Here is a 72,089-nt window from a genome sequence, read left to right on the forward strand (position 1 = left end):
CCCCCAAAACCTACCAAAATAAAATAAAATTAAAATGTTAAAAATAATAATACCTAAAAATTTTCCCAGTCTGAGGAGAAGTGACAATACCCAGGTACAAGAAGCACATAGATCCCAATTAAATACAACCATAAGAGGAGTACACTAAGACAAATAATATTCAAACTATCAAAAATCAAAGACAAAGAAAAATTCAGACAGCAGCAAGAGATAAGTAATACATCATATACAAAAGAATGACAACATGTCTTATCAACAAATTTCTCAGCAAAAGCTCTGCGGGCAAGGAGGGAGTAGGATAATATATTGAAAGTGCTGAAGGGAAAAAAACTGTCCACCAAGTCTTCTTCAACCAGCAAGATAACTTCCAGAAATTAGAGAGAAATAAAAATTTCCCAAACAAACAAAAACTAAGAGAGTTCATCATCATTAAAAATGTCTTACAGGAATTGCTATGGTGATTTCTTTAAACTGAAACAAAAATATGCTAATTAATAACATGAAACATATAAAAGCACAATATTAAGGGTATAAATAAAGCATAGCCATATTCAGAATAATCTAAGACTGTAATGATGGTGTGTAAGGCAATTTTATCCCTAGTATGAGGCTGAAAGATAAAACTATTAATAACAATGATAGCTAAAATAAATTTCAAAGGGATACATTACAAAATAATGTAAATTTTGACAGCAAAATCATAAAATGTGGGAAGGGAAATAAAAATACAGAGTTGTTATGTGCAATTCAAGTTAAGTTATTATCAGTTTGATGTAGGCTGTTGTATAAGAAAGATGTGTGCAAGCTTCATGGTAACCACAAAGCAAAATCTTTAGTAAAATTACAAAACAAAAATAGAAAGCATTTCAAGCATAATACTATAGAAGACTATCAAACCACAAAGGAAGTCATCAAGAGAGAAAGAAAATACCTACAGAAACAACCTAAAAAGAACTAACAAAATGGCAGCAGTAAGTCCTTGCTTAGTAATAATTACCTTGAACGTAACAGATTATGTTCTTCCAAAAAGATGTAGAATGACTGAATGGATTTCACAAAAATAAGATCTACCTATCTGCTGCTTACAAGAGATACACCTTACTTTGAAGAACACACATAGATGAAAGCAAAAAGATGGAAAAAGACATTCCATGCAAGTGGAAATCAAAAGAGCAGGAATAGCTATAATTATATCAGACAAAATATAATTTAAGTCAAAAACTGGAACAGGCAAAGAAAGATATTATAACATAGTAAAGGAGTCAATTCAGCAAAAGGATATAACAAATACATATATCCAACATTGGAGCACCTAAACATGTAAAACAAATATTAAAGAATCTGAAGAGAGAAATAGATTGCAATACAATAATAATAAGGAAACACTGGATTCAAACAACACTTTAGACAACATGGACTGGACAGACATGTACAGAACAGTCCATCCAATAGCAAGAGAATGCATATCTTCTAAAATGCACACAAAACATTCTCCAAGAGAGATCACCTATTAGAACACAAAACAAACTTCATAAAATTTAAGAAGATTGAAATTGTATCAAGTATCTTTTCCAACCACAATAATATAAAACTAGAAATCAGTAACAAAATTCACAAGTACATGGAAATTAAACCATGCTCTTGAACAATCAGTTGGTCTGTAAAGAAATTAAAGAAAAATTTTAAAACATTTTGAGACAAATGAAAATGGAAACAAAATTGTCAAAACTTATCATATACAGCAAAAGCAGTTCTAAAAAGAAAATTTGTAGCAATAAATGCCTACATCAAAATAGAAGAAAGATCACAAAATAAACTAATGTTACACCTCACAGAACAGGAAAAAGAAAACAAACTAAACTCAAAGTTAGCAAAAGGAAGAAAATAATAAAGACTAGACCAAAAATAAATGAAACAGACTAGAAAAACAATATAAAACCTCAATAAAGTAAGTCGGATGCAGTGACTTACATCCGTACTCCCAGCAATTTGGGAGGCTGAGATAGAAGGATCACTTGAGGCCAGGAGTTCGATAACAGCCAGGGGAACATAGTGAGACCCTGACTTTACAAAAAATTTAAAAATTAGCCAGGCATGGTGGCACACATTTTTAGTCCCAGTTACTTGGGAGGCATGATGGGAGAATCACTTCAGCCTGGGAAGTTGAGGCTGCAGTGAACTGTGATCATGCCACTGCAATCCAGCCTGGGCAACAGAGCAAGACCCTGTCTTTAAAAATGAACAAAATGTATTGGCTTTTTGAAAAGATAAACAAAATTGACAAACCACTAGCTAAATTAACTGAGAAAAAAGAGAGGAGACTCAAATAAACTAAAAGTGAAAAGAGGATACAATAAAACTGATACCACAGAAACACAAAGTTTCATAAGAAACTACTGTGAACAATTATACACCAACAGATTCGATAACCTAATAAAGCCCTAAAAGTATACAATGTACTAAGACTGAATCATGCAGAAGTAGAAAACTGAACAAACCAATAAAGGATAAAATGACTGAATCAGTGATAAAAAGTCTCTCATCAGGGAAAAAAAAAAAAAAAAAAAAGCCCAGGACTGATGATTTTACTGCTTAATTCTAGCAAACATTTAAAGAACTAACATCAGTCCTTCTTAAACTCTTCCAATACATTAAAGAGGAGAGAATGCTTCCAATCTCTTTTAATGAGACTAGCATTACTCTGATACCAAAGCTCGACAAGGACATTCCAAGACAAGAAAATTATTAGCCAATATCCTTGATGAACATATGCTCTAGACAGGTGATCTGCTTAAGAAATAAGAATTTAATATTTTTTAAAATATCCTTGATGAACATAGATGCAAAAATTCTGAACAAAATACTAGCAATCAATCTCAATAACACATTAAAAAGGTTATCTACCATGATCGAGTGGGATTTATCCCTGGGATGCAAAGATGGTTCAATATTCACATCAATAAGTGTGATATATTACATTAACAGAATAAAGGATAAAATCCATACAATCACTTCAGTAGATGCAGAAAAACATCCTTTCATGAAAAAAACTCATCAAATTAGTTATAGAAAAAACATACCTCAACACAATAAAGATCATATATGAGAAGCACACAGCTAACACAAAAGTGAAAAATTGAAAACCTTTCCTCTAAGATATGAAATAATATAAGGATGCCCACTCACACCACTTCTATTCAACATAGTATTGGAAGTCCTTGCCAGAGTAATTAAGCAAGAGAAAAAATAAAAGACATTCAAATAGGAAAGGAAGAAATAAAATTATCAGTGTTTGCTGATGACATGATTTTATGTAGAGAAAATAGATTTTACCCAAAAACTCTTAGAATTAATTTTTTAAAATACAGTAAAGTTACAGGATACAAAATCAACATACAAAAATCAGTACATTGGAAATAAACGATCCCAAAAATACATCAAGAGAACAATCCCATTTACAATAGTTATGAAAATAGTCCAATATGGCACAAGTATACATATGTAACAAACCTGCACATTATGCACATGTACCCTAGAACTTAAAGTATAATAATAATAAATAAATTTTAAAAAATAAAAGAAAATAGTAAGACACTTGGGAATATATTTAACCAAGGAGGTGAAAGACCTGCACACTGAAAACCACAAAACATTGGTGAAATAAATTAAAGAAGATACAAATGTGGAAAGATATTCTATATCCATGGACTGTAAGAATATTGTTAAAATGTCCATACTGTCCAAAGTGATGTACACATTTAATGCAGTCTCTATCAAACTTCCAATGCCTTTTCTCATAGAAATAGAAAAAACAATCCTAAAATTCATATAGAACTGCAAAAAAAATCCCTAATAGCCAAGGCAAATATGAGCAAAAAGAACAAAGTGGAAATGTCACATTACCTGATTTCAAATTATATTAAAAAGTTATAGTAATTAAAACAGCATGATACTGGCAAAAAAAAAAAAAAAAAAAAAAAGATAGACACCTCAACCAATGGAACAAAATAGGAAGCCCCGACATAAACCTATGCGTGTGTGGTCAATTGATTTCCAAAAAGGTGCCAAGAATATACGATGAGAAAAGGATAGGTTCTTCAATAAATGGTGTTGGGAAAACCAGATATCCACATACAGAAGAATGAAAGTAGGCCCTTATCTCACATGATATTAAAATATCAACTCAAAATGGATTAATGATGTAAACATTAAAACCAAAACGGTAAAACTATTAAAAGAAAATGTAGTGATAAATTATATGATGCTGGTCTGAACAATGATTTTTTTTTAAATTTGATCCCAAAAGCACAGGTAGCAAAAGCAAAAATAGACTAATGGGATTATATCAAACTAAAAAGCCTCTGTACACCAAAAGAAATAATTAACAGAGTGCAGAGATAACTTACGAAATGGGAGAAAAACATTTGCAAGTCATACATCCAATAAGGAGTTAATATCCAGTATACATAGGAAGCCCATACAACTCAATAGCAACAAAACAGAAAGCCCAACTTAAAAATGGGCAGGGAAACTGAATAGACATTTCTCAAAAGAAAACACACAGATGGCCAACAAATATATTTTTAAGTGCTCAACTTTGCTAATCACAAGGGAAATGCAAATTAAAACCATGAGATATCATCTCACCTCTGTCAGAATGTCTATTATCAAAAAGACAAAAGATAACCATCAGTATTGGTGAGGCTGTGGAGAAAAGGGAACCTTGTATACTGCTAGTGGAAATGTAGATTAGTACAACCACTATGGAAAACTTTATGGAGGTTCATCAATAAATTAAAAATGAAATTACCACATGATCCAGCAATCCCACTTCTGAGTATTTATCCAAAAGATCTGAAATCAATTGTTAAAGATGTCTCTGCATTCCTGTGTTTATTACAGCATTAATATGATAGCCAAGTTACAGAATCAACTAAGTGTCCATGAGCAGATAAATAGGTAAACAAAATGTGGTATACATACACCATAAAATACTATTCAGACTGAAAAAAAGAAGGAAATTCTGTCATTTGCAAGGACATGGATGGAAATGAAGAACATTATGCTAAGTAAAATAAGCCAGAGAAAGAAAGACAAATACTGGATATTCTCACTTGTATGTGGAATCCAAAACAATTGAACCCATAGTAGCACAGAATAGAATAGTGGTTACAGAGGCTGGGGGTTGGAGGGAATGAGGAGATGATGGTCAAAAGGTAAAAAGTTTTAGACAGAGGGAATATGATTTATTTGATCGCTATTGCTCAAAATAGAACATAGAGTATTGTACAACTCAAAATTGCTAAGAGGGTAGATTTCAAATGTTCTCACCACAAGAAGTGTTAAGTATATGGAGTGATGAATACATTAACTAGCTTGATTTAGTTATTCCACATTTTGTTCATAAATCATAACATCACTTTGTGCCCTAAAAATGTATACAATTATAAATTGTCAATTTATAACTTAAAAATTAAAAATAAGAAAAAAGGAGAAAAATCACAGGATTACACCAATGAATATAGAAAAAGGCTGACAAAACTCAACATCTACTCACGATTTTTTAAAAAACTTAAAAATATAGAAATAGGAAACCTGTCAACTTGATAAAGACTATCAACAATAAACCTACAGCTAACGTTGTGCTTAATGGCAAAAGATTGAATGCTTTCTCCTTAAGAATTTCTGCTCTCAGTTCTCTCATTCAACTTATTTCTGGAATTCTAGCCAGTGCAATAAAGCAAAAATGGACATAAAAGACATATAGATTAGAAAGAATGAAGTAAAAATGTCCCTATTTGCAGATGACATGATTGTCTACAAAAATCTCCTAGAAATAGTGCATCTCCAAGATTGCAGGATATAAGATAAACACGTAAAAATCTATTGTATTTCTGTATGCTAGTGATAAATATGGACAACAAAATTAAAAACCTAATACAATATATAATCACTCAAAATAAAATACTCAGGTAAATCTGACAAAATACGTACAGGACTTGCCAAAGACTATACAATGCTAATGAAAGAAATCAAAGCTCTAAATAATTGAAGAAACATAAATTTATGATTGGAATAAAATGCCTCAAATTAATATACAGCTTTAATGCAATTTCTCTCAAAAACCAAGATTTTTGTAGATATAAACAACAGTATCCTAAAATGTATATGGAAAGGTAAAGAAACTGGAATAGCTAAAATAATTTTGAGGAAAAAAAAAGAATAAAGTGGGAGAAATCTGTCTCCCCGATATCAAGGCACTATGTAGTTACAATAACCAAGACTATTGGCAAAGAGGTAAAAACAGAGATTAATGGACTAGAACATAGGCCAATGAACTAGAAGAGAGAAACAGAAGGTGCAAAAACTATTTAATAGAGAAAAGATATCCATTTCAACAAATGGTGCTGGAGCAATTTGATATCCACAGTACAAACAGAAAAAGAACCTTGACATAAACCCTGAAACTTCTACAAAATTAATTTATTCAAAACAGATTAAAGACATGTCTAAAATATAAGATTATAGATCCTGGATATCAGCAAAATGGCAGAGTAGAAGATCCAAGTCTTTGTCTCACTAAACACAAAAACATTAGACAGCTGTACACAAATGAAAATAGCTCTGGGAGGGCTCAGAAGTCCAGTTAAGAAGTACAGCAATAAAGTGGAGCACAAAAAGAAGAAGGAAGAAGGAAGAAGAGGAAGAGGAAGGAGGAGGAGGAAGAGGAAGCAGGAGGAGGAGGAGGAGGAGGAGGAGGAGGAGAAGAAGAAGAAGAAGAAGAAGAAGAAGAAGAAGAAGAAGAAGAAGAAGAAGAAGAAGAAGAAGAAGAAGAAGAAGAAGACGACGACGACGGAGGAGGAGGAGAGGAGAAGGAGGAGGAAGAGGAGGAAGGGGAGGAGGAGAAGGAAAACAAGGAGAAGGAGAAGGAAGAAAGAGGGAAGAAAAAGAAGGAGAAGGAGAAGGAAGAAGCACACAGAAAGGGTGGGAAGAACAGTTTTATGTTGCCTGCCTCATTCCATTCTCAGGCCAGAACAACTCAGCATGAGTGGAAATGAATTCTGCTCACAACTTCCCCAGTATTTCAGGGCAATGCCCTAAAGGCCCACTTTGTTTCATCTCACCTAGGTAGCTGAGGAGATTTTTATAGCAAGATACCTGAAAACGGCTAGGAACAAAGATGACAGACAGAGGCTATCAGTATCAACCACACAAGGTAGCTTAAAAAATTGCTGAAGGAAGTTCTTCAAATTGAAACAAAAATGATAAACATCAGTGCAAAAGCATATGAAAGCATAAATCTCACTGGTGAAGGTAAATATGTAGACATACACAGATTAATGTTACAGTGTAATGGTGGTACATAATTTACTTTTGACCCTAATACAAAAGTTAAAGCATAAAAAGATGTTAATGAACACACAGTATAAAAAGAAGCAAATTCTGACTACGAGAACACAAAGTATGTTGGGGAAGTAAAACTGTAGTTTTTTTATGAAATTGCAATTAAGCAGTTATCAACTTAAAATAGAAGAGTATAACCAGAAGACAGTTTACACAGACCTGGAGCTAACAACAAATAAAAAACTTATAGTACAAAATACAAAGAGAAACTAAAGCAAATCACAACAAAAATTTATTAAACAACAAAGACATCAAGACAAGACAAAAGAGAAAAACAACTGCAAAATAGAGAGAAAACAACACAAAGGCAATAATAGTTTTTCATTTAGCAGTATTTATTTTACATGCAAATAGATTAAACTCACCAATCAAAAGTCATTGAGTGGATGAATGGATTTTTTAAAAGCATGATCCAGTGATATGTTTTTTACAAGACTCACTTTAGAGAGACACATAGGCTGAAAGTAAAGAGATGGCAAAAAAAGAAAGCAAGAGTGGCTACACTTATATTAGATAAAATATAAGTGTACAATAAGGCCATAAATGTCTCTAAAGATAAATTAGGTCATTATATAAAAATAAAATAGTTGATTCAACATAAAGATATAACAATTTAAATATATATGCACCCAGTAATAGAGCACCTAAATATTGAGAGAAAATGTATCAGATCAAAAGACAGAAATTGACAGAAATATAATAATAGTAGGGAACTTCAGTGCCCAATTGCAATAATGGATAGAACAACCAAACAGGAAATCAATAAGCAGGTACCTGGACAACACAATAGACCAAACTGGCCTAATAGCCTTTAGCCTCATTTCAACCTAAGAGCCTAATAGCCTCATTTCAAAGACCTGTGCAGGTCTTTCAAATAGCCTAATAGCTTCATTTCAACCTAACAGCCAAAGTATACTTACATTCTTTTCAAGTGCACACACAATATTCCTCAGAATAGGTCACCTATCAGGTCACACACACAAAAATCTTCCACTTAAGAAAAATCAAGATTATTTGATGTACATTTTCTGAACACAATGAAATAAAACCAGAAATCAGTAACGGCAAAAAAATTCACATATATGTAGAAACTAAACAACACTCTGTTGAACATCCCATTAGGCAAAAGAGAAAGCAAAAGAAAAATTTAACAGTATTTTGAGACAAATGAAAATGAAAACACAACATGCTAAATCCTAAAGATGGCACAAAAGTAGCACTAAAAGGCAAGTTTATAGCAATAAATACTTATATTTAAAAAGAAGAAAGCTCTTTACCCCTCCATAACCTAACACCGTACAAAGGAATTAGAAAAAGAACTAACTAAACCCAAAGTTGGCAAAAGACTAAAAATAAATCAAATGAGAAACTTTTTTTTTCTTTTTTTTTTTAATTTATTTATTATTATTATACTTTAAGTTGTAGGGTACATGTGCATAACGTGCAGGTTTGTTACATATGTATACTTGTGCCTTGTTGGTGTGCTGCACCCATCAACTCGTCATTTACATCAGGTATAACTCCCAATGCAATCCCTCCCCCCTCCCCCCTCCCCATGATAGGCCCCGGTGTGTGATGTTCCCCTTCCTGAGTCCAAGTGATCTCATTGTTCAGTTCCCACCTATGAGTGAGAACATGCAGTGGTTGGTTTTCTGTCCTTGTGATAGTTTGCTAAGAATGATGGTTTCCAGCTGCATCCATGTCCCTACAAAGGACACAAACTCATCCTTTTTGATGGCTGCATAGTATTCCATGGTGTATATGTGCCACATTTTCTTAATCCAATCTGTCACTGATGGACATTTGGGTTGATTCCAAGTCTTTGCTATTGTGAATAGTGCCACAATAAACATACGTGTGCATGTGTCTTTATAGCAGCATAATTTATAATCCTTTGGGTATATACCCAGTAATGGGATGGCTGGGTCATATGGTACATCTAGTCCTAGATCCTTGAGGAATCGCCATACTGTTTTCCATAATGGTTGAACTAGTTTACAATCCCACCAACAGTGTAAAAGTGTTCCTATTTCTCCACATCCTCTCCAGCACCTGTTGTTTCCTGACTTTTTAATGATCGCCATTCTAACTGGTGTGAGATGGTATCTCATTGTGGTTTTGATTTGCATTTCTCTGATGGCCAGTGATGATGAGCATTTTTTCATGTGTCTGTTGGCTGTATGAATGTCTTCTTTTGAGAAATGTCTGTTCATATCCTTTGCCCACTTTTTGATGGGGTTGTTTGTTTTTTTCTTGTAAATTTGTTTGAGTTCTTTGTAGGTTCTGGATATTAGCCCTTTGTCAGATGAGTAGATTGCAAAAATTTTCTCCCATTCTGTAGGTTGCCTCTTCACTCTGATGGTAGTTTCTTTTGCTGTGCAGAAGCTCTTTAGTTTAATGAGATCCCATTTGTCAATTTTGGCTTTTGCTGCTGTTGCTTTTGGTGTTTTAGACATGAAGTCTTTGCCCATGCCTATGTCCTGAATGGAGAAACTTTAAAAAAAGAAAAAAGAAAAAAATCAATGAATAAGAATTCAGTTTTTTGAAAGATAAAATTAATCAAACACCTACTTAGCCTAACAAAACACAGAAGACTCAAAATCAGGAAACATTTCAATGGATGTCTCAGAAATAGAAAGGATCATAAGGAACTATTATGAACAATTCTATGCCCAACAAACTGTATAACTTAGAAGAAATGAATAAATTCCTAGACACATATGATCTACCCAAACTTAATCAAGAAGAAGCAGAACGCCTGAACAAACCAATAACAAGTAAGGAAATTGAATCAGTAACCAAAAACCTTCCAACAAAGAAAAGTCCAGGATGTGATGGCTTCATGGATTAATTCTAACAAACATTCAAAGAAGAATTAATAACAATACTTCTCAAACTCTTCCAAAAAATAGATGAGAGACACTTCCAAACTGATTCAATGAGATTAGCATTACCCTGACACCAAAACCAAAGACATTAGAGAAAAGAAAAACAACAGGCCAATATCTTAAATGAACATAGATACAAAAAATTATCAATAAAATACTAGCAAACCAAATTAAGCAGCAATTTAAAGTATCACATATCATAACTAAGTGGAATTTATCCCTGGGATACAAGAATGGTTTAACTTACGCGAATCAATCAATATGATACAATACAGTAACAAAATGAAAAAAAAAGTATACTTATCTCAATAGACCCAGAAATCACATTTGATGAAATATAAGATACATTTATACATAAAACTCTCAACAAAATAGGTATAGAAGGAACTTATTTCAACACAATAAAGGTGATATGAAAAGCCACAGCTAACATCATAATCAATGGGAGGAAACTAAAATTATTTTCTCTAAAATCTGGTAAAAGGTAAGAATATTCACTTTACCACTTTGTTTCAACATAGTACTGGGAGTCTCAGCCTGAACAATTAGAAAAAAAAAGAAAAGGCATCCAAAGCTGAAAAGATGTAAAATTATCTTCATTTTCAGATTACATATATAGAAAACCCTAAATACTCAATTTAAAGAATACTAGAGCTGATAAATCAATTCAGTAAAATCAGATACACAATTAACATACAAAAATCAAATGCTTTTCTATACACAAACAATAAACTATCCAAAAACAAATTAGGAAAACAATCCTATTCACAGTAACAACAACAAGAAGAAAATATGTAAGAATAAACAACAAAAATTTGAAAGACTTATACACTGAAAATTATAAAACACTGATGAAAGAACTTTTAAAAAAACATAGATATATGGAAGGACATTTCATATTCATGGAACAGAAGAATTAAAGAATTTTAAATATCCATACTATTCAAAGAAATCTACAGATTCAACACAATGCCCATCAAAATCTCAATGGCATTCTTTACAGAAATAGAAAAACAATCCTAAAATCCATATGGAACCCCAAAAGACCCAGAATACCCAAAGCAAACTTGCATAAGAAAAATAAAGCTGGAAGCATAAAACTCCATAATTTAAAACATATTTAAAAGCTACAGTAATTAAAACTGTATGGTACTGGCATAAAAATAGACATATCAACAGAGAATGGAATTGAAAGGCCAGAAATAAATCCATACATCTTTGACAAGGGTGCCAAGAACACAAAGTGGGGATCTCTTCAATAAATAATGCTGGGAAAATATGATATGCACGTGCAGGAGAATAAAATTAGATCATTATCTCACACCATACACAAATATCAACTCAAAATGGATGAAAGACTTAATTAAATGGATTAAAACATCTTAGTTTTATGTCTAACATGTAGGACATAAATAACCAAAAGAAAGCAAGAGTAGCTACGCTTATATTAGATAAAATATAAGTGTAAAATACGGCCATAAATGTCTCTAAAGACAAATTAGGTCAGTAGGTCTAACATGTAAGACATAAAACTACTAGAAGAAATCATAGGGGAAAAGCTTTTTGACAATGGTCTTGGCAATAATTTTTTGGATATAACACAAACAGTGCAGGGAACAAAATCAAAAATAGGCTAATGAAATGGCATCAGACTAAAAAGCTTCTGCCTGGCAAAGGAAATAATCTTTTGGAAATAAGGCAACCTATGTAATGGGAGAAAATATTTGCAAACCATATGTCCGATAATAGGTTAGTATTCATAATATATAAGCAATTCATGCAAGTCAACAGCAAAAAAAATAAATAACCCAATTTAATCAGGGATAAAAGTCCTGAATGAATATTACTCAAAAGAAGACATACAAATGACCAACTTAACTTCACTAATCATCAGGCAATGCAAATCAAAAGCACAATGACATAACACCTTACACCCATTTGAATGACTACTATCAGAAAGAAGTGTTGGGGAGGATGTGGAGAAAAGGAAACTTGTATACTGTTTGTGGGAATGTAAACTGGTGCCGGCAGACATTATAGAAAACAATATGGAGTTCCCTCACAAAGAACCCATCAATCTCATTCAAAGGAAATGAAATCATTACCTCAAAGAGATATCTACACTGCCATTGCTCATTTTTGCATTCTACACAATAGCCAAGATATGAAATCAGACTAAATTTCCATTGATAGATGACCAATAAAGAAAACATGATATATAAATCCAATAAAATATGATTCAAGACTGGTCATGGTGTCTCATGCCTGTAATCCCAGCACTTTGGGAGGCTGAGGTGGGTGGATCACGTGAGTCCAGAAGTTCAAGACCAGCCTGAAAAACATGGCAAAACCCCATCTCTACTAAAAATACAAAAATTAGCCCAGTGTGGTGCCACATGACTGTAGCCCCAGCTACTTGGGAGGCTGAGGTGAATCATTTGAGCCTGGTAGGTCAAGGCTACAGTGAGCCGTGATTGCACCACTGCACTACAGCCTGAGTAACAGAGTGAGACCCTATCTCTCTCTCTCTGTCTCTCTACATATATATACACATATACATGCCTTTAAAAGAAAGCTGAAACACATTTTCCAACAACACAGATGACCTTGGAGGACACTATGCTAAGTGAAATAAGCCAGACACCACAACACGAATACAATGTTTGTTTGTTTGTTTGTTTGTTTTTGAGACAGAGTCTCTCTCTGTTGCCTAGGCTGGAGTGCAGTGGCGCGATCTCGGCTCACTGCAAGCTCCACCTCCTGGGTTCACGCCATTCTCCTGCCTCAGCCTCCCTAGTAGCTGGGACTACAGGCACCTGCCACCACGTCCGGCTAATTTTGTTGTATTTTTTAGTAGAGACGGGGTTTCACCGTGTTAGCCAGGATGGTCTCGATCTCCTGACCTCCTGATCCGCCTGCCTCGGCCTCCCAAAGTGCTGGGATTACAGGCGTGAGCCACCGCGCCCAGCCACAAATACAAAATTAATGCTAGTGAGGATGTGGAGAAACAAGATCACTCAAATATTGCTGACAGTAATGTAAAATGGTACAGCCACCCTGGAAAACAGTTGAGCAGTTCCTTAAAAACCTAAACATGCAACTGCCATATAAAACAGCAATTGTACTCCTTTAATTTATCCCAGAGAAATGAAAACTTAGATTCACACAAAAACCTATGCATGAATGTTTATAGCAGCATTATTCCTAATTGCCAAAAACTGAAAACTATCCAGATGTCTTCCAATGGGTGAATTGATAAGCACACTGTGGCAAAGCCATACCTTGGAATACTACTCAGCTACAAAAGTAGCAAACTATTGATAACGTGCAAAAGTCTGAATCAATCTCCAGCAAACTGTGCTGAATGAAAACAAGCAATTCCAAAAGTTTCCATGCTGTATAACTTAATTTACATAATATTATTAGGCCAGGCACCGTGGCTTATGCTTGTAATCCCAGCACTTTGGAGGCTGATGCCAGAAGATCACTTGAGGCCAATAGTTCAAGACCAGCCTAGGCAATAAAGTGAGACCTTGTCTCCACAAAAAAATAGAAAAACTAGCCAGGTGTGGAGGCATGCACCTGTAGTCCCAACTACTCAGGGGGCTGAGGTGGAGGATCTCTTGAGCCCAGGATTGTGCCACTGCAATCCAGCCTGTGCAACTGGTCTCCAGCAAGACCTTGTCTCCAATAATAATGCTAATATTATTATTGAAATGACAAAAGTATAAAAATGGAGAATAGAGTAGTGATTGCCAGGGTTAAAAAGAGGCTGAGGATGAGAAGGAAGCAGAGTAGCTACGAAAGGGCAAGACAAGGGATCTTTGTGGCAATGTAGTGTTCTGCGTCTTGACTATATCAATATTGATATCTTGGTGATGATACTGGACTACTACCTGTGCAGGATGGGGAATGCTGACTAAAGGGTACATGAACTCTTTCTGCATTATTTGTTATAATTGCATGTAAATCTATAATTACCTCAAAATAAAAACTTTAAAGAAAATTAACAAAATGCATACTAAAGGATAAACAAAGACACATTGGGAGAGAAGAGGTATGAGAAAGCTAAAAGCTCATCTACACACAAGAAACTGGAAAGCAATTACACAATGTCAAAAGCTGATAAGAAAGATCAGTATAAGCTCATTTTATCAATCTAATTATTAGTATAGAATCATATTATTTAGAAATATGAGCTGTTCCCAAATAATGAGGATCAAAAGTGGTTGTCTCTGAAGACAGGCCTTGGGAAGGAGAAATGTGGGAAAGAAGGCAGGTCCTTTCCATCATAAATTCCTCCATGCACTTCTATTAAACAATGTGTTTGCATTACCTTAATTTTTAACACTAAGCTAGTTCAGGGCCTTCTCTGAAGCATACAGTTATAACGCATGTGAATGTCTTTCTGTTACTGATCATCTTGGTCAACAAATGGCTGAACTTAAACAAGGTCTTAAAGTACCTTTTCCCTTGCCCCTTTGTCGTGGATCAGCTCCTTTCCCAGATCAGAAATAAACAAAGGGAAAAGCCCACCTTACTTTCATTCCTCACATTCTGTTGACTTGTTCAACTCACTTGTGATTTTTATTTCCCTGAGTGTTCACAGGAACACTGTCCTCACTCCTTGCCCCCACCCCTCTGAGCTTCTTGATGAATAGGAATTCAATCCCACATTCACTAAGCCCCTTCAGCTTTAACCTTTTCATTCTTCTCTAGCAGAGACCTCTTCTTGAAGAATCCCAAAGCCTCCTCCTTCTGAACATCTTAGATTACAAATTAAAATTAATACATCAGTTTCAAGATAGAGTTATATTGTGATTTATTCATAATCACCCTCCCTTCAATTACCCAAACATGTATTCACTTTCCTTGGGCTGCAGATCCAAAGAGTGATTGATTTCCAGGATCATGGTGGACACCAACTCAGGGATAAGGCTGTTCTGGAGGGGAAGGAGCCACCCGTGAGCAGAAGCTACCTTGAATTCATACTCCACAGGTGGAATTAAATGCTTTTGGCACCCACCGTCAATGGGATTTTTAACATATCATGAAAGGAAGTTGAACTAAAAAAGACACATGCAGGAGGAACAAACAGAAGGATTGTGGGGTTTTATTCTTAGGCATTATGATAGAAAAGGTAAGGTGGTGCCAATGGTTTTACAGTTCAAGTCAAGTAAGATAATTTGTGCCGGAGCCTCAGAGTTGGTTCTCGAGAGAGCTGTATCCTACAATGGAGCAGGGAGCGGTTCAGAAGGCACTAACTGACAGATTCCTGAAAATGTTTGTTCCAATCCTAGGCTTAATAAGTGATCCCCTTAAAGCAAAGTTGGTTCCCCAGAACATTCATACCAACAAGAGGGTTTGGACTTCACTAGGAAAACATTGTCTTTCTGGTTTAAAAGTTGGAGGTTAGGATGAATCTTTTCCCTCAAATTGCATCTCTAAGGGAAATGACAAGTGGAGAGTGTGTGAGCCTTTGGCGTGAGCACCCTCCAAAACCTGAGCCCATTCAGATGCTGCATCTCCAAGGCTCTGAGAAATGATCATCCTCTTTACATCCCATTAAAACACTTGTGCTGAGATGATTTCTTCATCTTGGGGAAATAGAGTTGTGAACCTCAAGATGATGCATTGTGTGGGCTGGGCAAGTCTTATTTAACTCACCATCAAATGTTTAACTTTTGGATCACTTTACCCCAGCAGCAAAACTGCCTCTTTACAATGCATTTGGTTGAGTTTGGAGCCTCTACATCTGGTTTCGTCCAACTTCAGCTCATTTGATTTTCCATTGTCCAAAGATCACATCTGTGCATTTGAAATCCCCCACCAAATGCCACTACCGGCTCTGGTTCCCACTGGATATAGTGCTTCTCCTAATCAGAGCTGATGCTTTAATGGTGAGAAAAACAGGCGTCAAGTATTCAACAAATCTATTCTTTGGCACTTCTTTTAGCTTTTATTAAGGCGAATGTGAACAAGGGCAATGTGAAGTCTAATAAATATAGAGGACAGGAAAGGCTCACGTTGGATTATGGCCAGACCTGCTTTGCCCATAATAGGGCATTTAATTTTTCCTTTATTGATTACACCGTGTTTGCCACAGCAGCCCAGCTTGCCAAGAACATAGCATTATATGAATCCCGAGAGCAGGAAGGACTCAAGGAGTAATACACAAGGAAATTCAAGAAACTTTCTTCAAAACATTGACCATTGAATACCATTTTTCTCAATTTTGAAAGTACATTTTTTAACAAGTATAAGGCCTCACATTACGCGATGTGAAAAGGCTAAAAACAGCAATAGAAATTACATTCATAAAAGTGCACTGCCAACATACAGCAAAGGCTTTGGCTTGTTCTGTGCCTGTAGGGATGTAGACATGGTTAGCAGGGCTGCCTGGTGCTTATCCTCAGCTCGCTGGAGATGCCCATCCCTGGGCACTGGCTTGAAAATAAAAATTTAAACCTCTCTGATGTTGGACATGATATGAACTTAAGCCTTACAAGTTGAGTGTCTGTGCATGTGGATATGTATATGTGAGTGTGGACTTTGATGGGTGTGTGCCTATGTGGGATCTACTCCTTTTCCCTGATTATTGTCTGTCCTGGTCATATTCTCATACATTTCTTACCCCTCAGACCCTCTTGGTATAAAAGGAGTACCTATTGACTTAAAAGGGAAATTTTAATTTTAGAGCATTAAATTCCATTGGCATTAGTGATTAAGAGACTCACAGGTCCTTGCTCATCAGACATCAAGAAATCAGAGAAGTCCATGTCTCAGGACTCTTAAAAATAAGATTAACCTCTCTATTTTTTTTTAAATGCTCTCTTCCAATAAGTAGAGTCTTTGGAGTTTAACAATCATGTATTTACTATTTTGGTAGCTTTTAATCCAATATTAAAATGGTTCTGTTCAAAACATTTGGGACTATTTTAATATATCATTTGCTTAATACAATCACACAAACATGTTCTCAAAAGGTATGTATTTTATTCCCTCCTAAAGGCACAAAGGGAGGAGGGAGACTTGGCTGCTCTTTGCTGTAGAGCCCAAAGGCATGAACCATTGAGGTACAAGAGTGAAAATACACATGGGCTCTTTTTTGGTGCACATTTGGTTTCCATTTGCTTGAAATAGTTTTGTAGCCTAATAAAAAAAGAACCTACATTTTTTATATAGGGAAGTTAACTGGCTGTGGTTGGAAGACTTTTTTGTTTTTTACTCAGTTATTTTAAGGATATTATCACAATAATGCCCAACACTCCATTAGAGTGATGGAAATGAGCACTGACTTGATTTAGTATGTTTTATTTATTCATCATCTAAAACACCAAATGCCAACACCCACATATGGGGTTATGGCATATGTAAAACAGGAAAGCATTTTCTAGAAAGCAGTAGTTCTTCTATAGCATAATGTTCCAAGGTTGCCATCATTCTTTAACCAACTCCCTAAAAGAAATAGTAAATGGTCAGGTATTTTTTCATGCATAAAACTACCATAAACTCTAATCAAATGGATGCTTGCTTAAGGATTTGAATTCCAGAGTATCTCTCATGCAGAATAAGTTAAGAACTAGTCTGGGTTATTGAGTAAGGGAAGCTCACAGACCTAGCAGAAGTCAGCACAGATGAACATTCAAAAGTTCACAATTTCCAGGCTTAGGTCAGTCCTTAGGATTTCACAAGCACAGATGGAATATTTCTAAATACTTCTACTCAATGTTTAGCTTCCTAAAATATCAACTAATAAGCACCACTGGAAGGATTTCTTAATTGATGAGTTCCAAATACACCCAGAATTTAGCATTTAGAATCCCCGTGATCCAGGTACTTAAAAACTCACCTGTTCATATTCAATCAGACATGTATTCTTATAGATGTTCATTTATTTGAAATATAAATTGATGTTCAGTAGAAAGCAGATTTCTCAAGAAGTAACCATAGTGGCCTAACAACAAAGAGGTAATATTTTGTAGACCAGTGTGCATCTTTCTCATTGGGGGGATTACGACATGAGTTCCTCTCTAGCCATCCTCTTCAGGAGTGTTGTAGGAAGGCAGACAATTCCCAGGCATGGTGGCTCATGCCTGTAATCTCAACACTTTAGGAGGCCAAGGCTGGAGAATAGCTTGAGCCCAAGAATTTGAGACAAGCCTGGGCAACATAGTGAGACCCCATCTCTACAATAGTTTTTAAAAAAGCAAGTGGACAACAGATGCTAACGCACTTGGGGAAAAACATTCTACCCTCATAAGATAATGGCTGCCAGTTAGTCCTTCTTATGTGGTACTCTTCAGCTTGCCTTCCCCTTCACAGCAATGCTGCAAGACAGGTATCATTGCCATTTTGGAGGAATAAATCGAGTTACCTAGAGGGCAAGTGGCTTGCCCAAGACCACATAAACTAGAAAGCAGAGTACTGGGATTCAGCTTGAAGATGCTGCTAAATTATTCTCACTATCCATGAGCTTAAGTCTCCCCTTTGTGCCTGGAGGAGTAAGGGGAAGGGGACCATTCTACCTTTCTCACAGACATTCTCTCCTACTCCCATCTTTCTATTTCCTGCTAACTCCTGACCCTACTCATGTGGCCAAAGAAGAGGCTAGATTGAGCTGAGTGAGAACAGGTGTTGGAGGAGGCAAAGAATGGAGAGCATTTCCTCAGTCACGGAATTCTCTGTGATTGATTTGGGGTGGTCATGGCGTTTCCTTCACCTGAACAGCAATCTTGAAGCATCATCAGTGGTCCGTAACAAGTTCACATGGTCTGGGCCTTCTCTAGCCTTTATGTTTCCTTCCAGCATTATCCAGGTGGATGCCGCCTTCGGGTTTCTGGTGTCTGTAAGTCTCCTGCACAGTACCCTGAAATGTTGGGATTTATCAGTAGTCTCAGCAATGACAAAGCCCACCTGGATTCGTGTTTTTGGTTTTATTTCCAGCTTGTTTTTCCCATTAAGTGTGATCACTCCCTTTCTTCTCCATTGGAAGATCAGCTTGACTTGGGGAAGATGGTTCACTCTGTGTTCACAGGTGAATCCCCAGAACTGTTCCTGACACACAGGAGGAACTGGAGGCCTATTTGTTAAATGAATGAATCAATCAATAAATGAATACATGCTAGCAATTAGCCCAAATAAAGCAGGAACCCAATTGCTATGTTCTATATGAAGGTAATGAGTTGGGATAGACTCCTTGTAAAACAAACAAACAAAAAAACAGCCCAGTGGTTGATTTCTCATACCTGGCACATGGCTTTTGGCAGTCAGCAAAAGGCTCTGTTTCTACAGTTCCTTAGGGAGCCAGACTGGGGAGCAGCACCAGCCCTTCTCTGGAGCTCCTTGTCTGAGGGATATGGAACCACGTAGAGATGCTCTGACCTAGAAGTGAAACACATCACACTCACAGGTCCTGGCCGGAACTAGTCACGTGTTTCTACTCCACCCCAGTGGGCCAGGAAATGCAAACTTCCCACGGGCCTGCAAGGCAGGAAGCTGGGAATATTTGGTAAATTGCATGTCTGGTACCACCGAAAACAAATGAAACAGTGACTCTGTAGGCATCAAAGTGCAGTGTGGAGATTCAGAACACTAGAGCCAGGAAATGGAAGGAGGTGAACATAGAAGATGGCCAAACTAGCCGCATTCAGCATAGCACTCTTCATAAACTGTCAGAGGCAGTGCTTGCAGTGTGGCTACAGCCGCACTAGGCAACACAGTAATTGACACACAAGAAGAGCTCAAAAAAGATTTGCTGAATGAATGATCACACAAAACACGAATTCTATAGACGAAATAGAAACCGAATGAGGCTGACCATTGCTGCTTCTATTTGGAATGGTATTGTTTCATGGAAGGATGTGGGTTCATGCATAAGCCACATCAGATAGCTCACTTTTCATTTCCCTGGAGTTAAAACATGTGGCTCTTCAAAGTCACACACACAAGGCTGCAGAAACCCAATACATTGGGCAAGAGGCTATAGTCGTAAGTCCTGGGACTCTTGCCATATGAAAACACCCTCCCGTCCTGGAAGCTTTCTGCCTCCTCAGACGGGGGCTTGGATCAAGTGCTCCGCTACCCCGGTCTCTCCAGCTTTGAGATGCTGTTATTCTCTGATCCTGGTTTTGGCTTTAGCACTAAGTTATATTATATTGCTGAGGTCATTGTTTATTCTACCACATGGTTGTAGTGGCCTCATTTTATAAATGAAGGAACAAAGAACAAGAAAGTTCATATAGAGTCCAGACTCACACTATGGTTTTATGCTGAGGCCAGGGCAATGACACAAGATTTAGTGTGGGTGGTGAGTGTGAGTGTGTGTGATGTGTGGTGTGTGTGGTGTGTGTGTGTGTGTGTATATATATATATATATATATATATTTGTGTGTGTGTGACTGTGTGTGTATTGTGTGTATGTAGTATGTATGACTGCATGTATGGTGTGTGTATGTGGTGTGTATGACTGCATGTGGGGAGGGATTGGGGGGTAAGTTTCAACCTCTGCTGAAACAGCAGTTCAGGTGATAGAAGCCTCCTGTTCAACCACAAAACAGATTGTTTTCCTCCAAATTCCTCGGACATTGTGGAGCCCTGAGCCAGGATCACTATCTCCACCGTAGAGAGGGAAAATGTTAACCTGAAATCAACGTGCAGGAGAGTTGCAGGTAGTCTCCCTCAGTGGCAAACTAACACATGGAAGGCACTCACAAGAAGCATTGAATAGATGCCTCCGATATGGAGTTATACATGCTACTTTATGCACAAAGCCAGGCTGCCTGAAAGTTCCTTCTAAAGTTTTAAAAAGAGTGTGAATCTGTGCTGCAAGTTTGAAGGCAGTTCCAATTCGGACAGAAAGCTCCCTCTGCTGGCTCCAGAGCTCCCCTTTTTCTTAGCGTTAGACAGTGCAACATACTCCACCTGGCGCAGCCGAAGGACATGGGATCATGGCATGTATGTGCTGAATTAGCAATACCTGGAATGACAGGCCATGGCTCAGAAAGGATACCAAAGGAAAAAGGAGCAAGTGGCCTTTGGCCGGGGAAGGAAATGCTACTGTCACAGCCAGAGCCACTTCTCAAAAATAGTCTTGCTCTCCAGCCTGGGCGACAGAGTGAGATTCCGTCTCAAAAAACAAAAAAAAAAAAAAAAAATGAAACAGCATCTGCACAGATTAAACACTCAAGTTATCTCCTCCATCCTACAATTCACTCTGACTGAAGCATTTGAGCACAAATTATACTCTCAACGTTTTCTTAGGAACTTATAGTAAATAGAAACTCAAGCTAAAGTTCATCTCAGGAATCTGTTAACTTTACAGACAATGTTTATTTGGAATAAACTCCCTCTCCACGGTAGAGATAGTAATCCTGGCTCAGGGCTCCACAATGTCCGGGGAATTTGGAGGAAAACAATCTGTTTTGTGGTTGAACAGGAGGCTTCTATCACCTGAACTGCTCTTTCAGCAGAGGTCACAATGTGCCACACACACACATGCAGTCACACACACCACATACACACAACATACATGCAATCATGCATACTACATACACACAATACACACACAGTCACACACATATATATACCACACACACCACACATCACACACACTCATACTCATCACCCATACATGTTTGTACACACATGCACATGCAACCACAGACCCCATACACTGATTCTTACCACTCACATGCACACAGTCACACATGCTTATCCACACATGTTCACACCACACACCCACAAAGTCAAGCACATTTTACTTTCCAAAGTTTTAAAGTTTGTGTGCTCAAATTTAAAACTAGGATTTTATTTGGTAAGTACTCCACACCCCACTCATGCCCAAAGATTTTTGAATTATGCCTTCTGACAGATTTGAAATTCCTGAATAACTCATTCCTTAAGAGGTCACTCTAACCTCTGAAACAGATTTTGGGGGAAAGAGGGTGCCAGAAATCACTCAGCCTAGTGAGGCCAGTTTTACAAGTAGGTGGAGAAGGTGAATATTGAAAAATATAATTACCAGAGTTCAAACAAGTGTTTCAACCCTCAGATGCCTCTGCTACCCTCTTCCGATAGCCTGAAATATAGAATTTAAGCTCTACTTTTTTGGTCTAAAGCCATGTGACCCTTTTAAAGGGACATGTTAGTCAAGGAGTACAAGGTTTTGGTTTTGTAAGATGAATAAATTCTAAGATCTTACTTATAACATGGCGACTAGAGTTTCCAAATCTGTATGAATCCTTGAAATTTGCTAAGAAGTTGGTCTTTGGTGTTCACACACACACATGCAACTACATGAGGCAACAGATATGTTAATTAACTTGATTAAAGTGATCATTCCACAATGTATATCAAAGCATAAGGCTGTGTGTACCTTAAATATATACAACTTTTATTAGTCAATTATACCTCAACAAACCTGGAAAAATGAGATAAAAAGAAATAATGACTTAGACCAAGAGGTTATTAGATACTCTCTCAAAAACAGATTTTGTTGGAGGCAGGAGGAGCAAGGGAAGGAAGGAACCCTAAGACATTGGGCAACACATCTAAAGAGAAGTTGGGGGAGGTATGACAGTACCAAGTGGGAGATGACTTCTAGAATGAAGAGCCTTGAAATTGCTAACAGGAGGCTTGGATCAGCTCACGGTGTGGCTAAGCCAGGATGTGGTTTGGGGTTATTAATGAGCACTGATGGCTCTTCATTGCCACATACTGAGTGCTGTGCCATGGGTCAGATACTGGGCCCATTTCCCTATCACAGAATCCTCTCACAATCCTGTGAGGAAGAGACGAATCTCTCAACTTACAGATAGAAAACTAAGGTTTGGTACCTTATCCAGGGTTACGGAGCTTTGCTCTAGGAAGTAGAACCACCTAAGTGCCCTAATAGGGACTGCTCAAATAGCCATGAATGGAGTCATTATTATTTTTCTACTGTTTTCACCACAAACAAGACTAATTCTGAATAATAAACTCCAGAACAGTATCCTGTGAGTATCAACACATTCTTCCAAGGTAATCCTTCAACCCTCCCTTTAGTGATGAAGATTTTGAAGGCCAGAGGGGGCCAGTAGCGAAGCAGCATTGCTCACAAGATGCACAAGCTGCCCCCACCCCTCATTAGGGCAGGACGAAGAGCCAGCCACGATTCTAGAAAAGAAACCAGGCGGGACACAGTGGCTCATCCCTATAATCCCAGCACTTTAGGAGACTGAGATGGGAGGATCACTTGAGGTCCGGGGTTCAAGACTAGCCAGGCCAACATGGTGAAACCCTGTCTCTACTAAAAATACAAAAATTAGCTGGGCGCCACCGTGCCTGTAGTCCCGGCTACTTGGGAGGCTGAAGCTGGAGAATCGCTTGAACCTGGGAGGTGGAGTTTGCAGTGAGCCAAGATTGTGCCACTACACTCCAGCCTGGGCGACAGAAAAAGACTCCGTCTCAGTTAAAAAACAAAGAAAAAAGAAACCAAAATGCACAGTAAATAAAGTATGATTTTTCACAATTTCAAGAACAAAATTGGCATGGGATGGTATATATAATTCCACAACTACATTAATGTTTATAACCAAAGAAACACTCATATATCAGTATTTTCATTGTATTGTATAGTTTTTCCATTGAATGCATTTGTTTATTTTGCTAATTTAAAAAAAAAACAGTTGTGCAGTTAGAAGTTTCCAGAATCTACAAAATAGATATGAATCAATTATAGTAAAATAGCAATTACATTCTAATGTGAATGAAAAAGTTTTGTTCTAATTTTTCATGAGCACTACCTCGATTTAGCCCTCAAGACTGAAGTTTTCAAAGTTGAGGGCCCTCCTTTGTGTAAGTAAATCAGGAAATACGCTGAGACGCATTTACAACCCGCACTAAAGGGACTATTGTGAAATACATTGACTTGGTAATTGCTATGAAGAGTTGCTTTGCTGTTTTGATCTTTGCATGGTAAAACTCTTCCAAATGTTTCTAAAGAAAGAGAGCAGTGTATGAAGTACAAAAGTGTTGAAATCTATTACTGATCAAAATATTCCATTTGATTGTTTTTCTCTCAACACTGTAAAGCTTAGAGTCCTAATTTAGAGAACGGACATAGGTTGTCTCTGTTCTTTCCTAAATTCATCTGCCTTCCTATTGGTGGCCCTGAGAAGCTTTTTGCTATTTCTTCGATGACTTTGCATTTGAGGCTTTGCAGGTGTAGGTGGGCTGGGGAGGTGTTTTTGTTTATGTCTTCAAGGAGAATGCCTGGACAGAGAAAGAATTATTCATTTACTTTGGTATTTAAAAAATGATTTTCAACTTATTAAAATTACAAATTCATCTCGTCTCAGCCTTTTGAAAGTTAAAAATTCAAAACATTTATTTCTTCTGTAAGCTTTTAAATTCAATCTATATATATAACTATACGTGTCAGTCTAAAAAGTTTTAACAATCACTTTTAAGGAGACTTTGATTCATAGTTGATCCTACTTACAAAATTAATTTTAAAACTTCAAATATATAAAACAACATTTATAAATTTCAAATAATTGATTTCCTTCTAAATACTACAACTGTCTAATTGAACAAACTTTTCCTAAATATGTAAAAATTACACTGTACATTTAATAAATTAAACTTATAAATAAGAACTTCAAGTTTTCTAAAATGATCTAATATTTACAAACAAAGCTATTTCAACTTAGAAATTACAAGTTTCAATCAATTACTCAATTACACATTTTTAATTTATTGATAAGTTTGACTAGCATTCTAATAGACAAAATCTTATATTCAGATGCCTTATTACAAAAATATTAATATTATGTTTTGATTCTCTTACAGATTTTGATGTTAATCTAAATCTTTTTCTGGGTAAAAGATGCTAACCAACTAAAATACAGTAAGTCACTCTCCAAAATGTAAGGGATACCTTCTTAGCAGATAGAAGTTCTTAACAGCTGAGCCGGGCGCGGTGGCTCAAGCCTGTAATCCCAGCACTTTGGGAGGCCGAGACGGGCGGATCACAAGGTCAGGAGATCGAGACCATCCTGGCGAACACGGTGAAACCCCGTCTCTACTAAAGAAATACAAAAAACTAGCCGGGCGAGGTGGCGGGCGCCTGTAGTCCCAGCTACTCTGGAGGCTGAGGCCGGAGAATGGCGTGAACCCGGGAGGCGGAGCTTGCAGTGAGCTGAGATCCGGCCACTGCACTCCAGCCTGGGCTACAGAGTGAGACTCCGTCTCAAAAAAAAAAAAAGAAAGAAAAGAAGTTCTTAACAGCTGAAAGTATCAGGTCTGATACAAACTGAATTCTTGTCAGTGACACAAATGGGCCACTTCAAACCGAATGGACAGACTATAACAGGGACTTCATAGTATAATGAAGGGGCTGATATCACAGAGAACCTATGTCCCGCAAAATACAGTTTCCCCAAAATGAATGAAAATCTCAATGAAAAACTGCTACCCTCACTTTTGCTGTTACATCACTTAACCGGACTTTTTCATTCCTTTCCTTTACACAATATTTAAATGTCTTTTCAAAAGCTGCAAAGACCTTGAGCTTGACAGACTTTTGCACTTTTTTTCATATTAACCCTATCTCTTAGGGCCACAGAACCTTTATAGATTATAAGATGGCATCTAATCAAATATTTATCTATTTATTTATAGTTAGTTATAGCATAGTTATGAAAAACAGATTTTGCAATCAAATTTGCATGGATTGAAATCCCAGCCCTGCCGTTTTCTAATTAGGTGACCTTGGGCAAGATACTTAAAGTCTCTGGGTCTCAGTTTTCTCATCTGTGAAAAGTATTATTTTGATATTTGTTGTGAGATTTAAATAAGTTAATATAGAAAAAGACATTAAGACAGTCCCAGGCACATACATTATATAAGCATTAGCAACCATATATTGTTGCTCTTTCATAAGATAGAACATTCTCTTGATAGACTGTCTGCCTATTTTGTAGTATTCAATAATTGTCCATAAGATGTGCCTGGTAAAAGTTTCTAGCTTAGGCCTTGTATATTTCTCTATTAATTACTGTATTAATTATTTCTCTATTATTATTAATTACTGAAGTGTAATTATTTTTTAGAAAAGAGGAAAATGATCATCCTAAAGTTTTGTTGGAGCACTGGGCCTTTTTGCTTAGCCAAAGGCAACTTCTCTAGGCTTAGCCTGGGAAGTCTGGGAAGTCTGAAGCATGGGAGAGGGTGGACCCATGGACTGGCTCACTCAACATCCATCCCAGACTCTTCTCATAGGTCTCCCCTCACAGAGAGGTGAAAAGCTGACCACCTGCTATGGTTTGGATATGGTTTGTTTGTCCCCACAAAATAATGCTGAAACTTGATTCTCAATGTGGCTGTGTTGTGGGGTGAGGCCTAGTGGGAGGTGTTTGGGTCATGGGGCAGATCCCTCATGAATGACTTGGTGCCGTTCTCATGGTAGGGAGTTCTTTCTTTCATAGGACTGGATTGGTTCTTAAGGGAAAAATTAGTTCTCACAAAAGTGGGTTGTTATCAAGCCAGGATGCCTCCCCAGGTATGGTCTCTCTTCTCATGTGTCTGCTTCCCCTTTGACCTTCTGCACTATGTTTTATACAGCACAAAAGCCCTCACCAAAAGTTGAACAGATGCCAGCGCCATGCTTCCTGTACAGCCTACAGAACCGTGAGCTAAATAAACCTCTTTTCTTTATAAATTAACCAACCTCAGTTATTCTTTTATAGCAACACAAAACAGACTAAGATACCACCACGTTCTTAAACCTCCTTGAAACTAAGGTCTGCCCAGTGATGTGGGCTCTACAAATGAGGTGCACCCATACATGAGTGGGAAGGTGGCAGCAAAGATGGAGGAGGTCTGTGGTCCTTATGCTGCTTCTCCTCTTTCTTCTACAATCACAGAAGTGGAAATGTTGGGCTGAAGCAGAGATTCCAGTTCCTAGTCCCTGATTTTGTTAGTGTTGAGAACTAGCAAAAAAAAAAAAAAAAAAAAAAAACACACACACACACACACAAAAACACACACACACAAAAATGTTGCTTTCTTCCTTTCTTCACTCGAAAATTTTGTGTTTGGTCCCCAGGCCATGCACAGTCTAGAGCAGTGGTTCTCAACCAGGGGAAATGTCCCATCCTCCCAGGGGACATCTGGCAATATCTGGAGACATTTTTGATTGTTGTGAGCAGGTATCAGGTGGGATTGGGATAGAGATGACATTGGCATTTACTGGGTAGAGGTCAGGGATGCTGCTAAACATCCTACAATGGGCAGGCCAGTCTTCACAACAAAAAATTATCCAGTCCAAAATGTCAATAGTGCAGAGGCTAGGAAATCCTAGCACCTTACCCTGTGTTCTGTATCTGCTTACTAAGTGGCTCTTTAGCTCCATGAGTGTGCTTGCATTGAACCCCACAAGATGAAGCGATAACAAGTAAAAAGTGAAATTGGGAGGAGAGCATGAGATGACTGTAAGGAGCTGAAAAACTTCCTGGGATTGTGTGCATTTTGTTAGTTTATTGATGAGTTAGTATGCATTTAATTCAAGTGAGTGAATTCAAGTGAGCAAGTGTTCTAAGAGTAAAAAGATGAAGGGAATTTTGAATATGTTACAAAGCTATCAAAATCATCCCCAGACCCTCACCACCCAAAATGTGGTCCAGAAACCAACCCCACTGGCACCACCTGAGAGTTTGTTAGAAATGAAGACACCCATGAAGGGCTGTTGAATTTTGTTAAAGGCCTTTTCTGCATCTACTGAGATAATCATGTGGTTTTTGTCTTTGGTTCTGTTTATATGCTGGATTACATTTATTGATTTGCTTATGTTGAACTATCCTTGCATCCCAGGGATGACGCCAACTTGATCATGCTGGATAAGCTTTTTGATGTACTGCTGGATTCGGTTTGCCAGTATTTTATTGAGGATTTTTGCATCGATGTTCATCAGGGATATTGGTCTAAAATTCTCTTTTTTTCTTGTGTCTCTGCCAGGCTTTGGTATCAGGATGATGCTGACCTCATAAAATGAGTTAAGGAGGATTCCCTCTTTTTCTGTTGATTGGAATAGTTTCAGAAGGAATGGTACCGGCTCCTCCTTGTACCTCTGGTAGAATTCAGCTGTGAATCCATCTGGTCCTGGACTTTTTTTGGTTGGTAGGTTATAATTATTGCCTCAATTTCAGAGCCTGCTATTGGTCTATTCAGGGATTCAACCTTTTCCTGGTTTAGTCTTGGGAGGGTGTATTTGTCCAGGAATTTATCCATTTCTTCTAGATTTTCTAGATTATTTGCATAGAGGTGTTCATAGTATTCTCTGATGGTAGCTTATATTTCTCTGGGATCAGTGGTGATATCCCCTTTATCATTTTTTATTGCATATATTTGATTCTTCTCTCTTTTCTTCTTTATTAGTCTTGCTAGCAGTCTATATATTTTGTTGAACTTTTCAAAAAACCAGCTCCTGGATTCATTGATTGTTTGAAGGGTTTTTTGTGTCTCTATCTCCTTCAGTTCTGCTCTGATCTTAGTTATTTCTTGCCTTCTGCTAGCTTTTGAATATGTTTGCTCTTGCTTCTCTAGTTCTTTTAATTGTGATGTTAGGGTGTCGATTTTAGATCTTTCCTGCTTTCTCTTGTGGGCATTTATAAACTTCCCTCTACACACTGCTTTAAATGTATCCCAGAGATTCTGGTATGTTGCATATTTGTTCTCATTGGTTTCAAAGAACATCTTTATTTCTGCCTTCATTTCATTATTTACCCAGCAGTCATTCAGGAGCAGGTTGTTCTTTGTAGTTTCCATGTAGTTGAGTGGTTTTGAGTGAGTTTCTTAATCCTGAGTTCTAGTTTGTTTGCACTGTTGTCTGAGAGACAGTTTGTTATAATTTCTGTTCTTTTACATTTGCTGAGGAGTGCTTTACTTCCAACTATGTGGTCAATTTTAGAATAAGTGTGATGTGGTGCTGAGAAGAATGTATATTCTGTTGATTTGGCGTGGAGAGTTCTGTAGATGTCTATTAGGTCCACTTGGTGCAGAGCTGAGTTCAATTCCTGGATATCCTTTTTAACTTTCTGTCTTATTGATATGTCTAATGTTGACAGTGGGGTATTAAAAACTCTCAATAAATTAGGTATTGATGGGACGAATCTCAAAATAATAAGAGCTATTTATGACAAACCCACAGCCAATATCATACTGAATGGGCAAAAACTGGAAGCATTCCCTTTGAAAACTGGCACAGGACAGGGATGCCCTCTCTCACCACTCCTATTCAACATAGTGTTGGAAGTTCTGGCCAGGGCAATCAGGCAGGAGAAAGATATAAAGAGTATTCAATTAGGAAAAGAGGAAGTCAAATTGTTCCTGTTTGCAAGTGACATGATTGTATATTTAGAAAACCCCATCGTCTCAGCCCAAAGTCTCCTTAGGCTGATAAGCAACTTCAGCAAAGTCTCAGGATACAAAAGCAATGTGCAAAAATCACAAGCATTCTTATACACCAATAACAGACAAACAGAGAGCCAAATCATGAGTGAACTCCCATTCACAATTCCTTCAAAGAGAATAAAATACCTAGGAACCCACCTCTTCCAGAACTAAAAACCACTGCTCAACGAAATAAAAGAGGACACAAACAAATAGAAGAACATTCCATGCTCATGGATAGGAAGAATCAATATCATGAAAATGGCCATACTGCCCAAGGTAATTTATAGATTCAATGACATCCCCATCAAGCTACCAATGACTTTCTTCACAGAATTGGAAAAAACTTCTTTAAAGCTCATATGAAACCAAAAAAGAGCCCGCATTGCCAAGACAATCCTAAGCCAAAAAAACAAAGCCGGAGGCATCACGCTACCTGACTTCAAACTAGACCACAAGGCTACAGTAACCAAAACAGCATGGTACTGGTACCAAAACAGAGATATAGACCAATGGAACAGAGCAGAGCCCTCAGAAATAATACCACACGTCTACACCTATCTGATCTTTGACAAACCTGACAAAAACAAGAAATGGGGAAAGGATTCCCTATTTAATAAATGGTGCTGGGAAAACTGGCTAGCCATATGTAGAAAGCTGAAACTGGATCCCTTCCTTACACCTTATACAAGAGTTAATTCAAGATAGATTTAAGACTTAAATGTTAGACCTGAAACCATAAAAATTCCAGAAGAAAACCTAGGCAATACCATTCAGGACATAGGCATGGGCAAGGACTTCATGACTAAAACACCAAAAGTAATGGCAACAAAACCAAAATAGATAAATGGGATCTAATTAAACTAAAGAGCTTCTGCACAGCAAAAGAAACTACCATCAGAGTGAACAGGCAACCTACAGAATGGGAGAAAACTTTTGCAATCTATTCATCTGACAAAGGGCTAATATCCAGAATCTAAAAGAACTTATACAAACTTACAAGATAAAAACAAACAACCCCATCAAAAAGTGGGCAAAAGATATGAACAGACACTTCTCAAAAGAACATATTTATGCAGGCAACAGACACATGAAAAAACGCTCGTCATCACTGGCCATCAGAGAAATGCAAATCAAAACCACAATGAGATACCATCTTACACCAGTTAGAATGGTGATCATTAAAAAGTCAGGAAACAACAGGTGCTGGAGAGGATGTGGAGAAATAGGAACACTTTTACACTGTTGGTGGGACTGTAAACTAGTTCAACCGTTGTGGAAGACAGTGTGGTGATTCCTCAAGGATCTAGAACTAGAAATACCATTTGACCCAGCCATCCCATTACTTGGGATATACCCAAAGGATTACAAATCATGCTGCTATAAAGACACATGCACACGTATGTTTATTGTGGCACTATTCACAATAGCAAAGACTTGGAACCAACCCAAATGTCCATCAATGATAGACTGGATTAAGAAACTATGGCACATATACACCATGGGATACTATGCAGTCATAAAAAAGGATGAGTTCATGTCCTTTGAAGGGTCATGGATGAAGCTGGGAACCGTCATTCTCAGCAAACTATCGCAAGGACAGAAAACCAAACACCACATGTTCTCACTCATAGGTGGGAATTGAACAATGAGAACACTTGGACACAGGAAGGGAAACATCACACACCGGGGCCTGTCGTGGGGTGGGTGGAGAGGAGAGGGATAGCATTAGGAGATATACCTAATGTAAATGACGAGTTAATAGGTGCAGCACACCAACATGGCACATGTATACATATGTAACAAACCTACACATTGTGCACATGTACCCTAGAACTTAAAGTAAAATTTTTAAAAAAAAGAAATGAAGACACCTGAGTCCTACCTCTGAGATTTTTAATGAGAATCAACATTTTTAACAAGACCTCCACTATGCCAATATGCACATTGAAAATGTACTGCATAGGCAACACCAGCAGGTGTGTATGAACTGGAGAGACAACTTTTAATTGACAAGTACTTGGATAGTGAATTGCATGGTATCATACTTTTGCTCCCTGGCTGGTAAAATGCAGAATTTCAACATGAGACACAAATCAGAGTAACTTCAGATCTGCTTTGGTTTTTTTTTGTTGTTTTTTTTTTTTTTTTGAGACAGAGTCTCGCTCTGTCACCCAGGCTGGAGTGCAGTGGCCGGATCTCAGCTCACTGCAAGCTCCGCCTCCCGGGTTCACGCCATTCTCCTGCCTCAGCCTCCCAAGTAGCTGGGACTACAGGCGCCCGCCACCTCGCCCAGCTAGTTTTTTGTATTTTTAGTAGAGACGGGGTTTCACCATGTTAGCCAGGATGGTCTCGATCTCCTGACCTTGTGATCCGCCCGTCTCGGCCTCCCAAAGTGCTGGGATTACAGGCTTGAGCCACCGCGCCCGGCCAGATCTGCTTTGTTTTATATCTGATTGCTACTTAATCACCAGTGTCCTGGAACACATCGATTATTTCTTTCTCCCTCTATTAAGTATTTAATGATCTGCAAACAAGCTCCTGAAAAGATGCCACTTAAAGAGACCCTATGGTCCTTTTGTAATATGACTCATTTCGCCCCTTATTTTTCCTCTTTGTAAGAAAGATGTTTAGTCCGGAGCATTGGGTATACTATTTAAAAATGTGAAAGGCTATTTATTAGACAGAGATTATATCTCCCCAACAGAAATATTCCCAGCACTGCCACCCACGCACATATACACACCACTCCTTTTCTATACCCCAAAGAGATTTTGTACTCAGTACTTCTTGGCAGCCCTCACTTTGCTCCTCCAGAGATCACACACAGACTGTGGCTCCACACATCACTAAATTACCTCTGCAGGGATTCTGCAGGAACATCTGCCAAGAGTAAGATCATGGCAGAGGCAAATGGGTGGTTTTCAAACTCTGTTTCCTGGAGCGCTAGTATTCCTTAGGGCAGTCTCAGGGATTGAGGGAAAGTTGAGTAGTGGGGTTTATGGGACCTTCCACTCCCACTCCATCAAGAGCACTTGTATTTGTATCTGTTTTAGAGATTGGGGTGTATAAAACTGCATTTGAAAAATGCAGACTGTTTATAAGAAACATCTGAAGGACACTGGAGCAGATGATTGCTAAGATTTAGTCAAGATCCATTATTCTTTAACCTGAAGAAACACAACTGTAACCAAAATATGAAAAAATGCTTACCCTTAACAATAATCAAACACAATTCCATTTTTTTATTGTTATTATGAAAAGCATCAAAAAACACCTACAGTTCATTGGAGTATGATGTAATACATTCAAATATATGTGTGATGAATTATAAAATGACATAAAATTTTTGAGTAGTTAGATAATATTCATAAAAATCTGAAAGATTATGCATATCCTCTTATATAGCAATCCTACATAACCCTTTCATAAAGAAATATTCAAAACTGATTAAAAATTATACTCACTAACATATTATTACAGTGCTATTAATTACATGAAAAAAAGGAAAACAATCTAAAGTCCAAAATAGTGCAACTATTCAGATATGATTATAATAACTATGTAATGACATAAGAAATGCTTATGACATCATGTTAGTTAAAAAATACAATACAGAAAGTGTGTAAACTATGCATTTAAAATTTCATTATATATTTTAAAAAGAGCAAAACATTCAGAGGAATTGTATAGATTATGAGATTATCATTCATCTTTTTTGACACTATTTTATTTTCTAAATTTTGTACAATTTGAATGTTACTTATAATGAAAAAAATATTTTTGAACGATCTTAACAGACTTCAGTGATCCACCATTAAAGATGTATCTTCAAACTTTTATGTAACAGCCACCAACCTAGGCACTTAACATTTTAAAAAAGAGAAGAAAGCAGTTCTCATCACTTAGTCAACTAAAGAAAACTTTTGACAAGGTAAGTATGCCTAAATGTGTGTACATAGCACTGCAGGGACCCAGCAGCTGAAGGAACTAATTCTATCAGAGTGAACCTCAGAATGTATTCTCTGTATATTAACGATATGACATACAGGAATACGTCTACTTGGATTCATTTCCTCCTTTGTAGTATGTGTCCCCTCACCCCACCCAAAAAGGCGTAAAAGTGCTGAAGGCAGACTTGACTCTATATAGAGAGAGTAACATGGGCAACAATTTTAGTCTTACTTGTGGAGACTTTTATGCATACAAGAAACAGGGTTGAAGGACAGAACTTTGGAAAGCAAGGACTCATTGTCTCTGGGCCATGCTAGAGAGGTAAAGCCAGAGGGTTAAAACAGGTACTTCCCAGATAACCAAACAGAAACAAAGGCAGCATTACATCAGAGACTCTAGGACACCTGGTGATTTCTGGTGCCCTTCTATCTGGGTATGGCCTTTTTAATTTAATGCTTATAAAGCAGACCCCTGACCTGAATTTATAAGTTGAAGGATTATTACGTATGCCAGTAGTTTGTTGGGTATGCCAGTAGTTTGTTGGGAAATAGGAAGTGGGAAGGGACTTACCCTAGAAAATTTATCTAAAGACAGAAAAAGTTTTAGACCTTAATCTAATAGATAACATCAGGCCAGCAAATAGCTCACTGGCTTCCTTTTCCACACATCTTCCTTATTGTTCATTTTCATGCTGGCTTGATGCTTGATTCAACTGGGAATAGTTTAGCTAATTACTAATTAGGGTTAAATGATCATCCCCAATTTGCTATTTTGGGGTATATGGTGATCATTTGTATTAACTGCCTAATACACTTACTGTGTGCAAGTCCTGTGCTGGGTTTTTTGCAGGTTAAATTCATTAAACTAGAAAAGATCATCTATGCTAATTGCCATAAGAAATGTCTGAGGTAGTTGTTGTTAATTCCATTTTATACATTAAAAGATGGAGGCTTGGGAAACTTGAATAACTTGGCCATGGCACAGGGTGAGTAAGCGGCCAGCTACAAAGTAGACTCAGGTGTGAGTGGGCCCAATGCCCCTGATCTTTCTGCCATGTCAAGTAACCAGCATTCTGGGAGAGCTGATGGGTGGCATGCCTCAAGTCCTTGTGAAGGTACTGTCTCAGCAGCACCAGCTGGGCTGAACAAAGAAAGGAAGTGTAGAACAATTTCAGTGCACAGGGCACAGGGCACACTGCTGCTTGATCTTCCCAGCAGATCTGTAAGTTGGTTCATTGTGCCTGGTCCCTTTCTCCTCCTCATCCTCAGGAGCTGAAAAGTAGCCTCTCTTCATAAAATGTCTGAGATACATCCAGTTTATGGCCTTGCAATATCATTTCTCACCAAGGGAACCAGAAGAAATGACTGATTCCAGGGCTGGGCCAAAAAAAAGTCCAAGATGAGCCTGGCACGTCTTGCCATACCAAACTGCAACAAAGCTCTTAGTGAGTACCGGGATCATGACCAAAGTACCCAAAAGTCAAGCTGAATAAACCCCCACTGGGAAAAGATAGCACAGTAACTACAATGGGTTGAAACACAAATATGCTTAAATCCATGAATTCATAATGATACCACAACAAAAACCTTATTGGTCACCTTTGGCAGATTCTAGGTATATTAGTCTGTTCTCACACTGCTGATAAAGACATACCTGAGACTGGGTAATTTATAAAGAAAAAGAAGTTTAATAAACTCACAGTTCCACATGGCTGGGGAGGCCTCACAATCATGGCAAAAGGCAAGGAGGAGCAAGTCACATCTTACATGGCAGCAAGCAAGAGAAGAATGAGAACCAAGCAAAAAGGATTTCCCCTTATAAAACCATCAGAGCTCGTGAGACTTATTCACTACTACAAGAACAGTATGGGGGAAACCGCCCCCGTGATTCAATTATCTACCACCCAGTCCCTCTCACAACACATGGGAATTATGGAAGCTACAATTCAAAATGAGATTTGACTGGGGACACAGTCAAACCATATCACTAGGTAATCAGCATATTGTTGAGAAAAAGCATATTAAATACAAGGAAAGCCTCAAACACTTATCCTGTCTCTCTTATAACATCTGAACCTAAGACAGTCAAGTAGTTGATCAAACAAAGTCTCTTTATAGAAGTGTTCCAGTTAATAATAAGAATTAGCGAATCACAATATGATAAAAATAGAAACAAGTATAGGTTAAATAGATAGATTATAAACAATAGATGACAGAGAGACAAAGAGAGAGAGAGAGAGAGATGCCATGTATCCAAGCCTCTAACTATAAACACCCAATTTATAAGAGACAGAAAAACATGTAAAACAACCACCACACGTGAACAACAAAATCAAAATTGTGAGAAATTCTCCAGGACAAAAGACTCAGTTTCTTTATCAACAATAACACATGAATCATGAGAGACGTAGAAGAAATGTCAACAAATCACAATGTTTAGGTTATATTTGGATTGCGATTAAAACAAACTATTGAAAAATTTACCTTACCATCGCAAAGCAGATGAGAAAGAAAGAAAATGAAATAATTTAAAAATTACCTGATAATCAGAAATCTGGGAACACTGGATAGTCGATGCTAAGGAATTAATGATGTGAGTGTGACAATAATATTGTGGTTATCTTACCTCTGAGACATACATATCAAAGTATTCCAGTGTGATGTCTGAGATTTAGTTCAAAATAACACTGAAGAGGGTAGAGTTGAAACAATATTTCCCAGGCATTGATAATTATAATTGTGTATGGTATGTATGAATAAGTAATGATACATCGGATCCACTGTACTGTTTTCTCTATATATTTGAAATTTTCAATAATATAATACCTTTTTTTAAAACGCAAAGACTCCTATGAAATAGCATCCTTTATCTTCCAAACTTGGGGACAAATTAAATTTAGTAATATTGGAAGATCTGACCAGAAGCGGTGGCTCACGCCTGTAATCCCAAACACTTTGGGAAGCCGAGGCAGGAAGATCTCTTGAGACCAAGAGCTCAAGACCAGCTTGGTCAACATAGCAAGAGCCCATCTCTTTGTTAAAATAATAATTTTTTTTAATTTTCTTAATAAAATAGAGCAAATGCAGTCTAGGGCTTATTTGCAAATCTAATCCTTTCTTTAGCTGCAGAAACGAGCTGTTCCACACAAGCCATAAAACATAACGTTGCAATGTTCTTCTACTTAAGTTTAAATTCTCACTAACTTTTTGGTGCCACCTCAGATGACTAAATTTGGTGGTCTTGTCAGAAAAGAGGCGTACATTTGGCCAAAACGTGACTATCGTCCTTGCCTCTCCATTAATATAAGGAGAGGGGCGACCGGGCTGTACAGAAAAGGCTTAAAGCTCCCCTGTGTGGTCAGTGTGGGTTAAAACAAGCCGTGCCTCTGGCTCCATGCATGTGAGTAGCTGAGTGTCTCCTTATCCCCTCAGTCCTAAGGACAGCTGTAGCCAGAGATTTTTTGAGAATTCATTTTGCTAGATCTGATACCCTCTTAAAGGTTAATCCAAACCTCCCATCCTAATGATATAATAAATTAATTTCTCAAGAAATTCTTTTTCTTTGGAAGAGAACAACCACCCAAAAATCTTCAATAGCAGTATTTCTAAAATGTTTTGATACTTCATATGTTTTTACAGTCTTAGGTGTCAACTTTTGCAGAGACACAGTAGAGTTCACAAAGATACATGAAGTGCAGTTAATATGGAAGGAAGAAAAATGCAAATGAGGTTGAGGAAAAGAAGAGAAAAATAATTAATTAAATAAAACAAAGCAAGAAAAGGGCCTGGCATCGACCAATGATGTGAATGAACTGAGCAGTATAATTAGCACAAATGTCTGTGACTGCAGTTGGAAGGAAGGGAAGAGAGGAAGGATGGAAGCAAGGGTAGGGCGATAGATCCAAAACTACTAGAATCTCACCTCCGTACAATGTGACTTCAACTCTCTGATCTTGCTTCTCCAGAAAAAAAAAGAATAACCTCACCCCCACATCCCACCCAGGTGTACCCCTGTTGTGGTTATTCCATGACTGGGCCTCTGAAAAGCATCTGGCACATAGCAAGAATCTACTGTTAATTCTCTTTTCTCCTCTTCCTGCATCTGGGCTGTCACCTTATGCTCCTAGTTCCTGGGTCTCTGCCTAGCTAACCTTCCCAGTACACCCCAGGACAAGCTCCTCCAGGCATCTTTTAAGGCAAGGGTGTAGATGGGGTTCAGTATATGCAAACGATATCTACTGCCACACACATGGAGTCACCTCTGCAAGATGAACTTTTGCTCCAGGGTCTGCAGGTCTGTAGGTTGCACCTCGGAGCAACAAATGGCAGCAGTGCCCCTTTATGGGGTCCAGTTCCACCTGCATCAGAGTCATCCACTCTGTTCTTTAAAGGCAGATTCCTGGGTAGGAAGCCCAGGAATAAACACAGTTAGCCAACGCTCCAGACGATCTGATGCACAGTAGAGTTTGGGAACCACTTATAGAGTGGGAATGAGATAAACAGGCTAGAATCACAAAGTTTGGGGGCTTTTTTCACGCAAATATTTGAAAATATTAATTGTTCAGCTCATTACTGATCAGAAATATGTCCAGATTAAAATATCACATAAAAGGTAACACTGGTTCACAGTCCTCTATCTGAAATTCTGAGGCCCACAAAGCCCTCACAGCTATGTTAAAACAAATTCATGTGGCTGCAAAACCTGAACTGGACTGATGAGAGACTATTCGTATTATTTACATATCTCACCTGATGCAACTATTTGTGTTTCACTGCTGAAATATTTATATTTTTAGAGGATGCTGCCCCAAATACAATTAGGACTATATAACACATGTTATATGCCTTTTCCTGAAATTCAAAATATTCTGAAATCCAAACTAATCTGGCTGCAAAGATTTGAGATATGGGATTGTAGATCTGTTCTAAAAAAGAATGGAGCATATTAAATACTTTCCTTTCAAGCAACTGTTCTTTATTATACCCTGGTTAATGCTAGTTTCTTCCCACTCCTTTGGAAGTGTATGAGGCCTCCTAGCATCAGAAACATCCCAGAGTTCTCTTGGAGGAGCTGCTGCAGCCGGCTCCCTAGTAGAGTATGAGTCAGCCACGTTTGGTTTGCATACCCGTCAATAAGGCGCTCAAGTCACCTTCTTTCTCTGCTGAGTCTCTAGAGAAAAACTAGCTTACTGGAGCTTTCTTAGCGTTATCACCAGAGCTTGCCAATTTTCCCCAGCAGAAAGCTCTTCCTACAAAGCAAATAGGAGGCAACCCCACTGCCCTCCACTCTGGCCTTCCCAGATCAACAGAGCAATCACGTCATTGGGGCCAAGAGCACTGGTGTGTGTCACCAGACCTGACCCCTGCATTCAATTCACACACTGTCCTTAGAGCAGGTAAATTCTGCAAGCCTCGACTTTCTCCTTTGTGGAACAAAGGAATATACTTTTCCATGGCAATACTCCTTATCGTCAGTAACCAGGGTTGGAATTTAGGCACTCTCAGCCCCTGATCTGAGAGCTAAACTCATAAAAACAATGCAGATCTGTTGAAACACGTCATCTGCCCTTTAAAAGATGTGATACTGGCCGGGCGCGGTGGCTCAAGCCTGTAATCCCAGCACTTTGGGAGGCCGAGGCGGGCGGATCACGAGGTCAGGAGATCGAGACCATCCTGGCTAACACAATGAAACCCCGTCTCCACTAAAAATACAAAAAAATTAGCCGGGCGTGGTGGCGGCGCCTGTAGTCCCAGCTACTCGGGAGGCTGAGGCAGGAGAATGGTGGGAACCCGGGAGGCGGAGCTTGCAGTGAGCCGAGATCGCGCCACTGCACTCCAGCCGGGGAGACAGAGCGAGACTCCGCCTCAAAAAAAAAAAAAAAAAAAAAAAAAAGATGTGATACTTCCCAAGCAGAAATAGGCCGGGGGCGGTGGCTCATGCCTGTAATCCCAGCACTTTGGGAGGCCGAGGCGGGCGGATCATGAGGTCAGGAGACCGAGACCATCCTGGCTAACACAGTGAAACCCTGTCTCTACTAAAAATACAAAAAATTAGCCAGGTGTGGTGGCAGGCGCCTGTAGTCCCAGCTACTCGGAAGGCTGAGGCAGGAGAATGGCGTGAACCCGGGAGGCGGAGCTTGCAGTGAGCCGAGATTGTGCCACTGCACTTCAGCCTGGGGGACAGAGAGAGACTCCGTTTCAAAAAAAAAAAAAAATGAAATAAATGACCAAACAGAACAGACACTCTAATCTTCAGAAAGCCTATCTGAACTAAAGACTATGTGAACTAGGTGATATGAAATGTAGAAAAGACAAATCAGGATTTGTCAGTGGTCTCCTGTGCTTCTCAGGGGAGCAGTATGAACCATTAGAAGCGTTTGGTCATGTGCCCATGTGCCAGGCTCTAGGCAACTTCTAAGGATGCCTGTGCTCCCTGAGTGTCTTCACCTCCTGATACTGTATGATTAGCTGACAAAAGCATTCTGCTCAGCTGGGCAGTCACAGTCTTTCATAGAGACTACATGATGATTCCCATCCGTCATCATTTTCTTGTGAGTTTTGCTTACGTCCCACCACATGAAGGAGATTGAATTTACAGATTTACAGAGTTGAGACTTACACCCAGCCATGTTCTGTGGCAACTGCCCCCTTGGCCCAATCTGCCTCCTCTATTTGCATCAGGAACAAACCATCTTTGTCTGAGTTTTCAGTGCAGTTCCCCAGGCCTTTCTCAAGGTCTTACTATTTTAGAATTTCATTCACCCACTTCAGGTTTCCAGCCAAGAACAAAATCTGCATGCCTCCGAATTGAAACTCAGTAAAGATGCGAGATTTTTTTCTTTCTAACACCATGAAACAAATTATCATTTAGATTTACTAAGAACACCTTATACCGTATTATAGTGGAGTCTTTGATATAAAATTAAACATATTGTAGGCACTTGATAAGGAATTATTGGCTGACAATGACCTACATTAAGAAAAAGGGAAGACCTCAAATAAACAACCTAACTTCATACTTAAAGGAACTTTAAGTCCAAAGTCAGCAAAAGGAAGGAGTAATAAAAATTAGAGCAGAAATAAGTGAAATAGAGACTAGAAGGACAATAGGAAAAATCAACACAACTAAAAGTTGTTTTAAAAAAAAATCAACAGAAATGACAAACCTTTAGCTAGACTAACCAATAAAAGAGGAGAGTGGACTCAAATACAATTATAAATGAAAGAGAGGACATTACAGTTGATACCACAGAAATATAAAGAAAGGATCATAAGAAGCTACTATGAACAAATCGAATAATTTAGGACTAGATAAAGTCCTAGAAACATACAAGCTACCAAAACTAACCATGAAGAAATAGAAAACCTGAACAAACCAATATTGATTAAGGAAATTGAATCAGTAATCAAAAACCTCTCAACAAATACAACAAAAAAATCCCTCAGGAGCAGATACCTTCACAGATGAATTCTAACAAGCATTTAAAGAATAATTCACACCAATCTTTCTCAAACTATTCCTAAAACTTTAAAAATAGAGAACACTTTCAAACTCATTTTAGCCTCATACCAAATTACCATCATATCAAAGCCAGATGACGGTGCTACAAGAAAAGAAAGTTACATGCCCATATCCCTAATGAATGTAGATGCAAAAATCCTTAACAAAACCCTCGGAAGCCAAATTCAACAGCATATTAACGGATCACACAGCATGATCAAGGATGGTTCAATATATGTAAATCAACATGTGTGATACACCACATTAACAGAATAAAGGATAAAGATCATGTGATCAACTCAAAAAATGCAGAGAAAACATTTGACAAAATTCAATGTTCATTCATGATTTAAAAAAAAAAACTCAACAAATCAACAAATTAGGTATGAAAGGAATGTACCTCAACATAATAAAGGCCAAAATACAAGCCCACAGCTAACATCATACTCAACAGCGAAAAACTGAAAGCTTTTCCTCCAGGATCAGAAGCAATAAAAGGATGCCCACTCTTGCCACTTCTAGTCAACACAGTACTGGAAGTCCTATCCAGAGCTATTTGGCAAGAAAAAAAAAGCCATCTAAATTTAGAAGAAAGAAGTTAAATTATCTGCTTGCAGAAGACATAATTTTATATAAAGAAAACCCTAAAATTCCACCCCCCAAAAAAGTTAAAACTGATTAACAAATTCAGTAAAGTTGCAAGATTCAAAAATCAACAAATGCAAGTCAGTTGTATACATTACAACCAACTACCCAAAAAAGAAATGTTAAAAGTGACTCACTTACAAAAGCATCAGAAAGAATAAAATACTTAGGAATAAATTTAACCCAGGAGGGAAAAGATCTATTCACTGAAAACTGTAAAAAATTGATGCAAGATATTAAAGAAAACACAAATAAATGGAAAGATTGTCTGTGTTCATGGATTGGAAGAATTAACATGGTTAAAATAGCTATACTACTCAAAGCATCTACAGAAATGCAAATCCTATCAAAATTCCAATGACATTTTTTACAGAAATAGAAAAATTTGTATGGAATCACAAAAGCCCAAAATAGCTAAAGTAATTTTGAGAAAGAAGAACAAAGCTGGAAGTATCACACGCCCTCATTTCAAACTATATTGCAAAGCTCTAGTAATTAAAACAGTATAGTAATGGCATAAAAATAGACACATAGACCAATAGAAAAGAATAGAAAGCCCAGAAATAAAACCAGGAGTGGAATGCACAATGGAGAAAGGAAAGTCTCCTTAACAAATGATTAGAAAAATTGTATAGCCACATGCAGAAAAATGAAGTTGAACCCTTATCTCACACCATATACAAAAATAACTCAAATCAATTACAGACTTAGATGTAACATCTGACACTATAAAACTATCAGAAGAGATCCTAAGGAAAAAGCTTCTTGACATTGACCTGGGCAGTGGTTTTTTTTGGATGTGACCCCAAAAACACAGGCAAAAAAAGCAAAAATAGACAAACAGGATTGCATCAAAGCAGAAAATTTTTGCACAAAAAAAAAAATGAAACAATAAACAGTAAAAAGGCAACCTACGGAAGGTGAGAAAATGTCTGCAAATTACATATCTGATAAGGAGATGATATTCAAAATATGTCAGAAACTCACATAACACACAAAAACCTCAGTATTATTTTTAAATAAAAAATGTGTATTAATTACTCCGTATTATTTTTAAATAAAAAAGTATTGATTACTCAATATTATTAATTTAAAAAATAATAATAACCTATTTAAAAGAAGCAAAGGACCTGAGTAGACATTTTTCCAAAGAAGACATACAAATGGCCAATAAGTATATGAAAAGGTGCTCAACATCACTAATCACCAGGGAAATGCAAATCAAACCACAGTGAGATACTACCTCATACCTGTTAAGATGACTGTCATGAAAAAGACAAACAATGGCAAGGGTTGGCAAGTGTATGGAGAAAATGGAACCCTTGTACAGTGTCAGTGGTAAAGTAAATTGGTGCAGCCATTATGGAAAACAGTATGGAGATTCCTCAAAAAACATTGAGGACCTAGCAATCCCATGTCTGGGTATATATCCAAAGCAAATAAAATCAGTATACCTGCACCCCCACATTCATTGCAGCATTATTCGCAAGAGGCAAAATACAGCAACAACCTAAGTATCACTCAGTAGATGAAAGGATAAAGAAAATGTGGTGTATATATACATAATAGAATATTATTTAGCCAGAAAAAAATAAGGGAATCCTGCCATTTGTGACAATATAAATGAATCTGGAGGACATTATGCTAAGCAAAATAAAATCCAGAAATAGGAAGATAAATACCGTGTGATCTCACTTATATGTGGAACCTAAAATTGTCAAACTCATAGAAGAAGAGATTAGAACAGTGGTTGCCAGAAACTATGGGGGTGGAGAAATGGGGAAATGTTGGTCAAATACAAAATGAACAAGTTCTAGAGATCTAATGTACACATGGGTGGTAATGGACGTATTGATTAATTTAATTTAGGTAATCATTACACAATGTATAAGTAGATATAATCATCACATTGTACACTCTGAATATACTCAATCCTTATTTGTCAATTAATATTTTTAAATTTTTAAAGTTTTTTTAAAGAGTCATTGGCTATTTGTACCCGATTTAGATTATGTCCATATTTTCTTTTTTTATTATTATATTTTTTTGAGACAGGGTCTCGCTCTGTCACCCAGGCTAAAGTGCAGTGGTGCGACCTCAGCTCACTGCAACATCTGCGTCCCGGGCTCAAGCGATTCTCCCACCTCAGCCTTCCAAGTAGCTGGGACTAAAGTGCATGCAACCACACCTGGCTATTTTTGTATTTTTTGTAGAGACAGAGTTTTACCACATTGCCCAAGCTGGTCTCAAACTCCTGAGCTCGAGTGAGCCACCTACATCAGTGCTGGGATTACAGGCATGAGCCACTGTGCCCGGCCTATTTTCACATTTTTCATGTCTGTGTCAATTCAACTTTGGGAATGAACCTCTCCCTTCACAGCTCTGTAATTGTTACTGCTCAGCCATGTCATCACCTGTCCTTTACCTTCCTTTTACCCACAGGATAATCTGTTTTGTTTAATTTTTTTCTCCAGTTATCCTAGTATATATATTTTTTCTGATGCTTGGTGACCACTTAAGTGTTGACCACCTAGATTTCAATAAAAGCAAATTAATCTGGGTAAACTTAATTTATTGGTGTCATCTGCTCAAATATGACAATAAGCATCTAGTAATAAGGAGGTTAAATATGAAGGAAAATAATGCATATCAGACTCTCTTAGAAGAAAATAATATTTGGGTTGGAGGCATTCTCATTGAGAACCAATGTTAGAGTTTTCTGAGTCAGTATATATGACTTGAGTCACTGTCTTCTAGATTTGTGAAAATTCCAATTTGCTTTTAACTTCTTGAATGTGTTATTTCCCTGAACTTTGTAGAGCTTAGGAGTTTTTATCACCTCCTAGAAATGGATGGACCTACTGATTTTGATCTCTGCTGACTAACAAGACTAGAATTTTTCATCAAAGTGGCTCATTTGGATTGCTCTTTTGGTACAAAATTTCCTCAAAATTCCCATGCAATTTTGAGTTACATTAGAAAACTTTAAGCTCTGCCCTTTCCTTACACTGGTTCAAGGTACAACCAAAAGGAGAATCTACGGAATATGGGATATAGGGGTAGCAGGGCACAAACAATAATTGCCTTTGTTTTTGGCTGACCTGAAGGTTTGCCTCTAACAGTCAAGGCCGTTTCATGAATACATTAGGTACCGCCAGTCAAGATGCAGCCGATTAAAACACTGTGTGTCTTATTTCACTAATGAATATTACGTCTGAAAATATTATCAGCTGGGCACCGTGGCTCACATCTGCAATCCTAGCACCTTGGGCGGCAGAGGCAAGAGGATCACTTGAGCCCAGGACTTCTAGACCAGCCTGAACAACATAGTGAGACCTTGTCTCTACAAAAAAAAAAAAAGAAAGAAAGAAAAAGAAAATTAGCTGAATAGGGTGGTGCACATCTGTGGTCCCATCTACTCAGGAGGCTGTGGTGGGAGGACTGCCTCAGGAGATGGAGGCTGCAGTGAGCTGTGATTGTGCCACTGCACTCTAGCCTGGACAACAGAGACCCTATCTGGAAAAAAACAATAATGAAGAAAGAAAAGAAAATGTTATCCAATATTGTTCATTGATTAGCCACACATGAAAATTAATGAGACTGAACACCTGCTGCTAGTTTTGCTGTGTTACACCAGTGTGCTACCAAAGTTCAGGTTAGCAGGTTTGGTCAATTGATTATCGCAATGGGAGCTAGATGTGCTAAACTATATAATTTTGGCCCGTTCCAATTTAATTCTATGTAAACTATACCATGGAACCGGGACAGTATGAAGAATCACAATAAAAGGATTATAAAGGATCATAATAAAAGGACCATGAAGGATCCTGACACAAAGAAAATAGATATTAGTAAAGTCTCTGCTCACCTTTGCATCAATATAATTTTATAAAGCCCACATCTGAGAGCATTTACCATAATGCGGCCCACAGCTGAAAAACCTATTGGTACTTTTTTTTCTTTTTGTACTTTTTGTTTTTGTCTAAAAAAAGAGATTGGGTCAAGTGTAGTGGTGCACGCCTATAGTCCCAGCAACTTTGGAAGCTGAGGTGGGAGAATTGCTTGAGCACAGGAGTTTGAGGCCAGCCTGGGCAACATAGCGAGACTCTGCATCCTAAAAGGGAGAGAGAGAGAGACGAAGAGCGAGCCACATGTCATTCAACTGCGCTGACCAAGGCATAATTTTTCATCTTCCTTTACCCTTAATTTTGAAGAGATACCAGATGTACACTGTTTTATTGTCCCACTCCCTATGTTTCATTTGTAAACCCTGCTTTTTCTGGACTTCTATAAAGTCTGTCTGGCTGTGAGCCTAGGATACACTGCTTACACTAGTTGCATGGAGCTCCAGGCAGAAGTATGTCAGTGATAAAAGAGTTGAAAAGTTTACCCTGAAATCCATTTAGCTCTGCTGACAAACATGACTGGAACAAACAGGGTCCCAAGAGCCCAGGCAACTTTGAGAGGAAAGAGCCAGAGCCCACGTTTCAATTTCCCAAGCTTTGGTCCTAGTGTTGTGAAGCACCCTGTGAGTCCTTCACTCATTCCCTGCTTTTCTATTTACTAGCTATGCAAATTTTAGTGAATTAATTTATGTAAAATGAGGATAATTGCAGCTACTTCATCTGGAGTAAGAGTAAAATGAGATGTAGTAAAGTGCTCTGTGCAGACTGAAGTACATTTTTAGGTGCTCATTACTTGTTAGTGACCTTCCTCCCTTCATAGTGTCACTTGAGTGTGTTATCATTGCACAACACAAGCAATCCCATAACTTATACATGCACAACTCACATATGCCCCGTACTTATCAGTAGCTGCTTGTAGACATGAAAAACCTTCCTTCCCCTCTGGAACCCACAGAGGTTTCCCCCACATCCTTCACCCCTGCTAACCTGTCTACAGACTCAACCCCTACACCACCCACCACCATCCTTGCTCTTGAGCCCAATCCTGGAACCAGGGACTCCAATCTGCCCCAGGCAGAGCTGGTAGAAGACAGGAGAGGAAGAAAGAGAGAAGACAAGGAAAGGAGAAGAGAGGGCTTCCTCCCCTTCCCCAACCCTCCACTTCAGTACTGCTTTCAGGACAGCTAAGGGAGGGAGGAAGGCAAACAGGACAGAGAAAAGGCCATAGAGGAAACCTTCTCCCATTTTTCTCAGCAGAGACTCAGCCAGGGCTTGGGCGTGAAAGCAGCCATTCCAATGCCAGGGGAGGGATTCTCTGGCTCCCAATTCTGATCTCTGAGAACAATCTACAAACTTTTTGGAACATGGTCCTTTATAAATAGATACTATTTATATTCCACCTTATGTTTCAATATGCATATGTTTATAGTTCTATACTGAACAATATTGTTTTCTATCATATACTAAATATAGCCACTTTAGTCCATCAGTATAATTATTTACATTTGATTACAATTACATTGTAATTATTTACATAAGCACCATTGTTTTAATCATTTTAGAAACCAATTACCTTTATTATCTCACATTTTATAATCACATTTCAATACTTTTATTGTTAATGCAATTACTATTACAAATGTTCAAAGCACCTATATACATATGCATATGAAATTATACATAAGAAATTATATATTTAATATATTACATAAAATACATATTTTACATATATATGTAATATTACACACCACATGAAAAAAGACACAAAAGACTAAAAGAAAGTAGTAAAATGTTAACAATGGGAATAGAATTATGGGCTAGTTTAGAATTCTTTCTACTTCTCTAAAGTTTCCAAATGTCTTGTTATATTACTTTTATAATTGGAAGAATAAACAAAATTATATATTTTAATATATTCATGCCTGTTAACCATGAAGTCCTGACTAAAATAAGTAAAGCAATGACAATTTTGGAGCACATGTTTCAAATTTTGATTTTGAAAAACAGGGATACCTATTACAATACTTTTAAATACAACAGGAATTTGGAAATTGTCATAGTAGTAAAACCCCACAATTAAGAGGCTTTAAAAAGATATCTTCCCAGAGGTCATCTGTGGTGGGAGAAAAATCTAGCTAATTCCTAGAAAAACAAACCGCTGTCTAGATACACAGCTCAAGTAACGGGAAGTGTCACCTGGTAAAGTCTTCCAGTCTTGGTGAATTTCCTGATTTTAAGACACACATACAGCTTTGTTATTTCTGAGGTGTATATATGTTTTTAATTAAAAATTATTTGTAATATCAGTGTTTCCATCAGAGCTATACTTGCAGCAGACGGTGTGAATGCAGGTAATTAAGGAGAGTTAGTCTCAGCACTCATGATCATGGGCGCTGTCTCTGTGGGGCTGTCACTCACTCAGAGTTCTGGGGCTGCCTCCTCCCCAGAACACAGCACCACGATACAGACTCCCTCACAGTTGCTGCAAGGATCCCATCAGATCGTGCCTACTAAAGGGCACCATTTGAACTGGTCGCCTCTGTGGTGGCTGTGGCTTCTCTGTCTCTCTTGCTGACAAATGAACCAATTCTAGGGGAGTGCACAGAGGCATGGGGTAGTGGACAGGACTCTGGTCAACAAGCTTATGGAAGACACTCCAAAGCAAGAGAAGGACATAGAGAGTAACAAAGTCCTCTGATCCCAGAGACACTGATGGACAGAAAGGAGGCCTGGATAAAGGAAAGGTGCATTTGGAGGAGAAAGTTTGCTTGTTTCCTTTCCCAAAGCCATGGAGACTTGAAGGGATCAAGTGACAGCATGTCCAGCGTGCTGAGGCAGAGCCATGGTATTTGGGACAATGAAGACAGAACAGTGGCTGGTAAACCTCTTGAAGAGACTTGCTCAGAAAGCCTCACCCAGCTCCTGTTTCTGCTCAGGGACTCCAGAGACTCCCTCAAGTGGGACCTGAGGACAGTGGGACTCAGTGAGAGTCTCCAGTTCATTTGCCGGTGAAGATCTATGACTGCTGTGCCCCATTCCTCAGACTCCTAACTAAAATATTATGATAAGAAAGCTCCTGGCAGGGAGCGCCAGCAGAGAGGTTGTGTGTATTTTCCCAGGTGCAAGCTGGGATTAGAGCAAGGAGAAATATGAACTCTTTCGATAGAGCACCTGAGGCCAGTCATCGCATGGACATCTCCAGCCATGGGTTTAAAAGGCTGCTGTTGTGTCTATGGGGCAAGACAAACCTCTGAACGATTCAGACCTTATAGAGGGATCAGATGCTCATTAGGACTTGGGGATGTCAACAATAATCTTTCAAAGGAAAAATAAAGTGCTCATAAACTAAATTCCCTGGCTCACATTTCCCAAAGATCTAACCCGGACGGCTAATTGGTGAACCACTTCACAATGGCTGTGTTTATGCCTTTTTGACTTTCCTTTTGTTTATCTAAAGATGTCTTCAATAAATCTCCACAAGAAGGAGGTTTCACTGACAGAGTCAGTATGGTCAGTGACGATCTCACAGGTCAAGCGACAGAAAGATTAGACTTGAATAGACAACAAAGAAAGGTTCAAAAACTTGAGGATGGAAACCAAAAATTATTTCAGTTGAATGAGAAATATTCACTCAATTTGAAATTCTCATGGACTTCTTTTAATGTATGTGACAAAACAGTCTGGGGTTTTAGCTTCCTATCTAATAAAGTAAAAGATAATGACCACAAAAATTTCCATTTGTTAATATTACATAATTACTTTGAGACTGGACCACAATATTTCTAAATGCCTAATAATATTTTTAAATTTCAAGGCCAAAATAATAATAATTTCAAGGCCAAAATAATAATAATAAAACTTTCAGAAATGTCTGCCCAGTGGTTCTAAGGGTTGTGAGATTTATTTTTAGGAAAGACTTGCTTTATTTTTGCATTCTCTATCTTAGAGATTAAAGGCAGATACTTTATGTCTTCAGTTAGCACCACATAATAGTGAATTCCTGCAAAAACTACTCTATTTACATAATGTAAAAATCTAATTTTAAAAATAAAGGGTACATTCCTAAAAAAAAAAAAAAAAAAAAAATTCATATAAGGCTGAGTGTGGTGGCTCATGCCTGTAATCCCAGCACTTTGGGAGGCCAAGGCAGGCCGATCACAAGGTCAGGAGTTTGAGAACAGCCTGACCAACATGGTGAAACCCCATCTCTACTAAAAATACAAAAATTAGCCAAGCGTCGTGGCATGCGCCTGTAATTCCAACTACTCAGGAGGCTGAGGCAGGAGAATTGCTTGAACCCAGGAGGCGGAGGTTGCAGTGAGCCGAGATCGTGATACTGCACTCCAGCCTGGGCAACACAGTGAGACTCCATCTCAAAAAAAAAAAAAAAATTCATGTGAAGAAACTGGCCCTTTGCCCTGGGATGCTTGAAGACTGGTTTGTGGATCTGACATTATTAATGTCCAAGATAGAAGCATTGTAACTGAGTAAAGAAGCAAATTTCCAAGTGGTATCTATAGTATTTCCCTCTTTTATAGTAATAATATAGTGTATGTGCTGAAAATATCTTCAGGAATGTATAACCAAAAAGTGGACCAAAAAATCCCTTGAATGTGAGGCCTTTGCTGGTCCTATCTTACATGTTTCTGTGAAGCTTTCATTTTTAAGCTTTTCCAATCAGAAAAAAAAAAAATGAATAAAGATTTATACGTCGGATATTATTTTGAGGCACTGACACTCTGGATATTGGAAATAGGCTGAGTTTGATCATAGCATTTCGAAGTACAGATTTTCCCGCACAAACAAAACTAGAGGAGAGAAGCCACGCAATGCAATTTATGCTAGAAAAGGCTTCGCACTGCGCGGAGGTAGCAGCTGCACGGTGAAACCTGCGTGCGGGAGGCGCACTACATCTGCACCCAGCGCGCCGCCTGGAACCGCCCCCGGAGCAGGGGAGCTGAGCTAGGGAAGGCCGAGGGTTTTGCCAGCAGGCCATTGTTAATAAAACTCATTACTCTGGGAATGTTCCGAGGCAGCCCAACCCTTGCCTGCCTAAGAAAATCAGCCTCTGTTCCTCATTTTAAGCCCTTATCCAACGTCCACCTGCAAGACAATTTCCTGAGGGATGAAGACGAGGAAAAGCACGTGGAGGATAGAGTAAAATGCATAGACTAAGAGAGAAAGTGGGATTAGGTGATGAAAGTGAGAACCGCTTGGAAAAAAGTAGCAGAGAGGAGGATGAGGTGGGGCTTGGAGAAGGAAAGACTGCGGTGTGTGCACGCACGTGCGCGCGAGAAAGAATGGGCGAAAGTAACAGATATTCGAAAGGCTAACTGGGTTGATGAATGGAATTCCCCTCCGTTATTTTTGGAGTCATAATTTTTGCCCCTTGGCCTGTGCTCCTTGAAGTGCAGCGTGCCTGGAGCCCAGGCCATGGGGCCACTCGGCTACTGATGCTGCGAGATCTAACCAGGACCCAGGAAGGGCCCTCTGGCTGCAGTGAGAGAGGGGGACACGGGGCGACACGCAGTGTTCCCGGGAGGGCCTCACAGCTGCTGCAGGTGAGAAGTGCTGGGGACGGTCGAGATCACTGGACGCCCTCAGAAATGGTACTGCAGCTGGAGAAATCATTAACGAGGAAAGAAATAACCCAACTTCCGGGAGGCTGGAACAGGAGAATTGCTTGAACCCGAGAGCAGAGGTCGCGGAAGCCGAGATCGCGCCACTGCACTCAAACCTGGGCGACGGAGTGAGATTCCGTGTCAAAAAAAAAAAAAAAAAAAGGAAGAAAGAAAAAGAAAAGAAAAGAAAGAAAGGGGGAAAAAAAGAAGAAACACTCAATTTCAGAAAGAGATGAGAATGGAGAGCTCAGAAGACACAATTTCTCTCTCACACACAGACTTCTGCCTTCTGGGCACATCCTCCCAGACAGGATAAATTTGAAGGTGGTTCCCCCACGCCCCGCTAAAGAAAGATAGAGGGAAAAGTGGATGATTAATGATAGCCTGGGCTAACTTAAGTCACAGGCATTATGAATAAAAAGCAGTATGAATTATCAGCCCCTGGAGCAATCCCTATCTCCTACATTCCGGATCTTTAATGGTGCCAGCCCTGCACCTGAACTGAGTTACTCCTAAACTCGAATTTGAATTTGTTAAACTACTTAGTCACAGTGAACTCTTTAGTGAAGCTGAAATTTTCAGAGAAAATGATTTTATGGTAGAGTCCTTTTAAAATACAGTGCTTTTACGAACTAGTCCACTTTTGGCTGCCACACATCTTAGGTTTAAATTAACCACATTTTAAAATATTACGATGAACACTTCCTGTGTTGTCAAGTAGAGGCCACTGTTAAAGCAGTTTCTCAGGTGTTTGAAAACAGGTTGTTACCATTCATTCTTAAAAATATTAGTGTTGGGCTTTGGACTTAGAAGACCTGGACTTCAGGTTCCACTCACTACTAACTTGGGCAAGTTATTTACCTTATGAGCATCAGTTGCCTAATCTGTAGAAAGAAAGAAAAAAAAAAAGAATAGCACTTCACAGAGCTTTTGTCAGAATTAAATTAGATAAACCACAGAAATGGATCTGGCACCATACCCAGCACATTCTAAATGTTAGTTTTCTTTCCCTTAAAATTATTAATTTGTTTTGCAAATCTATTTTCCTGCATCAACAGTGCAGTGAACTCCAGATGAGCATTTTAGAATCACATGTAATTTTAAATTAATGGGGTATGTGTTAATAATGCTGTTATAAAAATTTATGGCAATCAATATTAAATTGCATAACAAATATTCCTTTGCAATACACACATAAAATCAGACGCTTCTATTCAACAATCAGCTCTCAGGCCAGGCCGCAGATCTAGACTGCACCTTCCTGAGACCTGTGCAGACTGCTCATATCCAACACCTCTTATTCATGTTTAAAATATGCAGAAGGCAAAAGTAGGAAACTTGGGAGGAAGTAGAGCTAAATGGACAGTCGTGACAATTCTGTCGCCCTTTGCCTGCCAGTTCCTCGCAAGCACCCACTCCAGGGAAGCGCTGGAAAGCCTGCAGAATCACGGCAGTGATTTTTATTTTGAATGAGATTATTTTTGTCAGTGTCATTTGCAAATAATTTTTTTAACTTCCAAAACTTTAGCTAAACTGAAACTGTGGTCTGACGGCTGTTAACAAGATTAAAAACCAAAGGGTCTGTGTCCAGTTTTCAATGTTGTATAGATTTTATAAATGCTTGGAATCAGTTTTGTTTCTGTTTTTTATTATTATAATTATACTTTAAGTTCTGGGATACATGTGCAGGACCTGCAGGTTTGTTACATAGGTATATATGTGCCATGGTGGTTTGCTGCACCCATCAACCCATCATCTACGTTAGGTATTTCTCCTAATGCCTTCCCTCCCTTTGCCTCCCATCCCCTGAAAGGCCCCGGTGTGTGTTGTTCCCCTCCCTGTGCCCATGTGTTCTCATGGTTCAACTCCCACCTTATGCGTGAGAACATGCAGTGTTTGGTTTTCTGTTCCTGTGTTAGTTTGCTGAAATGATGGTTTCCAGCTTCATCCATGTCCCTACAAAGGACATGAACTCATTCTTTTTTATGGCTGCATAGTAGTCCATGGTGTATATCTGTCACATTTCCTTTATCCAGTCTAACATTGATGGGCATTTGAGTTGGTTCCAAGTCTTTGCTATTGTGAGTAGTGCTGCAATAAACATATGTGTGCATGTGTCTTTATAGTAGAATGATTTATAATCCTTTGGGTATATATACCCAGTAATGGGATTGCTGGGTCAAATGGTATTGCTAGTTCTAGATCCTTGAGGAATCACCACACTGTCTTCCCCAGTGGTGGAACTAATTTACACTCCTACCAACAGTGTAAAAGCATTCCTACTTCTCCACATGCTCTCCAGCATCTGTTGTTTCCTGAATTTTTAATGATCACCATTCTAACTGGTGTGAGATGGTATCTCATTGTGGTTTTGATTTGCATTTCTCTAATGACCAGTGATGATGAACTTTTTCTCATATGTTTGTTGACTGCATAAATGTCTTCTTTTGGAAAGTGTCTGTTCATATCCTTCACCTACTGTCTGATGGGATTGTTTTTTTCTTGTAAATTTGTTTAAGTTCCTTGTAGATTCTGGATATTAGCCCTTTGTCAGATGGATAGAATGTGAAAATTTTCTCCCATTCTGTAGGTTGCCTATTCACTCTGATGATAGTTTATTTTGCTGGGCAGAAGCTCTTTAGTTTAATTAGATCTCATTTGTCAATGTTGGCTTCTGTTGCAATTGCTTTTGATATTTTAGGTCATGAAGTCTTTGCCCATACCTATGTCCTGAATACTATTGCCTAGGATTTCTACCAGGGTTTTTATGGTTTTAGGTCTTATGTTTAAATCTTTAATATGTCTTCAGTTACTTTTTGTATAAGGTGTAAGGAAGAGGTCCAGTTTCAATTTCCTGCATATGGCTAGCCAATTTTCCCAACACCATTTATTAAATAGGGAATCCTTTCCACATTGCTTGTTTTTGTCAGGTTTGTCAAAGATCAGATGGTTGTAGATGTGTAATGTTATTTCTGAGGCCTCTGTTCTGTTCCATTGGTCTATATATCTATTTTGGTACCAGTACACACTGTTCTGATTATTGTAGCCTTGTGGTATATTTTGAAGTCAGGTAGCATGATGCCTCCAGCTTAGTTCTTTTTGCTTAGGATTGTCTTGGCAATGCAGGCTCTTTTTTGGTTCCGTATGAAATTTTAAGTAGTTGTTTCTAATTCTGTGAAGAAGGTCAATGGTAGCTCGATGGGAATAGCATTGAATCTATAAATTACTTTGTGCAGTATGGCCATTTTCACGATATTGATTCTTCCTATCCTAAGCATGGATTGTTTTTTCATTTGTTTGTATCCTCTCTTATTTCCTTGAGCAGTGGTTTGTAGTTCTCCTTGAAGAGGTCCTTCACATCCCTTGCAAATTGTATTCCTAAGTATTTTATTCTCTTTGTAGCAATTGTGAATGGGAGTTCGCTCATGATTTGACTGTTTGTCGATTATTGTTGTATAGGAATGCTTGTGATTTTTGCACATTGATTTTCTATCCTGAGACTTTGCTGAATTTGCTTATCAGCTTAAGGAGTTTTGGGGCTGAGACAATGGGTTTTTTTAAATATACAATCATGTCATTTGCAAAAAGAGATAATTTTACTTACTCCCTGCCTATTTGAATATCTTTCTTTCTTTCTTTCTTTCTTTCTTTCTTTCTCTTGCCTGATTGCCCTTGCCAGAACTTCCAATACTATGTTGAATAGGATGGTGAGAGAGGGCATCCTTTGCCAGTTTGCATAGGGAATGTTTCCAGTTTTTGCCCACTCAGTATGATATTGGCTGTGGGTTTGTCATAAATAGTTCTTATTATTTTAAGATGTGTTCCACAAATACCCAGTTTCTTCTGTGTTTTTAGCATGAAGCGGTGTTGAATTTTATCAAAAGCCTTTTCTGCATCTATTGAGATAATCATTTTGTTTTTGACATTGGTTCTGTTTATGTGATGAATTACGTTTATTGATTTGCATACGTTGAACCAGCCTTACATCCCAGGGATGAAGCCCACTTGATCGTGGTGGATAAGCTTTTTAATGTGCTGCTGGATTTGGTTTGCTAGTATTTTATTGAGGATTTTCACATCGATGTTCATCAGGGATATTGGCCTGAAATTTTCTTTTTTTGTTGTGTCTCTTCCAGGTTTTGGTATCAGGATGATGCTGGCCTCATAAAATGAGTTAGGAAGGAGTTTCTCTTTTTCTATTGTTTGGAAGAGTTTCAGAAGGAATGGTACCAGCTCCTCTTTGTACCTCTGGTAGGATTCGGCTGTGAAACCATCTGGTCGTGGGCTTTTTTTGGTTGGAAAGCTATTAATTACTGCCTCAATTTCAGAACTCGTTATTGGTCTATTCAGGGATTCAACTTCTTCCTAGTTTAGTCTTGAGAAGGTGTTTGTGTCCAGAAATTTATTCATTTCTTCTAGATTATCTAGTTTATTTGTGTAGAGGTGTTTATAGTATTATATGATGGTAGTTTGTATTTCTGTGGGATAAGTGGTGATATCCCCTGTATCATTTTTTATTTCATCTATTGATTCTTCTCTCTTTTCTTCTTTATTAGTCTTGCTAGTGGTCTATGTATTTTGTTGATCTTTTCAAAATCCAGCTCCTGGATTCATTAATTTTTTGAAAGGTTTTTTGTGTTTCTAACAGTTCTACTCTGATCTTAGTTATTTCTTGTCTTCTGCTAGCTTTTGAATTAGTTTGCTCCTGTTCCTCTAGTCCTTTCAATTGTGATGTTAGGGTGTCGATTTTTATCTTTCCTGCTTTCTCCTGTGGACATTTAGTGCTATAAGTTTCCCTCTAAACACTGCTTTAGCTGTGTCCCAGAGATTCTGGTACATTGTGTCTTTGTTCTCATTGGTTTCAAATGATTTATTTATTTCTGCCTTAATTTCGTTATTTACCCAGTAGACATTCAGGAGCAGGTTGTTCAGTTTCCATGCAGTTGTGCAGTTTTGAGTGAGATTCTTAATCCTGAGTTCTAATTTCATTGCACTGTGGTCTGAGAGACTGTTTGTTATGATTTCTGTTCTTTTGTGTTTGCAGAGCATGTTTTACTTCCAATTATGTGGTCAATTTTAGAATAAGTGCTGTGTGGTACTGAGAAGAATGTATATTCTGTTGATTCGGGGTGGAGAGTTTTGTAGATGTCTTTTAGGTCCTCTTGGTCCAGAACCGAGTTCATGTCCTGAATATCCTTGTTAATTTTTTGTCTCATTGATCTGTCTAATATTGACAGTGGGGTGTTAAAATCTCCCACTACTATTGTGTGGAAGTCTAAGTCTCTTTGTAGATCTCTAAGAAGTTGCTTTATGAATCTGGATGCTCCTAAATTGGGTGCATATATATTTAGGAGAGTTAGCTCTTCTTGTAGCATTGATCCCTTTACCATTATGTAATGCCCTTCTTTGTCTTTTTTGATCTTTGTTGGTTTAAAGTTTGTTTTATCAGAGACTAGGATTGCACACCCTGCTTTTTTTTTTTTTTTTTTTTTTTTTTTTTTTTTTTTTTTTTTTTTTTTGCTTTCCATTTGCTTGGTAAATCTTCCTCTATCCCTTTATTTTTAGCCTATATGTATCTTTGCACATGAGATGGGTCATCTGAATACAGCACACTCATGGGTCTTGACTCTTTATCCAATTTGCCAGTCTGTGCCTTTTAATTGGGACATTTAGCCCATTTACATTTAAGGTTAATATTGCTATGTGTGAATTTGATCCTGTCATTATGATGCTAGCTGGTTATTTTGCCCATTAGTTGATGCTGTTTCTTCATAGTGTCAATGGTCTTTACATTTTGGTTTGTTTTTGCAGTGGCTGGTACTGATTTTTCCTTTCCATATTTAGTGATTCCTTCAGGAGCTCTTGTAAAGTAGGCCTGGTGGTGACAAAATCCCTCTCTATTTGATTGTCTGTAAAGGATTTTACTTCTCCTTCACTTATGAACCTTAGTTTGGCTGTATATGAAATTCAGGGTTGAAAATTCTTTTCTTTAAGAATGTTGAGGCCGGGCACAGTGGCTTACACTTGTAATCCCAACACTTTGGGAGGCTGAGGCAGGAGGATCATGAGGTCAAGAGATTAAGACCATCCTGGCCAATATGGTGAAACCCTGTGTCTACTAAAAATATGAAAATTAGCTGAGTATGGTGGCACGTGCTTGTAATCCCAGCTACTCGGGAGGCTGAGGTAGGAGAATCACTTGAACCCGGAAAGAGGAGGTTGCAGTGAGCCGAGATCACACCATTACACTCCAGCCTGGGCGACAAGAGTGAAACTCCATCTCAACAGAAAAAGAATGTTGAATATTGGCCCCCGCTTTCTTCTGGCTTGTAGGGTTTCTGCAAAGAGATCTGCTGTTAGTCTGATGGGCTTCCCTTTGTGGATAACCTGACCTTTCTCTCTGGCTGCCATTAATATTTTTTCCTTCATTTCAACCTTGGTGAATCTGATGATTATGTCTTGGGGTGGCTCTTCTAGAGGAGAATCTTTGTGGTCTTCTCTATATTTCCTGAATTTGAATGTTGGCCTGCCCTGCTAGGTTGGGGAAGTTCTCCTGGATAATATCCTGAAGTGTGTTTTCCAACTTGGTTCCATTCTTCCTGTCACTTTCAGGTATACCAATCAAACATAGGTTTGGTCTTTTCACATAGTCCCATATTTCTTGGAGGCTTTCTTCGTTCCTTTTTATTCTTTTTTCTCTAATCTTGTCTTCACGCTTTATTTCATTTAGTTGATCTTCAATCCCTGATGTCCTTTATTCCGCATGATCAGTTCTGCTATTGATACTTATGTATGCTTCACGAAGTTCTTGTGCTGTGTTTTTCAGCTCCATCAGGTCATTTATGTTCTTCTCTAAAATGGTTATTCTAGTTAACAATTCCTCTAACCTTTTATCAAGGTTTTTAGCTTCCTTGCATTGGGTTAGAACATCTCCTTTAGCTCAGAGAAGTTTATGTTATTACCTACCTTCTGAAGTCTGCTTCTGTCAATCCATCAAACTCATTCTCTGTCCAGTTTTGTTCCCTTACTGGCAAGGAGTTGTGATCCTTTGGAGGAGAAGAGGCATTCTGGTTTTTCGAATTTTCAGCCTTTTGTGCTGGTTTTTCCTCATCTTCATGGAATTATCTACCTTTGGTCTTTGGTGTTGGTGACCTTTGGATGGAGTTTTTGCGTGGTCATCCTTTTTGTTGATGTTGATGCTATTGCTTTTTGTTTGTTAGTTTTCCTTCTAACAGTCAGGCCCCTCTTCTGCAGGTCTGCTGGAGTTTGCTGGGGGTTCACTCCAGACTCTATTTGCCTGGGTATCACCAGCAGAGGCTGCAGAACAGCAAAGATTGCTGCCTGCTCTTTCCTCTGGAAGCTTCGTCCCAGAGGGGCACCTGCCACATGCCAGCTGGGGCTCTCCTGTATGAGGTGTCTGTTGACGCCTGCTGGGAGGTGTCTTCCCATCAGGAGGCATGGGGGTCAGGGACCCACTTGAGCAGGCAGTCTGTCCTAGCAGAGCTCAAGCACTGTGCTGGGAGATCCGCTGCTCTCTTTAGAGCTGGCAGGCAGGAACATTTAAGTCTGCTGATGCTGCACCCGCAGCCACCCCTTCCCCCAGGTGCTCTCTCCCAGGGAGATGGGAGTTTTATCTATAAGCCCCTGGCTGGGGCTGCTGCCTTTCTTTCAGAGATGCCCTGCCCAGAGAGGAGGAATCTAGAGAGGCAGTCTGGCTACAGTGGCTTTGCTAAGCTGCAGTGGGCTCCACCCAGTCTGAACTTCCTGGCGACTTTGTTTATACTGTGAGGGGAAAAACCACCTACTCAAGCCTCAGTAATAGTGGACGCCCCTCCCCACACCAAGCTTGAGTGTACCAGGTCGACTTCAGACTGCTGTGCTGGCAGCAAGAATTTTAACCCAATGGATCTTAGCTTGCTGGGCTCTGTGACTGGGATCCACTGAGAAAGACCACTTGGCTCCCTGGCTTCAGCGCCCTTTCCAGGAGAGTGAACACTTCTGTCTCGCTGACTTTCCAGGAGCCACTGGGGTACGAAAAAAAACTCCTGCAGCTAGCTCAGTGGCTGCCCAAACAGCCTCCCAGTTTTGTGCTTGAAAGCCAGGGCCCTTGTGGTGTAGGCACCCAAGGGAATCTCCTGGTCTCTGGGTTGTGAAGAACATGGGAAAAGCATAGTATCTGGGCCAGATAGCCCTGTCCCTCATGGCAAGGTCCCTCATGGCTTCCCTTGGCTAGGGGAGGGATTTCCCCAACCCCTTACACTTCCCAGGTGAGGCGACGCCACCTTGCTTCGGCTTGCCTTCCGCGCACTGCACCCACTGTCTAACCAGTCCCAATGAGATGAACCACGTACCTCAGTTGGAAATGCAGAAATCACCTGCCTTCTGCGTTGGTCTCGCTGGGAGCTACAGACTGGAGCTGTTCCTATTCAGCCATCTTGCCTGAGAATCTCTGAATCAGTTTTTAAGGCAAAAAAAAATACCTGAGTGCAGCAGCTCTTGCCTATAATCCCAGCAGGAGATCCCAGCAGGAGGCCAAGGCAGGAGGATTGCTTGCACCCAGGAGTTCAAGACCAGCCTGAGCAACACAATGAGAACCCTTCTCTACAAAAAATTAAAAATTTAGCCAGGTGTGGTAGTGGCACACATCTCTATTCCCAGCTACTCAGGAGGCTGAGGCAGAGGGTCACTTGAGCTGGGAGTTCAAGGCTGCAGTGAGCTATGATCGTGCCACTGCACTCCAGCCTGGGCAACAGAGCAAGACCCCATCTCCAAAAAAAAAAGAAAGAAAATATACATAGTTTAAAATGAGTTCCAGCTATCTTTAAACTATATCCCACTTATCACTGGTCTGAATAAAGAAGGAGAAAGAGAACTTCCCTGTGCCAGAATGCAGTCAGGTCTATTTCACAGCCAGCTCCTGCTGACTTTGAGAAAGCTCAGCTTACCGCATCAGAGTGGAATTCCTTGGCCCAGGGCCTCCAGCAGAAGCCCCCTGAGAGGACACCTTGATCCTCCAACCCATCCCACCTCCTGACCTTCTCTGTCATTGCTATCTTGCCAGTCACCCCTCTGACCCCCACTTCACCCAAGAGCTTCCCCATGGGAATGAACTGAAACATTGAGATTTTTCTGTGGTGATGGAACTGGAGGACTCTAACTTTCACTTACAAGGTCTATTCATGTTTGCAGCAACATTTCATGATGGGTGGAGAATACTAATACTAATAAAGGACCGAGTCTCTTTAAATATGACCAACTGACTTAGTAGGCAGCTGGTGCCTTGGTTTCTTTCTATTCCTCACACCTAAGATAACTTGCCAAGACACTGAAGGATATTTTGAACCTTTCAGGCCTAAAAGCTCTGATTTGGATGAAATCAATAAAATGGCAAGGTAATTGCAATCCTTTTCTCTATTTGTTGGCTTGTATTGTGCTATGTTGATTCTGAAGTGGAGGACTTGTTGTTCTATACTTTTTAACTTAAGAAAATGTGTTCAATATGATTTTGTGTCTTCCTTAATGAAAAGAGTGTTTATTTTCCATTGCTGGTTTGCCACAGACCCATTTCTGGCTAAACATAGAACTCTTCAGTCATCTAAACCACTGTCTGGACATATTTGAGCAAGGAAAAGTAAACGTTTTGGGAATTTATCTGTGTTGGGTTGACTGTCGTGTATTTCTATTGATCTCCAGACATAGAAAAGATCATTTTCCTTCCTAGGACACATTCAAATACAAATGCTGGTTTTATGGAAAGATAGTGTCTGGATTTAGCATATCAGATGCCTTAAGATATGTGAATCTGGTAAACTCACTAATTTTCAGGCCTGATTATCTGATCATTTGTGTATTAACATTTGGAGGCCAACAGCAATTCTCATAGAAGGGAGTGGGAGAGCTTACATAAACTGAATCATTGTATCTAGGCATGATTTTTAAGTGGAAGTAAATTTTTCCTGAGATAACTTGAGTCTTTATCCCCTTTTTATTATTAATTGCCTTGATTTAAAAATGGGGCACACTCAACAGAAAAATGAAAGCAATCTTATATAGAGCCGCATTTCATTTGTTGCAGGTCTTGTTTTCCAGAACTATCTCCAACTTTGCCACCTGAGAAACACAAGTCCAAGTCCAATACTTACTGAAGAAACAACTATTCCACCTAGTCAAGGAACTAGCCAACACTTAACAGAGGATTGCCCTTAGTTATAGAGCTAACTGAAAATGAAGTAACTAGAGGAAGACCATTTACCTTCTCCATTGAAGAGACCGTTCAAGAGCCAACTCAGGAACCAGGGTCTAGCAGTGTTACTGAACGGATGACTGGCACTTAAGAGTCCAGTACCCTGCTGAGAAACCAGCAACCCATGTGGGGATGCCATGGCGGGTAAGCATGCTCTGCTTCTTGACTTTATGTAGAGGCTGTTGGTTAACTTTCCAGTGCAGATTTTGCTCATTTGGATTTCCCTATTTTGTGTGTTTTTCCTTTTCATTCATGCACATTTTACAGTCCACCACTCTGCTTGGCTCCTTATATAGTTTGGATATTTGCCCCTGCCCAAATCCCACTGTTGAGCTGTAATTCCCAATGATGGAGGTGCATCCTAGTGGGAGGTGTTTAGGTTGTGGGGGCGGATCCCTCATGGCTTGATGCTGTCTTTGCAATAGTGAGTGAGTTCTTGCCAGGTCTGTTCGTTTAAAAGTGTGTGGCACCGGGGCCAAGCATGGTGACTCACGCCTGTAATCCCAGCACTTTGGGAGGCCAAGGCAGGTGGATCACCTGAGGTCAGGAGTTCAAGACCAGCCTGGCCACCATGGTGAAACCCCATCTCTACTAAAACCAAATACAAAAAAATTAGCCAGGCATGGTGGCAGGCACCTGTAATCCCAACTACTCCAGAGGCTGAGACAGGAGAACTGATTGAACCCGGGAGGCAGAGGTTGCAGTGAGGCAAGATTGCACCATTGCACTCCAGCCTGGGCAACTGAGTGAGACTCTCTCTCAAAAAAAAAAAGAAAAAGTATGTGTCAGCCCCCCATTCCCCTCTGTCTTGCTCCTGCTCTCACCATGTAATGTGCCTGCTCCCCCTTCCCCTTCTGCCATAATTGTAAGCTTCTGGAGGCCTCCCCAGAAGGCAAGCAGATGCCAGCACCATGCTTCCCCTAAAGTCTGCAGAATCATGAGCCAATTAAGCCTCCTTTTTTAATAAATTACCCAGTCTCAGGTGTTTACAGCAGTGCAAGAATGGCCTAATACAGCTTCCATCCTGTCACCTTTGATAAGTGTGGAACAATAAACAACCCCTCTCCTGCAGCCAAAATGTATTCTAACTCATTTCTCAGAAATGAATAGGCTCTATTAGCATTTCCCATTGTATTTCCTTCCTGCAAAGTTTTCTTCAGAGTTGTAATCTTGCCCTACTGTCACATCTTTTATTTTGAATCCATGTTATGTATTCCAGAAATCAGGTAGGAAGAGAATAATGTGTTCCCTTAGATCACTACACATTGTAAAATAGAAAGAGAAAGAGGTGCAGCAGAGAATGCACAAGGCACCCCTTTAAATAAGCAGAAATGAATTTACTTTCTGGTCCCAACTCAAACATCCCCTATTTGTTTTTATTTCGTAGGCTAAGATCACAAGACTGTTGAGCAGAAGAAATGCCAAGAGAGCCAGAATCTTACAGATGGTGGCATTAATAATGGAGCAAACTAGAACCAATGACAAAGACATGACGTCTGAAATTAACACAGAGAATATAAATATTGTGAGATGAATCTTCCCCCTCCAATTCTCCTTATTTGCCAAATATTTTCATTTCCTTTCCTCATTAAAGAAAATAGAACCATACATCACAGTCAAAAATGCTCCACTGGCAACACTGTATGATTCACTCTTTTTGTCATACATGTCTTTAATAATTGATGGATATTAAAATCACACAGAATATTTAATGAGGGCTTATTTTACTTGCATCACCACTTTGATTCAAAAAAAGATTTAAGGTAGTTAATAAGATTAGAAGGAAAGACAGTTAACAAAGACAAGAACTTTAACTAGAGTCAAAACTGAAGTCAGTATTTAAGAAATAAACACCACATAGTCTCCCACGCTTTCTCTGGGTGACATTTAGGGCGGGTGACCAAGGAGAGGCTGAGTCATCTTTTCTACCACTGTCTACCCCAAGGGTTCATGCACACTTAGGCGGAGTTCAAACTCAGAATTTGTGGAACAAATGACAAGCAGCATATGCACAGATGAGCAGTCTTGAACTGGGGACCAAGGTTGATTGGAACATCTGGGTTGTCTTTGAACTGTTTACCATCAGCACTGAAACTTCCCCCAAATCTACCTGCCCACAAAAGTCCCATCTTCCCCCACTCCATCTGCCCTCCCCCACTTCTTAATACACAGGCATACAAGTAAGGTAGCCTGGCCAATGTGTTCTTCATAGAAACTGAAAATAGCCCCCACGACAAATTGCTAGGACTCCTGTTCTGGGGTGGTCACGGAGTGCCATCGTCAAGCCTCACTGGGTTCTCTAATTGTCATGCCTGAATTATTGCCAGAATTATTACCAGGAAAGAGGTGCAATTTTTCCTAGGAGTCAAGCAAAAAAGCAGAAAAAAAAATGGAATTCTCAAAATGAAAAGTAGTCGAGATGCAAAATAATAAGGAAGAAGCATGTGTGTGTGGGACAGATATAGTACATATAATGCAAATGTACACATTATTCAAAAAATAAGCAATTAGCTTGAAAATTAAAAGAATTACATTTAGAAGATACTGGGAATAATGGTCGGGCGCAGTGGCTCACGCCTGTAATCCCAGCACTTTGGGAGGCCAAGGCAGGCGAATCACGAGGTCAGTAGATCGAGACCATCCTGGCTAACACGATGAAACCCCGTCTTTACTAAAAATACAAAAAAAACAAAACAAAAAAAATTAGCTGGGCGTGGTGGCGGGCGCCTGCAGTCGCAGCTACTCTGGGACTGAGGCAGGAGAATGGCGTGAACCTGGGAGGCGGAGCTTGCAGTGAGCCGAGATCACGCCACTGCACTCCAGCCTGGGCGATGGAGCAAGACTCCGTCTCAAAAAAAAAAAAAAAAAAAAAAAAAAAGGATACTGGGGATAAAATAACCAACAAGGCTAACAAGACTACTAGGTCTTTATTTTGTACCAAATTCTCCTCTAAATGCAGTACAGTGTCTTATTTCATTTTAGTCCTCAGGTCTAAAGCAAAGATACTATTATTATTTTACAAGTACGAAAACTAAAGCTTGGTGAAGTTACGTCACGTGCCCCGGATCACACAGATCCTGGCAAAACTAACAATCAAATTAGGGCCTGACTCCAAAGGCCAAGCTCTGACCTTTACATGTGCTGCCTCCCAGTGGGAAGAGCTGGTAATTACAAAGCCTGATTTCTGGCTCTATTACTCCTTCACTTCCCTAGAACTCTTTTTTTTTTTTTTTTTAAAAACAGGTTCCTAGAGAATTTACTCACAATAGCCAAGACCCAGAAACAGTCCCAGTGTTGATAGACAAGTCAAGGGATAAACAAATCATGGTAAATCCATACATATCTAATTAGCCATAAAAGGGAATATGCTGCTAATACAATATGCAACACCCATGAAGCTCAGAGACCCCATGCTTAGTGAAAACACCCAGACTGAAAAAAAGAACTCTATCCTCACCTGGAACACGAGATGGGTTAAATAAAAATTATCTTCAAAGTCATTTTTATTTCTAGCATTCTGAATTGCACCAAATTTAGGAAAATATGTTCCCATATCAAATTGATTTTTAAGTATCTTAACCTCATGACCAAAACGATAGCAATTCATTCAGCCTAGAATTTATAAATCACATGTTATGAATAATTAGTCACACATCCCAGTCCTGAAGAATATAATTATTGGGATATACATAAAGCTCCATGAGAACCAGAAACAAGATAACTTCATTCACCTCTGTGTTCCTGGCATCAACATTTTTCACAGCGGACATGCTCACAAATGACTGGGGAATACTAAGGGATTCACGTAAGATCACTAAACCACCTCTATGCTCCTCTTTTTGAGAAAAAGAAAAGAAAAATGGGAAACGATGGATCTTCAGAGCTAAGTTGAAGTTAAGGATTATTTCGTTTATTCTCTTTGTTTTATAAATGATTAAAATAGACCCAGAGAGGGCATTTTTACCATTGATACTGCTATGACTAGTACTGTTGTTGCTATTATCATTGTCTTCATGTTCTGAGGTAATTCTATTGGCTGAGAAATCTTTCTTTTTCATCCACCATGAAATATTGTAGGAGAAGACTCAATGGCTCTCTGCCTTTTTCTTGAACTAGAGATTTAGGAACCACAGCCCTCTGCCCACCAGTCCCCCTCCTGCACTCCCCACTCCTTAAGGGTAGAATTACTGATTGAGTTTTATATATATATAATAACTTATAACCTATATATATATAACTCAATCGGTAATTCTACCCTTAAAGAGGAAGAGCTTTATTGAGCAATAAAGTGGGCAGGTCCCTGGTGAGGCTCCACCTTCAGGCCAGCGAGGGCCTGAAGGCTGAGGGCCAGGCTGCCAGTCCTGCAGACCACAGTGGGATCTTGTGGTGCCTTCTCCAGGCCTACCCATGGCCATCCATGGACCAATCAGCACATACTTCCTCCCCTCTGAGGCCCATAAAAGCCCTGAGATCAGCCAGAGCAGGGCAGACATCAGGACAACCAGCTGCAGAGAGAAGCAACCCACTCCAGGGCCACCTCGCTGCTGAGAGCTAAGCAGATGATGGGATCACCTGCCTGCAGAGAGGAGCTTCCCACTTCAGAGTCTCCACTCTGCTAAGAGCTGAACACTTGTCAGGACACTCTGGTTGTAGAAAGGAGCTACCCCATTGCTCAATAAAGCTCCTCTTTATCTTGCTTACCCTCCACTTTTCTGTGTACCTCATTCTTCCTGGTCACAGGACAAGAACTTGGGACCCGTCGAGTGGTGGGGCTGAAAGAGCTATAAGACAAACAGGGCTGAAACACGCCCTTGATCACCACATGCAGGCGAAGACGAGAGAAGAGCTGTAGCCCTTCAGGGAGCCCAGACCTGGAAACAGTCTGAGCCAAGTCTGTGACTTCCTCTTTGGAGCTCTGTGGTTCCTGGTGTCTCCAAGCTTCCAGCACACCCATGTTCCCTGGTGCCAGCTGTGGAAGCTGCTTGTGGAGCATCTGGTCCAGCTGCAGCCTTGCAAAGCGCCAGCACCTGGAGTTGCCCACCCCGCTGCAGCAGCCAGCATGTCTGACTGCACAGTGGCTGGACACCAGGCTCACTCACACACCCCTTGCTGCTCCACACAGTCTCCCTTGGCAGGCATGGGATCCAGGCTGATAGTGTGAGCTGAGCACAGCCTGCCAGGCTGAGTGGCCAGAACAAGCACCACAGGATTGAGTAAACTCAAGCAAAGGCACCACTGGCCACAGGTTTCCAGCCAGAAAAGCAACACCCCAAAGATCCCATAACATAAAGACTACACCTTAGTATAAGGGCTGTGCTGTAGCACTAACAGCAAAGCTGAAAGTAATGCTGCCCAGAAAACCAAACTTTGACAGGATCAAGTAATCCACAAGTAAATGAGTTGTCCACCAGAACATAATTTAACAAATCTTTAGAGTAAGAACCTCCAAAACTTGTAATCTACAATGTCTGCAAAAAAAATACTATTATTATGAGGCACATAAAAAAGGAAAATGTTATAGATAATTAAGAGAAAAAATAACCAATAGAAATAGTGATCTAGAAGATCTATATTTGGGAGTTAGCAGACAAGGACTTAGTTGAATAACATTTTTAAAAATATGAAAGATATATTAGTCAGGGAGTAACAGAGCAAATAGGGGGTGTGTGTGTGTGTGCGTGTGTGTATGTAGAGAGAAAAAAGAGAGAGAGAGATTTGTTATAAAGAATCAACTCATGCAACTATGGAGGCTGAGAAGTTCAGACCCAGAAGAGCTGATGGTATCAGTTCCAGTCTTGAGTCTGAGTCAAAGGCAGGAGAAGACCAGTGTCCCAGACTAAAGACAGGCAGAGAAAGAACTCTTTCTTATTTAGCCTTTTATTCTATTCAGGCCTTTGACAAATTGGGCGAGGTCCACTCAAAATAGAGACACCAATCTGCTTTCCTCAGTCTACCCCTTCAAATGTGAATGTCACCCAGAAACACCCTCACAGATATACCCAGAAATAGTATTAAACCAACTATCTGGGCATCATGTGGCCCGGTCAAGTTAACACATAGCTAATCATCACACACGGAAATTGGGACACTTTCAACACACCTGTGTGTCTATATATCCATATATAAATTGCACATAACACATTTACCATAGACCACAAGATGGAAGCATATCCTAGGCTCATATAACAAGTTGACAAGTTTCAAATGATTTAGATCATATACTGCATGTTCTTTCACCACTATAGAATTGAGTGCTCAGTAAGAGAAAGATAAATAGAAGCTAGAAAAGCAACACATTTCAAATTACCCATGAATTAAAGAAGAAATCACAATGAAAAAATAAAAACTATTTTGAGTTGAAAGATAAAGAAAAAACAATAAACCAAACTTGTGTACACCAAAAAGTGCTTTGGGGAATATTAATAGCTTCAAATGCATATATTGGGTAAAAGGAAAATATTGAAAATCACAAAGTTAAGCCTCCATCTCAATAAATGAGGAAAAGAACGATTAATTAAACCCAAGGATAAGAGAAGTAAATAATAAATATAATAGCAGCAATCAATAAGATAAAAGAAGTCAACATAGTCAAAGCTGCTTCTTAGAAAAATGTACTAAAATTAGTAAGTCCCTAGGTACACTAATCAGGGGAAGAAAAGTGAGAAAATTCAATTTATCAGTATCAGGCATAGAAAAGGAGAAATCACACAGAATTTAGAAATATTAAAAAGATAACAAAAAGACATTGTGAAAAACTTCATGCCCATAAATTTTAAAAAATTTGTGTCAAAAAATTAGATTACATGGAGAAAAAAATCCTCAAAATTCTAATATACCATCACTGGCACAGGATGAAATGGAAAAGGTGAATGATATTGAATCTGTAATAATAACTGTTGTTTTTAATTTACACAAAAAAAGCCAACTTCCCACAAACAAAACTTTAAGCAAGATGGCTTTATTAGCGAATTCTCCTTCACATTTATGAAAAAACTAAAACCAATCTTATCCAAACTCTTAAAGAGAGAGAGAATAAAAAGAAATACATTTCAACACATTTTATGAGGCCATCGGAATTTTGATTTCTAAACCTATGAGTGCATTATTTTTAAAAAGGAAACCACAAGCTAGTATATTTCGTGAACACATGAGAAAACTTTAGTAAATCAAATGCAAGTACATATTTTAAAAAGTAATACATATTGAACAAGGGTAGTTTATTCCAGGAATAAAAGGCTAGTTTAACGTTTAAAAGTCAATGTGATTAACCACATTAACAAAACAAATAAGAAAAACTAACCGGTAAAATTCAAATAAACCTAGAAACAGACTATTAGTAAAAAAATTTATCAAGGGCACTATACAAAAGTTGCTGGTATTTTTATATAAAGGCAACAAACAAATAGAAAATATAAATTACCATTTGCCATAATATCAAAACATAAAATACTTACAAATAAATCTAATGAGAAATGTGTAAGACTTTTATACAAAAAACTGCAAAACATTAAGAAGAAAATGTTTGAAATACTTAATTAAATAGGATGTATCCTGTTCATTGACTGGAAAACTCAATATTGTTAAGACGTCAGTTCTCCCAGAATTGGTCTATAGATTCAATGCAATCAATGTAATCCCAGTAAAACTCCCTTGGTTTTCTGTTGTTGTGTTGGGGGTTGGGCGGGGGGAGTGGGAGTGGAAATTGACAAGCTGATTCTTCTCTTTTTCCCCCATTGGCTAGGCTCCCTCAAAGCAGACAAGGTGATTCTAAAATTCATACGGAAATGCAGAGAGCCTAGAATGTCCAAGGACATAAGGAAGTGGAACAAAGCTCATATGTTTTAAACCATGAGATATAAAGCCTATTAGAAAACTACAGAAATTAAGACAGTGCAGTACTGGTACTGGAATACAGAGACAGACCAATCCAATAGGAAGAGGAGTTTCCCACACCATAATGGGGAGAGAGGGAACTCCACTGCAATTCAGTGGGAAAAGGTACATGGTACCAGGTCACCTCGCCAGCCATATATTGAAAACAAAAACAAGAAACCTTGGCCCCTGCTTTATGAAAGCTGAGAAAATCAAGTTTCTGTAAGAAATATAGGACAATATCTTCATGAGCTTAGAAGAGGCAAATATTTCTCAAACATGACACCAAAACTGAAACTGCCTTTGCAAAACTATGACAATAAAAGAAATTCAGTATGGCTGGGTTCATCTTGCTTCTAGCCTCACAGGCTGGCTGTCTTCGTTCATTCCCGGGTATAGACCAAGCTTACTCTGGGAGAAATTTAGTTTACAGTTTAAATGATAATAACCCTTCCCAAAAACTAAACTTCCTTTGTAAAACTAATGAAAGGCCACCAAGTTAGGAGGATGAAAGGAGTCTGAATTCTACTAGATATAGGGATAAATAATTACCAGTCATTATTCTGGAGGTCTCAAGATTTGCAACTTCCCCCATTACTCCTGCAGATAACATCACTCTTGTAGAACCTAAGATTGACCTTTTGAGATGTCTTTTAAGGCTTTTGCATTTCTGACAATCAGATGATTCCACTTGGACCTGCACATTGGACCTGGACTCCTCTAGTAGCCCCCACTCAGAAACAGCCTCAACACACAAGGATCATTTTCCACACCCCTATGATTGCATCCTCAACTAATCGGCATGTCCCCTTCTGGACCCCCTTGCCCAACAAATTCTCATGGAAAACCCTAGTCTACAAATTTCTGGAGAGATTAATTTGGTCTCCCATGTGGCATGGCCAGCCAAGTGTTGATTAAACCCTTTCTTTACTGCAATGTCATGGTCTCAGTGGATTGATGTTGTTTGTGCAGCAGGCAGGAAGAACCTATCAGGTAATTACAGAACTACTCTTAAGAAAGTAAAACAGGCCAAGCATGGTGGCTCATACCTGTAATCCCAGCACTTTGGGAGACTGAGGCAGGAAGATCGTTTGAGCCTAGGAGTTTGAGACCAGCCTGGGCAACACAAGGAGACTAAAAATTCAGCCAAAAATTAGCTGAGTGTGGTGGCCTGCCTATAGGCCCAGTGTCATGGGACTTTTGGGATACTGCTTTGCCATCCAGAAATCCTGTAGCCAGTGGCACCTTCGACCGAGTTTTGCTTGGACTTGGAGCTGGGCTCATTCTGCCCACTCGGCCTGGCAGGCTGTACTCAGCTATAACTACCAGCCTGGATCCCATGCCTGCCAAAGGCAAGCCAGGCACAGAGCAGCAAAGGTTGTGTGAGCGAGCATTCAGTCCAGCCACTGTGCACAGCCAGGCATACCATCTGCAGTGGGGTAGGCAGCTCCAGGTACTGGCACAGATGCCAGCTCCCTGTAAGGCTGTGGCTGGACCAGGTGTCCGACAAGCAGTTTCCATGGCTGGCACTAGGGAACATGGTGGCACCTGGAAGCTTGGAGATGCCAGGAACCACAGAGCCTGAAAGAAGGTGTCACAGCCCTGGCTTGGGGATCTCCTAGGTCGGTGCTCCCCAAAGGGCTGCAGCTCTTCTATCATTTTGTTTTATCTCCTTCTTGTCGCCTGCAAAGTGGCAAGCAAGAGGCGTTTCAGCCCTGTTTGTGTTACAGCTCTTTTAGCCCCACCACTCAGCAGGACTTGAGTTCTTACCCTGCATCCAGGAAGAATGAGGTGAACAGACAAGTGGAAGGTGAGCAAGGTGAAGAGGAGCTTTATTGAGTGATAGAACCATTCAGAGGAGACCTGCATTAGGTAGCTCTTCTCCACAGGCAGGGTGTCCCAGTGAGTGTTCAGCTCCCAGCAGAAAGAAGACCATGGAGTAGGTAGCTCCTCTCCACAGCTGATTGTTCCGTTGTCTTCCCAGCTCTCAGCAGAGAGGAGACCTGGAGTGTGCAGCTTCTCTCCACAGCTGGCAGGTCACTGTCCCCTCGAGTCTGGCTGAGTCCGAGGCTGTTATGGGCCTTAGAGGGGAGGAAGTGCATCCAATTGGTCCATGGGAGGCCATGGGTGCGCCCAGAAAAAGCACCACAAGTTCCCACTTCGGTCCATGGGACCAGCAGCCTGGATCCAGGCTTCAGATCCTCTGCAGTTTGAAGGTAGGGCTCCACCGAGGACCTGCCCATTTCCACCCAGGAGCCTGTCTGTCTCCTGCTGCCGTTCATGGCACCTAGGCTTTCATGTTGAGGGGTAAGTGCAGGCCAGCGCTGAGTTGCCCTTACACCCCCTCGGTCTCCCTCCCATGCTCATCAGCACCCAAAGTGTGGACTTTGGGGGCCAAGGCACCAGAGGGCTGGCATGTGTCAGTGCTGCCCCAAGTGTGCACACACCTGACTGTGTGTGACAGCACCCGGGCTCGGCCCCAACCTCGTTCCGAGATCGGAGCAGGTGCCAGGAGTGGGGAGAAGCCAGGCAGTGGGAGCAGACACCTCTGAGCCTGTGGGGGCAGGGAGGACCAGGTCTGCAGCTGTGGCTGAATGGCTGCAGTTGTGTCCAGCACGGCAGGGCT

The sequence above is a fragment of the Macaca nemestrina genome, chromosome 4 (genome assembly GCF_043159975.1).
Source record: "Macaca nemestrina isolate mMacNem1 chromosome 4, mMacNem.hap1, whole genome shotgun sequence".
NCBI classification, from domain to species: Eukaryota; Metazoa; Chordata; class Mammalia; order Primates; family Cercopithecidae; genus Macaca; species Macaca nemestrina.